Below are 60,948 nucleotides of genomic sequence, written 5' to 3'. Positions count from 1 at the left end.
CCATGTTCCCTTTTCCTTTGTTTGTCTGCCTCCGTGTCATTGTCTCCTCGGTTTTCTGACTCACAGCTCATTTCTGGACTACATCTTTTGGATCTTCCCTGTAACCACGTTTGCTCCTTGGTGACCCTTTGCTTCTTTTTTGGACCACAAAATTTAGCCTTCCCCTTTGAATACACACCTGAGCACCTGCAACTGGGCATGTCGCTGCTCTCCATGGGGAATCCATGACAGTAACAAATCTGTATTTTTGTTTTTTTTGAAATTATAAAAAGGACCACATTATGCGAGTTTGATGTGTCATTTGTTGAAGTATATCACCTTTATATAGGCAGTGATTAAATGAAGATAAAATGTCTGCATATCCAAATTTGTTGAAAAAGGTAAAATTTTCCATCGGGTGTACTTACTTTTTCACATGACTGTATATCTACACCTTTCCTTCCTAGAGTGCAAAAACAGACCTTTGAATAACCTCCTTTTGTTCTTGTAGAAAGGACTGAACCATTCCCACCCAAAAAAAGGGGCATCAATGATACGGACATTGTAACAATTGGAACTCTTGTTGTATATGCTGTTGCAGCAGGTGCCAGTTTTGAGACTACACCGGAAGAAAACTAGCCCAGAGATTGTGAGTATCATGCCAATGCCCTCGTGCCAGACAACCGCGCCTATACCCAATCAAGGGAACGGCCTCTTTAAGAACCACTCCAGCGCACTGGTTCGCAGAACCTTGATAGAGCCACCCCAAAGACACCACCTCCCTGTCTCCCCTGCCCACCCCATATGCCTCTTGTTCTGCTCTTCTGGCTCCTAACCCTCTGCATTGTTTTTGGACCTTGTCTTCTAACTCTTCTCCTGTAATGGCTTATGCATCTTTGCAGCCTCACAGCCTATTAACCGAGGAGGTAGGCAAAATGAGTGAGTTGTCTAGTTTGATTGTGAGATCATGACAAGAAGACAGGCCAGCAGTGGCAGAGGACATGGTAGGGATGAGAAGGTAGCAAAGAGTCTGTGTGGTTTTTTTAGTTGCAGACTGCTGTGGAAGAAGGTTGTTTTAGCTGAGGAGACAGCAGAGTGAAAAGTAACTAAGAGTTGTTTATAGACATCTGGGTCCATGCGAGCCTTGGATTTTTGCCATCGCCGCACTGCAACCCGGAGTTTGGTCATGTTCGTACGTAATGTATCAGTTAGCCATGGAGTGGCACTGGGATATGCTGGTCTGGAAGTTAGTAGACAGAGAGAGTCAAGAGAGAAAGACAGGGCAGAAAGGAAAATGTTAGTAGCATTGTCTGTTGATAGATCTGAGAATTGTGTAGCAGAAAGCAGAGTGGACAATGTGGCAGAGGCAAGGCAGGAAGGAGAGAGAGATTTTAAGTTACAGCAGAAGGTGACAATGGATGTAGAAGAAGGAGAGGGATTAGTGGTGAGGCAGGGTTGGAAGGATATGATGAAATGATCGGAGACATGCAGCGGAGTACCAGAGAGGACAGAACAACCATAGTTACAGGAGAAGACAAGGTAAAGGCGATTGCCAGCTTTGTGAGCTGCAGGAGGCTGGGACAGGGAGAGGTCAAAAGACTGTAGGAGAGAGAAAAGGCCATTTGCATGAATGTCCTTAACATGCAGGTTGAAGTCACCCAGGAGAATCAATGGAGTGTTGTCCCCTGGGAGAGAGCTCAACAAGATTTCAAGGTCATCCAGGAAGCGGTTGAATGGGCCAGGGAGGCGGTACAGAACAAGTCAAGTCAAGTCAAGCTTTATTGTCACATCATCATCAACATAACATGTAGAGAAGAGTGAAAATCTTTAGTGCAGCTCCAGAAAATGCAGTATTAAGAGTATGTCATAAGTTACGTTAACCACAACAAGAGTGATTGGGGCAGTGATAGAGACAGCATGCCATTCAAAGGAAGACAACTCATGCAGGTAGAGGGGGAGAACAGAATATTCCCACTGAGGAGAGATGAGCAGGCCAATGCCTCCACCTCTGCCGGAGGGACTTACCTGCCAACTCCACCACTTAGCAGTCCAGTGAATCGCCCCTGCTAAGTGCTGGAGTTGGAATTTATTTTTTTATTGTTTTAGACTCAGGATATGTTTTTTAGTGTTTTAACAACCCGCCACATATTGGTTGGTTTTATTAAATTTTGTTGGATATATTTTAGTCATGGCATTGCTGTTTTTATAGCTTTATTTAATTGAATAAAGATTTTAATGGCGGAAGTGATGAATGGAGAGATTTGAAATGTTTGAGGTACCAGACACTTTTACTGTTTTGGTAGCCCGTTCTGATCCATTAAGAGAAAAAAAAATCCAACAAACATAACATGTACAACACACATGCCAGGGAGAGCTGAATGTATTTGTTATGTATTATAAAGACACTTTTCTTCAAAGCAATATACAAAAAGGTACATCAACAACTGAGTTACAGACAAAAATGTGGATGTGATCATTATACATTTTTGGTCAGGAAATTGGGAGAGAAGTGGGTCTGAAGGAGGTGGATTTGACACCCTCCTCAATGGTGAAAGGGATTCTTTTGTGCTTTTTATGTTAAATTTATTGGAGCCAAGTAATAGCATGTGCAGAAAAAATATATAAGAAAATAATAGAAAATGCTAAAAATTCAGTGCCTGGGCTGTTTGGGCATCAGTTCAAATGTGGCTCTGTCTGTGTGGCATTTGCATAATCTCTATGTTTGCATAGGTACCCTGTGGGGCTCTGGTTTCCCGTCACAGTGCAAAGATACATAGCTCAGGTGAATTGGTGATGCTAAATTGCCTGCTCACCCATATGCCCACCCTGTGATAGACTAGCATCCTGTCCAGGGTGTAGACCTCCTGCTCTTGCATATAGTGATTCCAGCACAGGCTCCAGACACCCACCCTGATCAGCACAAGTGTTTGGGGAAAATAAATGAAAAATATGAAGTTTTAACCATCATATGGCTGAAGTGGTTACAGTACTGTGAAGTTCAAAGGTTAAAATGAGTGACTGATGTTCCGACACACACACACACACACACACACACACACACACACACACACACACACACACACACACACACATTTTCGGAACCGCTTGTCCCATACGGGGTCGCGGGGAACCGGAGCCTACCCGGTAACACAGGGCGTAAGGCCGGAGGGGGAGGGGACACACCCAGGACGGCACTCCAAGCGGAACTCGAACCCCAGACCCACCGGAGAGCAGGACCAGGTCCAACCCACTGCGCCACCGTGCCCCCCTGATGTTCCGACATTAGATGCTTATCATGTCTTCCAGGTACTGAGTATGTACACCGATCAGCCACAACATTAAAACCACTAACAGGTGAATCGAATAACATTGATTATCTTGTTACAATGGCACCTGCCAAGGGGTGGGATATATTCGGCAGCTAGTGAACAGTTCTTGGATTTCATGTGCTAGAAGCAGGAAAAAGGGGAAGCGTAAGGATCTAAGCAACTTTGACAAGAGCCAAATTGTGATGGCTAGATAATTGGGTCAGAGCATCTCCAAAATGGCAGGTATTGCAGGGTGTTCCTGGTATGCAGTGGTTAGTACCTATCAAAAGTGGTCCAAGGAAGAACAACTGGTGAACCACTGACAGGGTAATGGGTGCCCAAGACTCATCGAGGAGTGAAGTGGAGTGGGGAGTGAAGGCCAGCCCATCTGTTCTGATCTCACAGAAGAGCTACTGTTGCACAAATTGCTGAAAACTTTGTTAGCCATGAAAAAAAGGTGTGAAAGCACAGCTGCAGACTGGTCAGAGTGACCATGCTGACCCCTGTCCACTGCCAAAAGCGCCTACAATGGGCACGTGAGCATCAGAAGTGGACCATGGAGCAATGGAAGAAGGTGCCCTGGTCTGATAAATCATGCAATCATGCCAATGTTCTTCTAGGACATCTTGGGTCCTGGCTGTAATATCCACATAACTGTGGATATTACTTTGGCATGTACCACCTACCTAAAGACTGTTGCCGGCCACGTACACTCCTTCAAGGCAACGGTATTCCCTGATGGCAGTGGCCCTGCCACACTGCAAAAATTGTTCAGGAATGGTTTGAGGAACATGACAAAGAGTCCAAGGTGTTGACTTGGCCTCCAAATTCCTCAGATCTCAATCCGATTGAGCATCTGTGGGATGTGCTGGAAAAACAAGCCCGATCCATGGAGGCCCCACCTCACAATTTACAGGACTTAAAGCAGACCTGGGCATTTTACGGCCCCCGGGCCACATCTGACCCTTTGGCTGTCCCTGTCAGGCCCGCGAGAGATCAATCGGAAATTAGAAATCAAATGTAAATAAGTGGGGGGGGGCGCAGTGGCGCAGTGGGTTGGACCAGGTCCTGCTCTCTGGTGGGTCTTGGGTTCGAGTCCCGCTTGGGGTGCCTTGCGACGGACTGGCGTCCCGTCCTGGGTGTGTCCCCTCCCCCTCTGGCCTTGCGCCCTGTGTTGCCGAGTAGGCTCCGTGCGACCCCGTATGGGACAAGCGTTTCAGAAAATGTGTGTGTGTGTGTGTGTGTGTGTGTGTGTGTGTGTGTGTGTGTGTAAATAAGTGTACGCCATGCACAGAATACAACCGCATTGCTTTTATTTTGAAAGCGAAGGCTATTTTTTTTTCAATTTATGTATATGCATGCATGCTGTAATGAGAAGGATTGGAGGACATCGGTCGCGGGAAATCTGAAGCTTCAGCTGCAAAACAAAATGGACAATTTTGACTATTTCTCCTTGGCTTTGATGAGAGCTGCAATGTCCGCAACACAGCCCAGTTACTCGTCTTTGTACGTGGGCTAACGAAGGAAAGTTTAAGATTACGGAGGAGCTGGCAGTAATATGGTCAATGAAAGGGACGATGACAGGCAGGGAGTGATTTGTTCATGGAGGTAAAATGCATAGTTGGACAAGCTGGGACAGAAATGGGACAAACTGGCAGGTGTTAACAATGGATGGTTGTCCAAATCTGATGGGGAAAATGTCGGACATCTGAAGCGGATGCAGGATAAAGTGACTGAAATTAACCCAGAAATTGGTATTTTTACATTGTATTATATCACGAGGTGTTGTGTAAGTCAGTGCTAAAAATTACCAGTGTTGCTGATGCTGTAACTAAAATAGTTAAATTCATCAGGGCATGAGCATTGAATCAGAGATAATTTGTTGCACTTTTCTTTATCCTCCTGCAGTGTATATAATACACCCAGCGACGTTCAGCTCAAACCCATTGACCTGCAGTCTGATACACCACTGGCAGAGCACTTTTAGTTAGTATCACTGCTGGATTTTTACTCTTCTCTCAAAGAGGAGAACTTTCCACACATGAGGAGGCATGCTCAGAAGATGTTTGTTCTCTTTGGATCTACCTACATATGTGAACAAACATTCTCAGTGATGAAGTTAAACAAATCCAGATACAGATCCTCTCTAACTCATGATCACCTCTCAGCTGTCCTTCACATATCCACCTCAGACATTCAACCAGACTTCAGTGCACTTCTTCAAATCCAAGACAGACTGGATTTTTCTCACCGAACACAAAAAAAGAACCAAAAGCACGCACGCACGCACATTTCCTGAACCACTTATCCCATACAGGGTCACAGGGAACTGGAGCCTACCCGGCAACACAGAGTGTAAGGCCAGAGGGGGAGGGAACACACCCAGGACGGGACGCCAGTCCGTCACAAGGCACTGACCAACCCAGTGCGCCACCACACCCCCAATACACCAAAAGCACTTCTTGCTTTTTGTATAAAGTTAATTAATTGCTGGTCTTTAACATACTGCAGAGCATACACATTTTCAGTATTGTTTTTGTGAAGGTTAAAAGTATGTTAAAAATAAAATGAAATAGTGGTATAATGTTTGGCTTTTCTACTATTTTTTACTGCTATATTTGACCTACTCAACATTTTTGTACCCTTATCGTAACATGTATTCTTACGCGTAGCAGCTAATCAAAACCATACAATTTACTGCTTTTTATGAAGCAATAAAATAGTATTGATCAGAATTAAGTTCAGCCTATTGGGTTGGCCCTCCACAACAGTCCCAGTTTCTCATGTGGTCCCTTGGAAATATTAATTGCCTACCCCTGACTTGAAGGATCTGCTAACGTTTTTGTGCCGGATGCCACACCTTCAGAAGTCTTGTGGAGTCCATGCCTCGAGGGGCAGAGCTGTTTTGGCAGCACGAGGTGGACCTACACAATATTAGGCAGGTGGTTTTAGTGTTGTGGCTGCTCGGTATATATCAGAGCCATGGGTCAAGAGCCTCTTAGCTGCACACAATGATCCCCTCTAGTGTGTGTATGTCAAAACACACACACACACACACACACACACACACACACACACACACACACATTGACTGAAACCGCTTGTCCCAAGCAGGGTCGCGGTAAGCCAGAGCCTAACCCAGCACCACAGAGCACAAGGCTGGAGGGGGAGGGGACACACCAAGGATGGGACACCAGTCTGCCACAAGGCACCCCAAGCGGGACTCAAACGGCAGACCTGCTAGACAGCAGGACCTGGCCAAACCCGCTGTGCCACTGTGCCCCTGTACCCCCACACCTCTGCGCCCCCAACCTGATCACATTAGCATCTTTCTTATAGCATCTTAATCAATACAACTTTTCACAACAAAGTCTTCAGTGGCAGGGTAGCCTGTATTGTTAGTGTAGATCTGGAATCTTCCATCTCAGAGACTGTGTGGTAATTTATTTTCTCTATTTCTGTGGAGGAGTTCAGGAGTAAACTGATGGGGAAGGTGTTCAAAAGTGTAGTTTAAATTCTTATGCATCAATGGATCTGATCAATTACGACAGTCAAATCATTAAACTTGACCACTTGCTAGAGATGGATAAGTCTGATAGACTAGAGGTTTACCGAAGACCCTGATCTACTATAAGAGATGTCTCAGTGACCATGAGCAGCGTTTCGGGATCAGGCCAATGCCATTTTTAATTTTTCTGCTTTCAATATAAAATAAAAAAACAAATGAAGGCATCATAATTTGTATTTATTTTTCAATTTCAAATAAAAAAACGGATGTACGCAATGTCCACGGACCGGTTATCACTTTTCAGTCCTGTACACAATTAACACCAACAAGCACTGCAGACGGTACAACCCAAAATAAAGCCATACATGTTGTATCGTATCATAACTCAGAAACAAAGTAATAAGCTCCACTGTCAACGGATGAACGATGCTGTTTTGTGAAAGTCATGAGGAACAATGCTTTCTGCCTTATAGAATAAATTTTCAGGGTGAAACCTCAGTGTCATTTAATATCTGCATTTTAAATGTTTTATTTTCTTAGTGTCACAACTTATGTTTTTTTTCCTCTTCTTTACCATTTTAAGGAGAGAATTTAATAGTTTTAAGGGTTAACAGTGTCACGTCCCCCACAGCCGGCACATCGGCAACACCTGCCGTTTCCTAATGGCAACGGCAATAAAGAGGGAAGCCGAGGAAGCCCACATGTGGAACTTTGTTTCGCCTCCTTTGTTTCCCGTCGAGCCGTGCTACTGTGAACCTACTCCGACATTGACCTTTGCCTGTGTATTCCCGACCACGTTCTTTGCGTAGCCCTCTGTACTACGTTTACTGATCACCTCACCTAGGTACTGGGAGTACTATGGTTTTGTATTTACTATATATTTTATATATTTACTGTGGAATTCACTGGAACTTTCAGGTAGTTTGTAGTTTTCATATACATTGTTTTTAATTTATGGTTATTTGTTTTAGCAGACACCTTCCAATGAACACAATGTAGTGTTATCGGCCCACACCTTATTCATCCAAGGTGACTTGCAATGCTAGATATGCTACTTACAATGGGTCACTCCTCCGTACATCAGTGAAATACTCTTTGTCACTCACACACAAGGGTAAACTTAGAGTCATCGATTGACCTGAACAGCATGTCTTTGGACTGTGGATGGAAACCCACATAGACACAGAGAGAACATGCACACTCCACACATTTTGCGTGGGGATCAAACCTACATCCTCTCACACCCCCCAGGTGTTGTGAGACAGCAGCACTACTGATGGTGCTACCCATCTTATTTGATATTGGATTGTTATTGTAGTGTTCACCTTGTATGGTTTTGTTTTTTCTATTTTGTCTTTGTCAAAAGTTTTTTTTTTTTCTAAAAAATTTAAAATCTAGACTTAACTCCACTTTCTTATTGAGGGAAAGTGTGTACATGGAGAGTATTTTAATTTTCTTTTCTGTGGCACAGTTGCAGTGTTTCAGTATTTGTGCCCATGTGCTGACCAAGTTCTTTTAACTTTTTACTATGTAAAAAAAAGTTGTATGTTGTATTTCCCTGAGAACGGGCTTGACTGTAAAAATGTAACTCTTCCATAACAATGAGAAAACCTTCAACATTTTTTTTATGGTTAATTATTCAACCTTGTTCAGGATGGTAAAATTCTTTCACAAAGGCTGATATGGGGAAAACAGGTTTATTTTGGTTACTGGTGCTGTTCAGCTTCCTGTGGTTCTGAAGTGTTTCTGTCAGAAAAATAAAGCAATCATATTTGGAAATAAGTGAATGGCGTCCTGTATTACTTTACCACCCTCACAGCCCAGAGTACATGGATCAAAATGTAAAGAAATTGATTTTTATTAAACACTGGAGCATCTCCTGCTACTGGTGAATGTATGCATGGAACTAAAGGGAAATACAGGAAAAGCAATAAATACACAAGGTGAGGCAATGTGTGTTCAGAATGTCAAGTAGCCAACTTTATGCAACATGGAAGCAAAAGAAATGTCCAGGTAGAAATAAAATTATTCATACTTTTATTCTGTGAGAATGAAAATATTCTCATTGCTTTCCCTTGAATCATACTGTGATTTATTCAGTAATGGTGAAAAATAAAAACCAGCCCTATCATTCCCTAGCGACACCTTCAAAGGTTATATACTGATATTTCCCTTTGCATTGACTCTATTACCTGTAAATCCATTGACTTCATTCTCTTTAAGTTCATTTTGAAAAACAAATTAAAATATATTAGCAGGAAGCCTTTAATTGGACCAGTTTCAGAGGGTGGTCTAAATGTTTTTGACTGTCAGACCTTGAATCACATTTTCAAAGTAAGTTGGATTGAAAAGTGTCTGCCTAAGAACTCAGGATTGTTTCTGTCACAACCACTTGGCTACAAAAACCACCACTGGACCACTTCCCAGTTGTGGAATGTCACTTGAAACAACTGTCCCCTCTGCTCTGCTCTGCTCTGCTCTGACGACCGCCCACCTGCCTTGTTCCTCGACCATGACTTCAGATCCTTGTCTCTGCTCAGTTCACTGATCCTGAAATCAGGTATAATCCTTTGGTACTGAATAACCAATGCTCCGCTTGGGTCGAGCCTCCTCAGCGTCCTCTCTCCACCAGGAGTGTGTGGCCTTCCTGGGTTTCATTCTGGGCTTGGATGGAGTGGCAGAGGACCTGGCTAAGGTACAGGCAGTGCTCGACTGGCCCCATCTGACTTCTGTCGAGGCTCTACAGAGGTTCCTAGGGTTTGCAAATTTCTACCACCGATTCATCTACGGCGTAGCGCTGCTCCTCTCCCTTCTCTGCTCAAAGGGGTCCCAGCTCGTGTGCCAGCCAGAGGCCCTGGAGGCATTCCAGGAGCTCAAACAACGGTTTACAACCACCCCGATACTCAGGCACCCCCGATCCCTCATTGCCTTTTGTTGTCGAGGTGGATGCTTTGACCGTGGGCATAGGGGAGGTTCTCTCAAAGAGACAGGGGACCCCAGGGAAGCTTCACCCTTGTGCACACTTCTCCCATAAGCTGTTGCCCACTGAGTGCAATTATGACATCAGCAATAGGGAGTTAATGGCCATTAAGCTGGTGCTCAAGGAACGGAGGCACTGGTTGAAGGGGGTAATTTATCCATTCTTGGTCCTTACTGACTAACGGAACCTTGAATACCTAAGAAGAGCTGGTTGATTAAATTCTCGACAAGCTCGTTGGGCTTTTTCTCACTAGGTTCCGGTTCACCGTCTTGTATTGCCCAGGCTCGAAGAAAACCAAGGCTGACGCCCTATCCAGGCTGTACGACAAAGACCCGACCCCTGTCGAGTCTGAAACCAGCCTACTGAGGCTGTGCTTTGTGGCTCCTGTGCAGTGGCAGTTCACACAGGATCTCCAGAGGGCCCAAGAAGAGGACCCTGAATAAGCAGATAGTCCCAAAGGCAAGCAGTAAGTCCCAGCGAGGATGCAATCACAGCTGCTCCACTGGATACATGATGCCCCAGCAGCCAGCCATCTGTGGTACTGACGGACGCTGTCCCTACTGGAAAAGAGGTACTGGTGGTCGTCCTTTTGTGAGCATGTACAAGAAACTGTGGAGGCATGCGAAACATGTGCCTAGGCCAAAACCACCGTACTGTCACAACCACGCCCGCACCTCAACCAGTAGCACCTGGCTCCAATGAAGCACCTAACATCAATTGGAACATTTGGCTACAAAAATCACCACTGGAATCTCGCTTGAGACAACTGTCCCCTCTGTGCTCTCTAACGTACCTCACCTTGCTTTTCTCAAATCCTGTTCCTCAGTGTTCCCCAGTCCTGCTCCATGTCTCTGTGGTAATGACTACCCGCCTTGTTCCCCAACCACGACTTCAGATCCTTGTCTATGCTCAGTTTGCCGATCTACCAACCATACACCTGTCCTCGACCATGAGATCACATCTAATCCTTTGATATTGAATAAACAATCCTGCACTTGGGTCCAGCCTCCTCTGTGTCCTCTGTTTGCCATGACAGTTTCTGGATTCCTAATACAATTTTTAAAAATCATGGAAACTTAAATTTCCTACTATTTTGTGAGTTTAAATGTTAAATTCTTCCTGTGAAGTTATTTCCATAAATAAGCCCATGGAAATTGATTTTCAAGCACAACGTTTCCCCTCACGTTATTTGGAATGATCAGTTTCTATTAGTGGGTTGCAAATCTTTATTCTTCCCAGACTGTTTCAGTCAGAACATTGTCTTTACTCAGACTTGCTGAATGTTAACAGGAACACTTTATCATGCCCCCATTGGCTGGCTCATCTGCGACACCTGCTGCCAATTAAGGGAACAACTGATTAAAGACAGCCCTGAAAAAACATTCAATGCGCAACCTCTGCAAAGAACAACTGCTGTCCCCTGTCCCTGCTTCCCCTGGACCCTTCGCCTGTTTGTTCTGACAACGATTCTTGTTTCTCCCTCTGGATGCTGATTGCCTGATCCATGCCTGTTTATTGACCACTCTTTTTTTCTCGCCCGATTAATAAACCCCAAGAAGACGAGCACCGCTCTTGAGTCTGCCGCTCTGTCTGCCCGGCCACCATGACACACTTACTCCTACATCAGTTCCTCACCAGGACATTAAATGGAATTTGCATCTAAGACACTAAATGCTCCAATTTACTTATCAGAAAGTCCATTATTGCTAGTAAGTGGGATAGACTGAAGGGTCATTGTAAGTTGTCAACTTCATATCTAGAGTTTGATGCTCAAAATATGGTCTAAGACAAATTTCAAGATAAACTTCAAAACCATTAAAAAATTATTCTTGCAATAAGCACTTAAGTCCTTAATAGACATACCTTGCCTTTTTGTTCTTTCTGCTTGCCTGAGATGGGAACATCCCTCATTATTTTTGTCAGAATTCTAAACTCATTCTGATCTCTGGGACAAAATTCCAGTAGCTTTGTTTTTTTTCCCCATTTTCTCATCTCATTAGTATTGCTATCCATATGGCTCTTTTACATGCTGGGTCGCGGCAAGCGACATACACCCAAGGTGAGACGCCAGTCCACCGCAGGGCACCTCAGGTGGGGCTCAAGCCCCAGACCCACCAGGGAGCAGGCAGAGGTCAACACCCCCCTCCTTTCTGAGCTCATCGATTTGGTAAACTTCATCTTCATAAGGCAAGAGATATTAAAGGCTTAACTATAAATTATTCCTCACTGATTAACAGATTCTACTTTTTTTCTCTCGAAAAAGCCTCTTCTAATAAGAAAACTTTAAGAACACTGCAAGTTATGAAGTTGTTTTGGATAAATTATAAACACCCCCTTAATTTTGTATGTGTTGATCTGACGGCTTGTCTTTTTTGATTTTTTTTCTCTAAGTATCCCTCTTGTTGTTGGCTGCAGTTATTATGCCGTTCTTGTATTTTGTAACTGTGCTTAATATGTCTTTGTTTATAAAGTTTGTTTACAAATTAAACATTTAAAAAACCTACAAAGGTACCATGACACTTTCCTATTACGTTCGTTTGTGACCAAGCAACAGCAGAACTAGGAAGCTTGCGCTCTGCGGTTAGGATGGGAGCGTCATAACCGCTTCTATTCTGCGCTCTGCTAAGAAACGCTTTGGGCTTCCGGTATTGGGGAGTTTTGAAGAAAAAGGGCGGTGCAGACGGGAAATGGCGATTAGTTGGTGAGCCAGAGAGCGTGGATTATCGCTTTTCCATTCATAAAAAAATGTATTAAAATCAACCTTCGATGGGAACACCTTGTCCTTGTTTCCTTATTTCAGGAGGACCAACAAATACTGTACGATCATGGATCCATCTGATCGGTTTTGAGTCGGATCATTAACCTGACCATTTCGAGATTATTGAATAAATTGGATAAATTACGGAAGCGGCCGGGGCTCCTATCTGGGCTTGAATTTGCGTTGAATGTAGAATTCCAATGCGATGCTTCATGCGGTTATGTTTGTAGGAGGAGCTCAGGGGACGTGACGGATGAACGCCTGAGGGAACGTGCTGCTGTGTGTCGGAGTGTGTGGTGGACGGGGTGCCAGGGCACCAGGCTGACTGGGTGGCACGCTGGACTCTCCAGTTGGCCGGCATTAGGCAGCCCGACCCGCCGGTGCCAAGTGAGCAGTGTGTCTATTTCGCTCTCTCCTTGCTTTCCAGCCGCGGAGATATGATGAAGAGGTTGAGGCGACGCTGAGCGATGAAAGGCTGCGAGTACCAGCAGATTCACTTGGGAACGCTGTCCGCGCTGCCGCACGCGGTGCCGATTCCAGTAGCGGTTCCCCGCCGAAAGTGGCAAGTGTTCCCAGGCAGGAACCGCTTCTTCTGCGACGGGCGGATTATGGTGGCGAAGCAGAGCGGTGTTCTACCCCTTACCCTGGGGCTCATCTTCATCACTGTCGGCCTCTTCTTCGCCTTCGAGTGAGTGAGTGACTGACTGACTCACTGACTGACTGAAAGAATGAGTGACTGGGCACGCAGTTAATAACGCGGGTTCTGCTGGCACCTTCATTTTCATCCTCACTCAGTTGACAGTGAATGTACCTACCCTAATCCACAATCAATGTGTTCATCTTTACTTTGTAAATTGCCTTGGACAAACTAAAAAGAGTAGTAAGATTGTTACTGTGGCTATCTCAGAGGGTCTGTTTCTTCATTTTGGTTGGAATTTATTGTGCTCTAAAGATGTTTTCAGAACTATCTGCATAATTGCTTTATTTACTTGTCTTACATTTATTTATTTAGCAGATGCTTTTTTCCAAAGCAACTTCCAACAAATTATGTGTAGTGTTATCAGCCCAGACACCATATTCACCAAGGTGATTTAAACTGCTAGTTACATTACATATAATGGGTTACTTATCCATCCATCAGTGGAACACATTCTGTCACTTACAAACTATGGGGGAACCTGAACAGCATGTCTTTGGACTGTTGGAGGAAACCCATGCAGACATGGGGAGAACATGCAAACTCTACACAGATTGAGCAGGGATCAAACCTATGTCCTCTCACACCACCCAGGCACTGTGAGATAGCAGCACTACTTGCTGTGCCACCATGCTGCCCATCTTTATGGATGTCAGTGTTTCAGGATTTTAGGATTGCTGTTGTATTGTTGTTTGATATATAACTTCTTGTGGGTGCCTTTAATGGTTGTTTGGAAGATTGGATTTTTTCCATTTTTATTAAAGTATCCTTTATATTTTTCACTTTTTAGTCCAAGGTAAATTACAATGTTAATCAGCTTTACAACAGTACAGTGCTTTATACAGCTGAGTAGTTTTTATTATATCAGTGCAGGGTACCTTGTTCAAGGCTACTACAGCAGGAGGTGGTATCTGAAGCAGGAACCATCATATTGTAAGGTGATTGCTTTCACCAATATGCCACCTGCTATTCCGTTAATGTTGTAGTACAACCTTCCTGTAGCTCTACAAAATAAAACTATAATCTAAATAATAAAACTTTAACCATATTCATTATTTGTAAGGTCCTTGTTTGATTCTGAACAGAGTGAAATCTGAGGTGACCTCAGAAGTGGTGTGCTTGAAGTTTCTGACCAAACCACAGGTAGGTATTGGAAATGTTGATGGAAAATACATGATCTGGACTGTTCCTGATACCATTGTTCTCTGTTGCAGTTGTCCCTTTCTGATGGAGCACCTGAGCCGGTTCGTTCCGGCTATTGCAGCCGTGCTCTTCCTGTTTGTGATCATCTCCCTCCTGCGAACAAGCTTCACTGACCCTGGTATTCTGCCCAGGGCCACTCCTGAAGAGGCCGCTGACGTCGAAAGGCACATTGGTAATGAGGGTTTGGGGAAAAGAAAGGCACCTTTGAGCCAATATGCATACTCAAACGCTTGGACAGGCTTTCTAGTATCAGTCCTTCAGTTGATTATGTGTTTAATTTGATTTAATTATTTTTTTCCTCCCCTCTAAATAGGGGAGTATATTTTCTATTTATGGCAAAGGCACATGACCTTATCTCATCACCTGAATTGGGGCTTGTGACTTTTGATAACTGACTGCATCAGGACTGTTTTGGATGTACTGTGAGATATGAGAGTAAAACTCAGACTGGGTGAATCTGTGAGGAAGTGAGTGAAACTCATACATGAGGATGTGTGTGTTACTGGAGTGGGGGAGAGGATGTGTGCTTGGGTTTGGGGAAAGAAACGCACAATGGTGTGTTGAAAGCTGAAAGCCTAGGCCTCTTCCAGGTACACAGGGCTGACGGCCATGTGGTTTAGCTAGTACTGTGAGGCTCTTGTGGGTGGAGCTTGAATGATCAGCAGCTCTCATGCGCAGACCTTCTTTGTGCTACTCTGTGTGTAACATGTCAAATATTATGCAAATCTAGTAAGAGCATATGCCAAGATTTCTTTGAAGATGCAGCATGGGGGAAAGGAATATTGTTTTGAACACAATATGCAGGGGTTTTTACATTTTTTTTCTGTTTTTATATACATGAAGACATTTATGAACAGTTGAACTGGGACTGGAACTGGGAAATGCTCTGACTTCACTATAAGCGGTAATAACTGTGAAAAAGGAGGACAATAACTGTAATTGGTTTGTGATGCAAGAGTGTAGAGGAAGACTCTGTTACACCCTATTCTTGGTTTCTTCTTGTGTTGAGGAGAACTGAGGGGGTTATGTGGGCGTGACTGGAGATGCACCTTGTGGCTGTATTCTAATTAGTGCCCACATCCTCTGACTCCATCCACATGCACACCAGCTGTGACCTTTCTTAGCCCAGTTTTGTCCACAAAAATTCCTGCAGTATTTTTACATTTCTTGACACTTTCCTTCCAAGCAACTTGCAGTGTTAAGATTACAATTATTTACCCATTTATACAGATGGGTAATTTTTACTGGAGCAATTTAGTATAAGTACCTTCTGCAAGCAAACTACAGCCATAGATGGGGATTGAACCTGCAACCTTTTTAATTCACAGGCAGTACCACTAACCACTGTGCTACCAGCTGTTAAATAATGGAGCTAAAGCAAATGGATAGTCTTTCATCATTAATACCACCATTAAATAAATTCTGTTTAACTTTCCCAAGGGTACAACAAGAATTCCTTTCTTAATATGAAACTAAAATCTTTTGTCTTTATCCGCTATACCCACATTTTCCCTTCTTAGTAATATACTGAAGGGGTATATTACTAAACAGAATTTTTGTTTTTAATTCAAGTTTACATTTACATTTATTCATTTAGCAGACGCTTTTGTCCAAAGCGACGTACATCTCAGCGAAAGTACAATTTATGCATTACATTGAGAGAAGGAGACATAGCTGCAGACATGAAAGTCTCAAGCAAACCTAGTTTGTTCCCTACCACTTGCTACACCGAGGTTCATCGCTCAAGTAGATACATAAGACACAGACAAATCCCGATACCGACACCAATTTTTTATTTATTTTTTTTTATTAGATATTATAAGATACGCAAGTGAGCAGTACAATACCAGAGTAATGGTTGAATAAAGGTCTAAAGGTTGCATCTGGGGATGCTTCTGGAGTTACGATGCGTGAACAGTTACACCATAGATGATCTGAAGAGATCTTGGACAAAGTGGATCTGGAAAAGGTGGGTTTTCGGACCCTTCTTGAAAACAGAGTTTCCGCAGTTCTGAGTGACAGGGGAAGGTCATTCCACTGCAACGGGCCCAGAACCGAGAACCTCCGAGCTTTGCCTTTTTTGCGCGGGACCACCAAGCGAGCAGAAATAGATGAGCGAAGGGGCCTGGCTGGGGTGTATCGGTGGATCAAGTCCTGTAAATAGCTGGGAGCAGTTCTGTTGATGTATTTGTACACAGTAACCAGGGTTTTGAATTTTATACGGGCAGCTATAGGAAGCCAGTGCAGAGAGATGAGTAGAGGAGATACATGCGAGCGCTTTGGAAAATCAAACACAACTTGTGCAGCAGCATTCTGTAGAAGCTGCAGAGGTTTGATGGCATTAGCAGGAAGGCCACATAGAAGAGAGTTGCAGTAGTCCAGACGGGAAGTCACCGTGGCCTGGACAAGTAGTTGGGCGGAGTCAGTAGTGAGGTAGGGACGGATCCTTCGAATATTATGCAGGACGTATCTGCAGGACCGGGTTGTGTCCTCAATATGTTGAGAGAATGACAGACTTGCATCAATCGTAACTCCCAGACTCTTAGCAAAGGAGCTAGGCGAAATGAGTGAGTTGTCCAGTTTGATTGAGAGGTCGTGATAGGAGGATAGGCCAGCTGGGAGGTGTTGAATCTCTGTTTTGGAGAGGTTGAGTTTGAAGTGGTGATCGTACATCCATGAAGAGATGTCCGACAGGCAGGCAGCAATGCGTGCGGAGATGTCTGACGCACCAGGTGGAAAGGAGAGGAAAAACTGGGTATCATCAGCATAGCAGTGGTATTTGAATCCATGGGAAGCTATGACCGGACTGAGGGAGGAGGTGTAGATGGAGAAAAGAAGAGGACCCAATACCAAGCCCTGCGGAACACCAGTTGAGAGAGGCAGAGGAGAAGAACGAGAGCTCTTCCAGACCACTTGATAGGATCTGTCAGAGAGGTAGGACTCAAACCATCTGAGTGCCGCACCTTTAATCCCAAGATGGTTAAGAGAGGAGAGTAGAATCGGGTGATTTACAGTGTCGAATGCTGCAGACAGATTGAGGAGGATGAGGACTGAGGAGACGGAGGCAGCTCTAGTAGCTTGGAGAGCGTCAGATACTGCCAGAAGGGCGGTCTCGGTGGAGTGACCAACGCTGAAACCAGACTGATAACCATCAAGGAGATGGTTCCGGGTGAGGAAATCAGACATTTGATCACAGGCTGCCCGCTCAAGGGTTTTGGACAGGTAGGTGAGGAAAGAGACCGGTCGGTAATTTTCAACCAGATTGGGGTCCGGGGAGGATTTTTTTTTTTTTTTTGACAGAGGTGAAATTATAGCAGTTTTGAAGGCAGCTGGGAAATGGCCAGTGGAGAGTGAGGAGTTGATGATGGAAGAGATGAAGGAGGAGAGTAGCGGGGAAATCTTCTGAAGAAGTAATGACGGGACCGGATCAAGCGAGCAGGTGGTGGCTCTGCGCGATGTCGGAGGTCAGCGACTTCAGATTCAGAGAGCGGCTTGAAGTTGGAGAGGATAGCTCTGCAGGGAGGTCCAGCGCGAACCGGGCAGGTTGATGGTGAGAATTTATCAGTGGTCGCTTTGACTTTGTCTCTGAAAAACAGAGCAAAGTCTTCAACAGTGAGAGGAGGAGGTGGCAAGGTACACAGAAGGGATGAGAAGGTGGCAAAGAGACTGTGGTTTTCTGGATGCAGGCTGTATTTTGTTGTGGAAGAAGGAGGTTTTAGCTGAGGAGACAGTGGACTGAAAAGCAGCTAATAGTGACTGGTAAGCATCCAGGTCCGATGGAGTTTTGGATTTACGCCATCTTCCCTCTGCTCCCCGCAGTTTGTACCTGTTAGCACGTAACGTATCAGACAGCCGTGGGGTAGCAATGGGGCGTTCTGGTCTAGAAGACAGAGGGCAGAGAGAGTCAAGGGTGGAAGACAGGGCAGAGAGGAAAGTGTTAGTGGCATCATCTGGAGACAGATCTAAGAATTGTGGAGCAGAAGGGACAGTGGCCAGAGTAGCAGAGGCAAAGCAGGAAGGCGAGAGAGATTTTAAGTTGCGGCGAAAGGTGACAAAGGGTGCAGGAAGAGACGAAGAGTTAGTGGTAAGGGAGGGTTGAAAGGAAATGAAGAAGTGGTCAGAGACATGCAGGAGCGTGGCAGAGAGAACGGGACAGCCACAGTTGCGGGAAAATACAAGATCAAGACAGTTGCCTGCTTTGTGAGTAGCAGGGGATTGGGACAGGGATAGATCAAAATACTGTAGGAGCAACAGAAGGCTGCTTGTATGAATGTCATCGACATGCAGGTTGAAGTCACCCAAGAGAATCAGTGGAGAGTTGTCCCCTGGGAGAGAGCTCAACAAGATGTCAAGGTCATCCAGGAAGCGGCCAAGAGGGCCAGGAGAGCGATAAAGGACAACCACAATAAGAGTGATTGGGGCAGTGATAGATACAGCATGCCATTCAAAGGAAGACAGATCATGCAGGTGAAGAGAGAGAACAGAATATTCCCACTGGGGAGAGATGAGCAGGCCTGTGCCTCCACCTCTGCCAGAGGAACAAGAGGTGTGAGAGAAGGAGTAGTTAGTAGAGAGTGCTGCAGGTGTGGCTGAGTTGTCTGGGGTGTTCCAGGTTTCAGTTAGGGCCGGGAGGTCCAGTGAGAGATGGGAGGCATAGGCTGGTATGAAGTCAGCTTTTCTCACAGCAGACTGACAGTTCCAGAGACCCATAGAGAAAGTAAATCAAGATGGAAGGTTTGACATGTAAGGATAAACCAGATTGCTGTAGCAGCAAGAGCGCCCAGGTCTCCGGCAGTAGCGAAATCGCACGGCTCGCTTACCGTAGAAAACTTTGATAGTTTTGGTGTGCCCTTCCTCAAATAATTAAAATGGTTAATTTACAAATTATTGCCTGCTCTGTTGTGTTTGAATACTGTTTAAATACAAAGTGCTGCAAAAAGACCCAACCTGTGGAGTGTGAAAATGCTTCACTGCCTTTAGGATCCTCAGCTCCTCTCTTGTAACTGAAAGTGTGTACATCCCACACAGACACCTCTGGGTCATCAACCTACCGAACAGCACCTCGCACCAAGGAGATCCTCATCAACAAGCAATTGGTCAAGCTAAAGTACTGCTTTACCTGTAAGATGTTCCGTCCCCCCAGGACCTCACACTGCAGCCTCTGTGACAACTGTGTGGGTAAGACAGCCTTCATCCACAGCTTTATGGTGTTAAGGGCAATTCACACATGTCGACTGAAACCACTTGTCCTGAACGGGGTTGCAGCGAACCGGGGTCTAACCCAGCAGCGCAGGGCGCAAGGCTGGAGGGGGAGGGGACACACCCAGGACAGGACGCCCGTCCATTGAAAGGCACCCCAAGCAGGACTTGAACCCCAGACCCACCAGGGAGCAGGCACAGGCCAAATCCGCTGCACCACTGCACCCTTCTTTAGGGCAATTTTTAGATTATATTTACGTTTATTCATTTAGATTGGGTTAGATGAAATGCGATAAGAACTTTATTGATCTTGAAGCTGCACAAGGCTACAGCAGCAATCATAAGACAACATAGTTACTGGAGTCACACAGGAAGTAAATAAACACTTTTATACACCTCAGAGGGCTTGAGATGTTGAGGCAAAGTTCTGAGTCCAGCTCTGCCTGTGTGGAGTTTTTATGTCCTCTAATACCTGCATGTATTTTCTTCAGGTGCTCTGATTTCCTCCCACAGTTCAAAGACATGTGCTTCCTGTGAATTGGTGACACAAAATTGCCTGTAGTGTATGACTGCTTGCGTGTTTTTGTTTGTGTGTATGTGTATGTTTGTGGCTACCCTACAATGGACTGGTGTCCTGTCCAGGTTGTTTCCCTTCGAGCCTAGTGCCCTGTAATTCAGGGATTGACTCTGAACCACTACAACCCTGAAATGGGACAAATAATTAATGAAAGTCAATGAGAAGTATATAATGATAAATGGATGAACAAAAATAAATACAAGAAAAAAGGAAATATCTGCAACGCTTTGAATTTATGAGCAATTTTTATCTACATCTGTGTGGGCAACTTAACAGGTGGAGGGCAGGAAACCCAAGTTTTTTTTTTTTTTTTTGAAACGGCTGAAAGGGTTAATTTAACTGCATTTTACATAGTTTTGGCTGGTTCTGCTTCAGGGAAAGCATACTTTTCTGTCTCAGTGAAAATATGTTTTGTACACTGCAGTGTTTACAATTTAGAAAGCAGATGGTTTATTCAGAAATTTCCTCTATTACCCCATGAGTATTATTGATTCATTTGCATCATGTTGATTTTTTTTTTTCTTTTTTTTTTTTTTTTTTGGCATGTTAAAAATCTTTAGAATTTACATGAATTTGTCTGTGATGTTTGAGATACAGCTGTTTTGGTGTCCCTCTTTCCATCCATACTCCTTCCTCAGAGCGTTTTGATCATCACTGTCCCTGGGTGGGCAACTGTGTCGGCAAACGCAACTACCGCTTTTTCTACAGCTTCCTCGTCTCCCTTTCTTTCCTGACGGCCTTCATCTTTGGCTGTGTAATCACACATCTCACGCTACGTATGTATACCCCTCCCAGTTATCTGGTTATTTATTTATTTACTCCATGCCTTTATATAAGGCAGTTAATTGTGTTTGGTTTGTCCAATACATGTGCTTATATGGTGAAAGACTGTGGACAAGATAATCCTAGGACTTGAAACCATTACCAGAATTAAACGTTTACTAAGATAAATGTAAAATTTACTTTTTATTATGAATTAGTTAAAATATAGGAGGGCTACTTTCTATCACACTGACAGTCTCAGCCAATCGCAGCCACTGATTAATGTAAATCTAAAATTACATTTGCAATAGCAGATTCTGTATTCTTGCTGGGCATTCCTTGGCTCACAGCCCCACATGGTCAGTTAAAAAGACCATTGAACCATCAAGGGTGTGGCTTCTTACAAGCTGCTATATTTAACCCCCCCGGGGCTCCTTCCGGGGAACAGACCCTCTACTAGGTTAAGAGCCATCTTAATTTATCACTATGCTCTAAAGCCTGAAAATGTGAGTGCACGTTCACTTCCTTCATACTTCTGTTATACCATTAAAAATGTAATTAACCTGAATTGTTTAAACAATTTTAAAAAATTAAACTGGAGTTATAACTTTAAACAGAAACTTCTGGAATGGATAGCCTAAAATACTTTCTTGTTGTGTTAAGGGGTTTTATTTATTTGTACACCCATTCCTCACATAACTGGGCTCATGCTTTTTCTGGTTTTGAAGGTGGTCAAATTGCCATTATTTTTAGGGAAAAAATAACTGATTCCTGGACTTAATAAATGTCCAAGTATTATTAATTAGCCACATTGTTTTGTATTTAACTTTGTAGTTGCACAAGTCATTGATTGGGAAGTTCTAGTAGAAATTACCAGCATTATACATTTTAAGTCTGCAGTTTTATGCAGATGTCTACCTCGTTTGATTGCTTGGACTTCAGGAACATTAAAAACTGCTTTTTATTTTGCCACACTAGTGTTTACAGTGTGTCAGAGGTCCTTTCAGCCTGATGGTTGATATCTTTTCCCCATCAGGTTCCCAGGATGGCAGGGGACTCATGTTTGCTGTTCAGCAGAACCCGGCCAGATATCCTTTCCACACCATGTGAGCTCTCCAACTGCATGTACCCTCCACATTGTGGAGTTTAATGGGAAGCATGAGCAGATATATGTGACAGATATGACAGAATATGTTCAGACCTCGTAGGGGGGCACGGTGGAGCAGTGGGTTGGACCGGGTCCTGCTCTCCAGTGGGTTTGGGGTTCGAGTCCCACTTGGGGTGCCTTGCGGCGGACTGGCGTCCCGTCCTGGGTGTGTCCCCTCCCCCTCTGGCTTTACGCCCTGTGTTGCCGGGTAGGCTCTGGTTCCCCGCGACCCCGTATGGGACAAGCGGTTCAGAATTGGTGTGTGTGTGTGTGTGTGTGTGTGTGTGTGTGTGTGTGTGTGTGTGTTCAGACCTCAGTCCTAAATGCCTAGATTCTATTGCAGTGCTGTATAATTGGATCAGTTATCTGGGCCTGTTTTCCACAAGTGGTCAGGTGGCTTAAAGGATTAGGTAGGTGGTGGTTTGCAGATACCTTGTTGTTCAGTTGCTGAGACCTGAAGGTGGTTTAAGTTCAGCATCTAAGCCATTTAGTATTTTCTGTGCAATTCATCTGTTGTTATGGCTGATCTTGTGAAACCAATTCAGATGAATGCTGGTGTGATGTGATCTTCATGGAATATTGCTTTGTGTAATATTGGTGGCCATTGACAGTGCTCAGGGAAGACTTGTGTGTGTACTGATACATGAGTGTGTGTGTGTGTATTGTTGCTGTGGGGGAGGGGATATATTCTTGGGTTTGGGTAAAAAAAAAAAAAAAAAAAAAAAACACAGTAGTGTATTGAAAGCTGAAAGCCCAAGCCTCTTCCAGGTACACAGGGTTGATGGCCACATGGTTTGGCTGCCAGTATGAAGCTCTTGTAGATGGAGCTTGAATGTTCAGAAGTTCTCGTGGTGCTCAGGACTGCCCTTGGCTGCTCTGCGTGTAACGCATCAGATATTATGCCGATCTAATATGGGCATATGCCAAGATTTCTTTGAGGATGCACCGTGTGGGAGGGGCGTATTTTTAACACAAGACACAGGGGATTTTAACATTTGTTCCGTCTTTATATACATGGAGACACTTAAGAATAGTTGCCTGTAGGAACTGGGAGTTAAATACGACCTTATCGAAAACCAATGGCCGGTGACAGTGAATGATTAAGGAGCCCAGGTAAGACTTGTGTGTTTATTAAACAAAATGGCTTCCTTCATCCCAGGAGGTGTGTTGGTCGCAGCAGGCTTGGCTGGGTCCTGCTCTGTGGTGGGTCTGAGGTTTGAGTCTTGCATGGGGTGCTTTGTGATGGATTGGCGTCCCGTCTGGGATGTATCACCTCCCCCTCCAGCCTTGCGCCCTGTGTTGTTAGGTTAGGTTTCAGTTTGCCGCAACCCCGCTTGGGACAAGCAGTTTTGGACGGCGTGTGTGTGCTTCCTTCATTCACTGAACAAATTCAGACAACAAAATTACATTTACTACATTTAAGTTTCAAGTTTATTGTCATAGATACAAGTACCATGTACATGTATCATGAAAATCTTCCTGAATGCTTCTCCACAGACTATGGGCAAGGATAATAGAAATACTGCACAAACAAAACAATGACAAACAACAGTGTCAATGACAGTAAATAACAATAGCAGCAATGACAGCAATAACAATAAATAATGGTAACAGTAGTAACAATTATGCCAGTTGACAGTCAGAGAACTCAGAACGAGAGAATCAGAATCAGAACGAGCTTTATTGCCAAGTATGTTCGCACATACAAGGAATTTGTCTTGGTGACAGGAACTACCACAGCACAGACAGAATGACAGTGACAAGACAGGTGAAAAGATAGAATATGTGAGCAAGGGATAAAAAATATTTAAAAATATAAAGTACCGAATATACAAAAATAGTCACTAGATACAAATGCAAGGGAGTGTGAGTAAGAGAAATGTGATAAATAGTTATAAATATAAATAGCATTATGTATTGCACGGTTTACTCTCTAGGGGAGAGATTTAGGTGTTCATGAGATAGATGGCCTGAGGAAAGAAACTTTTCTTATGCCTGGCTGTCCTGGTGCACAGTGCTCTGTAGCGCCGGCCAGATGGCAAGGGTTCGAAGAGGAAGTGTCCTGGATGTGAGGGGTCTAGAATGATTTTGCTCGCCCTTTTACTGACTCTGGACGAGTGCAGTTCTTGGAGAGCTGGGGGGGATGTGCCGATGATTCTTCCAGCAGTCCGAACTATCCGCTGCAGTCTTCTGATGTCTGACTTCGTAGCTGAGCCGAACCAGACAGTTATAGAGGTGCAGAGGACGGACTCAATGACTGCAGAGTAGAATTGCAGCAGTAGCTCCTGTGGCAGGTTGAACTTCCTCAGCTGACGAAGGAAGTACAACCTCTGCTGGGCCTTCTTCACAATGGAGTCTATGTGGGGCTCCCACTTCAGGTCCTGTGAGATGGTGGTGCCCAGGAACCTGAATGACTCCACTGTTGCCACAGTGCTGTTCATGATGGTGAGTGGGGATAATGCTGAGGTGTTTCTCCTGAAGTCTACGATCATCTCCACTGTTTTGAGCGTGTTCAGCTCCAGGTTGTTATGACTGCACCAGACAGCCAGCTCTTGGACCTCCTGTCTGTAAGCAGACTCGTCGCCATCCCGGATGAGGCCGATGAGTGTGGTGTCGTCTGCAAACTTCAGGAGTTTGACAGAGGGGTCTTTTGCGGTGCAGTCGTTGGTGTACAGGGAGAAGAGCAATGGGGAGAGCACACATCCCTGGGGGGCGCCAGTACTGGTTGTGCGAGTATTGGATGAGAATCTTCCCAGCCTCACTATCTGCTGCCTGTCTGTCAGAAAGTTGGTGATCCACTGACAGATGGAGGTGGGCACAGAGAGTTGGGTTAATTTGGACAGGAGGAGGTGTGGGATGATGGTGTTGAAGGCTGAGCTGAAGTCCACGAACAGGATTCTCGCATAAGTCCCTGGTTTGTCCAGATGTTGCAGAATGTAGTGCAGTCCCATGTTGACTGCATCATCCACAGACCTGTTTGCTCGGTAAGCAAACTGCAGGGGGTCCAGCAAGGGTCCAGTGATGTCTTTCAGGTAGTCCAACACGAGTTTTTCAAGTGACTTCATGACCACAGACGTTAGGGCGACAGGTCTGTAGTCATTAAGTCCTGTTTCTTCAGCTTTTCAGAGTAGTTTCTCTTAGCCACTCTGATCTCCTTTGCCAGTGTGTTTTTGGCCTGTTTATACAAGACTCCATCCCCGTTCTTGTAGGCGTCTTCTTTGGCCTGACGAAGCTGTCTGAGTTTTGCAGTGAACCACGGTTTGTCATTGTTGTATGTTAAACGAGTCCTGGTAGGGATGCACATATCCTCGCAGAAACTGACATATGATGTTACAGAGTCTGTGAGCTCATCCAGATCGCTAGCAGCAGCCTCAAAGACACTCCAATCGGTGTACTCGAAGCAGGCTTGTAAGTCCTGCTCTGCTTCCCCAGTCCATCTTTTAACAGTCCTTATTACAGGTTTAGCTGATTTCAGTTTCTGCCTGTAGGTCGGTATAAGATGAACCAGGCAGTGATCAGAGAGCCCCAAAGCTGCCCGTGGAACAGAGTGATATGCATCCTTTACTGTGGTGTAGCAGTGGTCCAAAATATTACTGTCTCTGGTGGGACATGTAATATGCTGTCTGTATTTTGGCAGTTCACGGGAGAGATTTGCTTTATTAAAGTCCCCGAGAATGATTATAACAGAGTTCGGGTGTTGTTGCTCTGTGTCTGTGATCTGGTCGCCCAGCTGTTGCAGTGCTGCATTCACGCACGCTTGCGGTGGAATGTAAACACTTACGAGGATGAAGGAGGAAAACTCCCGCGGCGAGTAGAAGGGCTTGCAGTTGATGAAGAGCGCTTCTAGGTCGGGACAGCACATCTTCTTCAACGCTGTCGCATCTGTACACCACCTTTCGTTGATGTAGAAGCATGTCCCACCGCCACGTGATTTCCCCGCTGATTCCGCGTCGCGATCCGCTCTGAACAGCTGGAAGCCCGGCAGATGTAGCGCGCTGTCCGGGATGGCTTCATTCAGCCAGGTTTCCGTGAAGCACAGAGCAGCAGAGTTTAAAAAGTCCTTGTTTCTTTGGGACAGGAGGAAAAGTTCGTCCATTTTGTTGGGTAAGGAGCGGAGGTTCGCCAGATGGATACTAGGCAGCGCTGTTCTAAAGCCGCGCTTTCGGAGCTTGACAAGCGCGCCGGCTCGCTTTCCGCGCTTGTGCGTCTTGAAGCGCTTGAGTAGCGCCGCTGCACCTCCGACTACAATGTCCAGCAAAACGTCAGAATAGTCGAAAACCGGTAAAATGTCGGGTGGTGTGTACTGCCGAATGTTCAGCAGTTCTTCCCTGGTAAAACTGATTGTCGGAGTATAACTAAAGATATGGCAAACTAACAAAAACAGTAAAACAACTGTGGAGCTCCACACCGAGGCGGCCATCCGCGGCGCCATCATTTTTCACTCATTTTTCACATTTTTCATGAGAATGCTTAAAGTGACAGTGTAATTTACCAGTGTGCTTGGGTGGAGCAGTCCAACTCTAGTTACTAAAGGTGGCACATTGGTTAGTGTTGTATAGTCTTACAGCAGTGGGGTAAAAACTGTTCCTGTACCTAGCTGTGCGGGTTCAAATAGACCTAAGCTGTTTTGCAGATGGCAGGGAAGAGAAAAGTGTCTGTGCAGGGTGACTATGATCTCTCATGATGTGCATCGTCTTTCTGAGGCAGGGTGTGGTATAGGTGTCCTCGACTGCTGGTAGCTGTGTGCCAGTGATTTCCTGAGCTGTTTTGACCACCCTCTGTAGGGCTTTTTTGTCCTGTACGGAACAGCTGCCACCCCAGGATGTAATACACTCTGTGAGGACGGACTCCACAGCACACCTGTAGAAAGTGGTGAGGACTGTAGTGGACATCCAGGCTTTCTTCAGACGCCTGAGGAAGTGAAGGCGTTGATGGGACTTTTTGATGGTCGATGCTGTGTGCTCAGTCCATGTGAGTTTGGCAGTGAGGGTGACCCCGTGGAATTTGAAGCTGTTGACCCTCTCTATCGTGTCCCCTCCTACGTAGATGGGTGCCTGAACCGTATCCTGTTTCCTGAAGTCAATCACCAGCTCCTTAGTTTTACTGACATTGAGAAACAGGTTGTTGTCCTGGCACCACTCTGCCAGAAGCCTCACCTCCTCTCTGTAGGCCGTCTCATCGTTGTTGGTGATCAGACCCACAATGGTGGTATCGTCAGCAAACTTTATGATGGTGTTGGAGCTGTGACTGGCTACACAGTCATGTGTGAACAGGGAGTACAGCACTGGGCTCAGGACACTTCCCTGTGGAGTGCCAGTGTTGAGGATCACTGGGGAGGAGGTATTACTGCCAATCCGCACATGCTGGGATCTGTTGGTGAGGAAATCCAGGATCTAATTGCACCATGCGGCACTCAGTCCCAGCCCTCGTAGTTTCTGGATCAGCTTGGTTGGGATGACAGTGTTAAATGCTGAGCTATAGTCTACAAACTATAACCTTGCATAGCAGTTTTTATTATCCGGGTGAGACAGAATGGTGTGAAGTGTGTGTAATATTGTCTTCAGTGGATCTGTTGTGGCGGTAGGCAAACTGCAGTGGGTCCAGAGTGTCCGGGATGGTGTCCTCAATGTATCCCAGCACCAGCCTCTCAAAGCATTTCATTGCAATGGGGGTCAGTGCCACTGGGCAATAGTCATTAAGGCAGCTCACTTTGTTCTTCTTTGGAATGGGGATGATGGTGGTGTTTTTGGAAACAAGTGGTTACAGTTGAGCTTTTTAAGGAGGTGTTAAATAGGTCTGTGAAGACAGTAGCCAGTTGCTCACTGCATGTTTTTAAAGCTCGCCCTGAAATTCCGTCCGGTCCAGCAGCTTTGCGGATGTTGACTCGGCTAAAAGTTCTTCTCACCTATGCCACAGAGACGGTGAGACTGGCGTTATCATGTACTGTGGGGATGCGCAGTGGGGGGGGTCTTTGTTTTCAAACTCAAAGCGGCCATAAAACGCATTCAGTTCGTCTGGGAGAGACGCAGCAGCACCTATCAATGACCGCCTTTGTGGTTTATAATCCGTTAATGTTTGGATTCCCTGCCACAGCCTACGTGGATCTTGAGTGCAGTTAAACTGTGATTCCACCTTCCTGCTATATTCCCGGTTTGTGCTGGCGATGGCTTTGCGGAGCTTGTACTTGCTCTTCTTGTATGCGTCCGTGTCTCCGGACTGAAACGCACAAGTTCGCGCGTGGATCTTATTTTGGATTTCGGCGGTAATCCATGGTTTTCGGTTGGGGAATAAGCGGACTGTTTTATGTGATATGCAGACATTTACACAGTACCCGATGAAGTCTGTGACCACTGTAGCATACTCGTCCAGATTGGAGGATTAGTTTCTGAACATGTCCCAGTCAAAGCAGTCCTGGAGCCTTTCCTCCGGTTCTGGTGTCTAGCGCTGTACAGTGCGCATCACAGGTTCCTCTTGCTTCAGTTTCTGCTTGTAGACCAGGAGCAGCAGAATCGAGATGTGATCTGACTGTCCGAGGTGTAGATGCAGCAGGGAGCGGTACGCACCTTTGTGTGAAGTGTAACAGTGGTTGAGGGTGTTTGAGCCTCTGGTGGGGCAGGAGGATGTGCTGATGCTACTTGGGGTACACGTTCCTGAAATCGGCTTGGTTAAAGTCCCCAGAGATAATGAACAGTCCATCTGGGTGCTTGTTCTCGTACTTAGTGATGATATGGTACAGTTCTTTCAGAGTGCTGTGTGTGTTCCCTTGGGGTGGGATGTAAACTGTGGCCATGAGCAGAGCCGAGAACTCCCTGGGCAGGTAGAACGGTTGGCATTTGATCAGGAGGTATTCAAGGTCCAGAGTGCAGTTCTGTGCAATCACTTCCACATTCGTGCACCATGCGTTGTTAAAGCATACGCCCCCTCCTCTCTTTCTCCCCGATGAATCAGTCCGATCTGGGCAGTAGATTGAGGAGCCCTCGGGCTGGACCATGTGGTCCGGTGTGCTGGCTGTGAGCCACGTCTCCGTAAAGCAGAAAACACAGCAGTTCCATAAATCTGTTCAGAATTTAAGTTGCCCTCTGAGATCGTCCAGTTTGTTGTCCAGTGACTGAATGCTGGACAGGAAAATGCTGGGAGGTCATAGTCCGTGGCGTTTCGCTCTCACCTGAACACTGGCCCTGCAGCCCTTTTTCCGAGGTGGGTCGCGGTCATGATGTTCGTGGCAGAGCGAAGGCAGCGAGTTCGGCTCTCTAACGCTAAGAATTGCGTCTAATCACACCGTTTCACGTATTTGCAGAAGTGTTTGGCGGTCATAAGTAATAAGAGAATAAACTGGCTGGAAGAACAGTGACACAAACAAAATACACACACACTTTCTGAACCGCTTGTCCCATACAGGGTCGCGGGGAACTGGAGCCTAACCCGGCAACACAGGGCATAAGGCTGGAGGGGGAGGGGACACACCCAGGACAGGGCGCCAGTCTGTTGCAAGGCACCCCAAGTGGGACTCGAACCCCAGACCCACTGGAGAGCAGGACCCGGTCCAACCCACTGCGCCACCGCACCCCCTTACAAACAAAATAATATACACTAAACTAACAAGTTTATTCATTTAACATATGTTTTTCTCCAAAGCTGTGCATGTCTCAGAGTAAACAAGTACATTAAAAACAGGTGACAAGCTTTAGATACAGACTCGCCTGCTGAAACAAAGTTAGATGCCACTGTTTTAGTGGTGCACGTTACACGAGTAACTGTTTGCAGAACTGACTGTAATATGAAATACAGAGATTATTCTGACGGATGGTGTAATGCAGTTCTGAGCTTGAGAGGGAACTCATTTCACCACATCAGAGCCAAAACCGAGAACCTGTGGCCTTTAATTTTTCTACCCTTTGTGAGTGGAACCACCAAGTTGTTTTGAAGGAAGAACACAGTACTCTTGCTGGGGTGTAGGGAGTGTTCAGGTCTTGTAGGTATCAAGGAGTTGAACCTTTGACTGTCTTGTAGGCTTTAACCAGTGTTTTGAAGAGGTATCCACAGGAAGTCAACAGAGAGAGACAGTGATGGGAGATACTTAGGAACCCTTTGGTAAGTCAAACAACTTGTGCTGCAGAAATTCAACTGGAGAGGCTTTATAGCAGAAGAACCAGGAGGGAGTTGTAGTAGTGTAGGCAGGATATCACCATAGCATAAAAAGAAGCATGATCACCGTGAAGTTTTTCTCACCCTTACATGTGTTTGGCCTTAACATGGCCTTTTGTACTGCCTTGGAGCTGGTCGTGTGCTTCTTCTCCATCTGGTCAATCCTTGGCCTCTCAGGCTTCCATACCTATCTGGTGGCATCCAACCTCACCACCAATGAGGATGTAAGTACTACTCCAGTTTGTCAGTTTCAGTTTAATTTTGTATAATGTTCATCTCAAAAAGTTTCCTCAGGGTGCCTAATAATAGAAATGACAGGAATCCAGAGAGTACAAAGACACATGCTACAATCATCATAACATTTGTAGACTTGTGTTTAATGAGAAGGCAATCAAAGCAAGCTAGTTCCAGCTCTTAATGCTGATGCAATAGGAAAAATCCTTCTTTGTGGGGCTGCACACTCAAACATTAGTGTTTAAGCTGTTTTGGGAGTTGTGATCTTCAGTGTGTCGGTGTCTGGAAGTGCATATAGTGAGGGCTTGGAGATCTCAACCTGATGAAGTGTACCCTGAGTAAAACTAGTAAAGTAGACCCAGGAAACATGAAAATATTTTGTTCTTGTGTCTTCAAGCATCTGTACAGGAAAATATAAATGTGACAAAATGTTTGTGAACTCTTTGGAGTCATCTGAATTTCTTCATGAATGGCTTCTAAAATATGATCTTCATCTAATCCATAAAAATAAATCAGGAGTCCTAACATTTTACGTTTCTACTTCTCTATTCAACGAAAGGTTTAAACACCTATGGTTCTTGATGAAAAATTATTTATATTATATTTGTTGAGGAAATAACCTCAACCAAATGCTTTCTATAGCTGCTGAACAGACCTGCGCAGTAGTTAGGTGTTTTGACTCATTCCTCTGTACAAAACTATTCACAAACTTTTTCTCACAACTGTACAAATAACTAAATTCTGAGTATAGGTGTATGACATTATTGTAACAAAGTGTGCATGGCAATAATAAGTAGTAAATTTACTGGTGATGTTTGTAGTCCAGCTGATGAAGTTGAATCTCTGAAGAGAAATGAACCACCGCTGCCCAGCTATGTGTTTCTGATGTCTTGCATTGTATGTGCATGTGGGTGCAGATCAAGGGCCTGTGGTCTGGTAAGCAGGGAGAAGACATGGGGAACCCCTACAGCTACAGTAGCATTTTCACCAACTGCTGTGTGGTGCTGTGTGGTCCAATGCCTCCAAGGTAGGTTTGCCAGGCTAAGGAACCTTGTGTGAAGGGACCAGCTTCTCTGTACCCACACATCACTTTGTCTCAGTAAGCACTTTGCCATGGATAGTTGCGTGTGATGTTTTTGCCACAGTCATCCCATTTGTTAATAGCTGTAAGTGACAACTGCCAGCATGATTCTTAAAGATGGAGACTTGTTGACAAGAAATTCTGTCGCAAACTATGCCCTACCCTAATGTTGCCAATCGATAACATGCTTATAGAAGGCTGAATCCCTGGAATGGAATGCAACCTCAATATGTCCAATTTTAAAGAAAGACTGAATGTTCATTCTTTTAACCTATTAGTTTGCTTTAAAAATGGTAACCTATATTTTTGCAAGTATACTCAAGGCTGTCCTCTCAAATGTTAAACCTCATCAAACTGGATTTGTTAATACCAAGTTCGGCTGTGGTAATGTATGCTGTCTTTTAAATATTATAATCTTTATTACTGGGAAGCAGTGACCTTGGCTTTGGTTATCTCTTGTAATGCACAAAATGCATCTAACAGGGTACAGTGAGGTTTCATATTCACCATTTTGGAAAGATGAGCATAACTTCATTAGCCTAATTAAGCTTTTATATTTAAACCTGTTGGTACAAGTTGGGACAATTAAGAGTCTTGATTCTACTCAAGACCCACCAGAATTTCTTTATATTGTGATTCAGATCAAACATTAATATTTTGAGCTTTTTTCCTTTAAGCAAAAGTTAAAAACTTTGGTCACAGATGTTTCCTAAGTGATAGGGGGGTGCGGTGGCGCAGTGGGTTGGACCGCAGTCCTGCTCTCCAGTGGGTCTGGGGTTCGAGTCCCGCTTGGGGTGCCTTGCGACGGACTGGTGTCCCGTCCTGGGTGTGTCCCCTCCCCCTCTGGCCTTATGCCCTGTGTTACTGGGTTGGCTCCGGTTCCCCGTGACCCCGTATGGGACAAGCGGTTCTGAAAATGTGTGTGTGTGTGTGTGTGTGTGTGTGTGTGTGTGTGTGTGTGTGTGTGTGTTTCCTAAGTAACATCAGGTGTAGACAAAACAACTGTCAGACATTCTTTGTTGAAAGAGACTGCCAGTAAAATTGTCCCATCTCCCCTTTACCATTCACTATTTACTTACAATTAAACTATTAGGAGCAACAAGGACATATCCATTAAGAATGGATGTAGGTATGACAAGAGGACCATTGCATTTTTCTGTTTGCTGATGACATACTCATGTACTTGGGTAATGCTGAAACATCAGTCCCAGTAGTTCTAAAGGTGAAATATTGATATTTAAAATGGGTTAATTAAAAATATTTACGTATGGGGACTAGTAACACAAAGGTGGCAGATTTGACCATGTTTTATAAGCCTTCAGGTACTTGACTTTGGCTCAGCACAACACCCAGTTGTGTAAATGGTATGGTTAAAAAACTGGGCTGACCAAGGACCAACTAGGATTAAAACAAAAAGGCACAAAGATAACATTCACATGTTAGTCTATACCATACTCAAATGGACACCAAGAGCCTACTGTTGGCATCCTAAACTAACACCATACAGAAAACTTTTGTATATATCCTACAGAACTGTAATACATCTATTTATGGTTAGTTCTACTTCTAGTTCCACTAATATTTTCATACAATTTAGATACGCTCCTGAAGATAATTGTACTGTATGTATTGTATTTTCTTCAAACTTTGTAACTTGATGCTTACTGTTACTTTGGTAATGTGTAATGCCTGTAATAACTTTGTGTTATGTTATTTTGTGTTAAATGTGTCTGAATGAGCACCCACTAAGTCAAATTTCATACTTGGCTGGTAAACTGTTGCCTAATTTTAATCTGAGTGGATAATGCTAGGTTATTATTAAAAGTCATAATATTGCAGAAGTACATTACTGAAGGTTTGTGAGGATATGTTTTAACTAGAGGGGTGTGGTGGCGCAGTGGGTTGGACCACAGTCCTGCTTTCCCATGGGTCTGGGGTTTGAGTCCCGCTGGGGGTGCCTTGTGACGGACTGGCGTCTTGTCCTGGGTGTGTCCCCTCCCCCTCCAGCCTTATGCCCTGTGTTGCCGGGTTAGGCTCTGGTTCCCCGCGACCCTGTATGGGACAAGTGGCTCTGAAAGTGTGTGTGTGTGTGTGTGTGTGTGTGTGTGTGTGTGTGTGTGTGTGTGTGTGTGTTTTAACTAGTGTGGTTTCCCCCTCTATTCTTCAGTCTTATTGACAGGAGGGGGTTTTTGCTAGACCACAGCAGGCTGTTGGATGGAACCAGGGAGACAGAGCCTGCCCCCTTCCTGGATGAAAGTGACAAAAACATGGTAGGAGGTTCCACCTAGTGGCAGCATGAAGACTGCAGCAGTGTGCATTGCCTCCCCAGGCCTGACATTCCCTTTCCATCCAGCTGTCATTTTGAACACCCAGACCCCCTGCAAAATACCCTTACAGCTCCCAAATCCCAGATTTCCTGGGCTCCCATCAACCCCTTCTGCAGTCATGCTAGTACCTTGGCTCAGTGATGGCTTTGATCTTTGCATGCCCCACAGCGAAATAATGGAATGCCTTTAACCTGTGCTTTTCATCGCTCTCTGCACTGCATGCTAGTTGCTGGGTGTAATTCTGTCTGTTTATGTCATCTAAAAAATTTTTTTATTTCATCCTGGAACAATTTATCAACATGCTCTGCTTTTGCTGCGTTTGAATAATATGTTAAAACTTTCACTTATGACAGTGAAATGAAATAAAACTTATTGCCTCCATAGCAAAAATTTGTCAGGTATGACAGACTCAGTGTGGATATGGAAACCTACTGCTACTTTCCATTCTCTCTCCGTTTCTCTCGCTCCCTCCCCACTTTGTGAGTGGAGCTGTATATGGTCCTGCCAGCTGCAGGAACAAAAACCCATCTTTTTTGCCAGTAATATCCAGAGTTTCCACTTAAATCAGTTACCTCAGTGTGGTGTATGTGAAGCTACTGTGGGTGTGTAGTTCACTGTATTGTATGGGACCCGATATCCAATTCCACTCAAGAGGGTTGTTGTCGTGTCCATACAACAGGAGCTACCGTAGGTGCTTATTTACGCTTACTGTCCATGGTGTGCTTTCCTCCTTTAACTGCAGCAGTTAGGAGCTAATTTGTTAGCTGATTGTTGGGGCTGCAGAAGGAAAGCAACTTTTCTAGTCTCTAGTCCTCTAGTCTCCAGTTTTAAAATGTGATGAAGTTAGTGTAGCCTTGGTTTTTTTTTTTTTATTTTTATTTTTAAATGACAGTATCAATTTATTGCAGCTGACCATGGTAACATTTAAGAAACAAGGGGAACCATATATATATATATTTTTTTTTAATTCCCTAGTTCCCTAATGGCACTAGCTATGCATCAAAGTCTTGGGGAAACTGAATATAAATGGCTGCAGATGCTGGACTGACACTGTGTGTTTTCAGTAATGCTCTTTCTTGTGCCTCATTTCACCTGTGGCTGTAGGTGTGGTTATAACTGAAGTCTTATGATTTGTTTCTTCTTTTACTCTGAAGTGAATAGCTCTGTTAAGATCTCAGTTCAGGTGCCCTAATGACAGGAGCCAGCACAGTGGTTATACACACAGCTCCTGATGTGTTTTTGGTGTTAGTTTCCTAGGGGAAGTGTGCCAGTGAAGCCAAGAGGTATTGAAATCACACTGTGCATGTGCTTTTTTTTTTTTTAAACATTTTGTAGCACTGCAAAATTTTCTGTGTATTCTGTAGAACAAACTCGTACCGTATGCATGTCTGTTATGATTAATCCACTGTTACTTCTAAAATCATCAGACTGTAAAGCAGAAGTGAAACAGGCCCTGTTCAAACATAATCAGGAGCTAGTGTGAAGGAATTATTTCTTAGCCTTTCTGACAATATGCTCACCCTGAAATACCTCAAATTAGAAAGAACATTAAGAAATATATATTTGAAAAATTTTACTTTTTTAAAACTGTTAGTGTTTGCTGTGCAAGTCATCTTTTGAGATGAGCTGTTTGGAAGGTTGTGAATGTTTTGTATTTTATGGCTTTTATTTTTGTATTTCTGTCAAATAAAAATATATTTTTTCTCCACTCATTCATTTCTTCTTCAGGCTCTGATTTGAATTTCAAAATTTCCTGCCTGATATTGTGACTCCATTTTCACTTGCATCTAGAACAAAGTTGCTTTTGTAATGGAAACTTCTGAAACTGTACTTGTGTATCGCCCTGTCCTTCCTATGTCTTGAGCTGTGGCAGTTATGCCCTTCTCCTTGTTGCTGGAGTGTTTTTGGGAGTAGGCCTACAGATTTATGTGTTCTTATCCTGTGATTTCCCCCACGCCCAGATTCCTTAAAGGAGCTATACTGTCAGGATCTTCTCTGTGGTGCAGTGTCCGAGGACTCTGCTGGAGACGGCAGCAGGGTGTAGCTCTATGTAGATGGTAAGAATCCATGGGGGCTGATTGGAGGGAGGCAAGGTGCTTGCTTAGGTATCCCTACTGGTTGGACCTATTGTATCGCTGCATGGTGTGAGTCCCCATATCATGCACTGTCATTCCTGCCTTTAGAGTGCATCCTTTTCACTCTTCACCATGCCCGCCTTATGTCTGGCTGCATGTCATGCTTCAGTTTCCCATCTGTTGTTATGTCTTCTGGTGTCACTCAGGATCTGCAGCCTCTTGGACATCATGTTACATCTTTGTTGAAGAAGCAGCCTTTTTAATTGGCATTAATTCAGTTTATTTGATTTACTATGGAGACTGACATTTCTTTTCTGACCCAGCAGATGAAGGATGCAGTCTGTCATTCTCTATATGCAAACTAGACTATCTCTAACAGTTACTCTGTGAAAGAGATTTATTTGGGTTTTGGATATGTAGGTAGAGTGAGCTCACTTGCGGCTGCTTTCGCAAGCACGTCCACATCATGTCCCACTCTCCTCCTTTCCAGGCTGTGCCCGGTTTCCTCCATCCCCACCTTGTGGCGTTTGGAGCAGGTCCACCCATTGGCACCTTCTTGCTGATCCACCTGGAATACATTTCCCACATTTACACCAGCAGCCCCTTATCAGTTTTTTAAGGTCCTCATCATTTCCTCAATTGTTCATTTCATCAGTTTTATAACTTTTTCTCTCTACTGGAAAAACTCAAGCATCTGCTATTGAAGCTTATCTCAGCTGTTTGTTTTTTCGATAAACTAATAACTAATAACGGCTGCACCTTGTTCCAAAACCCATGACTCCCATTACTGCTGAATAGCTTTGAACATTTCAGATATCAGTTCAACAACAATTTAGCATCAGTTTGCCTGAATATACCAGATCAGCTCTTATTTTACATGTGTCTGATCAGGCTATATGTCTCCTCACATTATCATTTGTGTATAAATGTTCATTCTTGCTTTCTACAGTTTCCTATATACCTCCAAATTCACTTGGCACAATTCACAACATGATCCTTCTATCCACCACTCCATCTTAGTCTTTTTGACTGTAGACAAGGGTTATAATTTTCCACTTCAAATACAGCAAAATGGATCTCCTGGCATAACACTACATATACTACCTTAAACTCTACTTCTGTCTGTCCCAATGAAATCTTTCATAGATTTATCTCCTTTAGACATTCTCTCTCAGTCTCTACTTCCAAACCTCTGTTCATCAATATGGCACTGTAGGGACTCATCAGTGGTTCAATAAACATATCAAAACCATTCTCCAACTATTCAACTTCCCCTATAATTTCTCCTCTATCCACTCCTTCCATATAGGGACCACCACCACTGCTGTCATTAAAAAGCCACTTGGAAAATGTTACTCAAACACCTTAAATTATTTAGATTTGTTCCAGCATCCTAGCCATTTTCAAAGCATCCCATAATCTTTGAGATTTTGTCAGTGTTTAGCCATAAATCCCATTTAGCAGTCCACCATATAAGGGGGCTCAACAACCTAGCTCGACTGCAGGTGCAAACCCACCAGTGGATTCAAAGCCCGGGTGGCAAATGCACTAAGAACCTACACAAACATTTGCCTGTGGTGTAATATTTCTTACTCCTGAAATACTTGTTATGGAAGTAAAATGTATAACAGAAAAAATGCCATGATACTGAATAATCATCCCATTGTATTTAAAAACAGGAAATATGTTTCGTACTATTGTAGCTATTTTTTGTTGTATAGGGCCCAGTTATATAATGGCTACATGTACAATGTTACACCTTAAAAGGTATGTGCAGTATTTTCGTGAAAAATATGCTTTGACAGCTATAAAATTCAATTATAAAAATATATTTAAAAAATATATATTTTCTTTCCATTTTGGATTAAACTGCATCACTTTACAGTTAGATTGAAGTATCTGCAAATATCTTTGTAGCAGGTAGGAGAACATTCGTAGCCGCTCCATGCTGGAATAAACAGCCCCACCTGGGATCTACAGTAGCTCTGATTGTCCTTCTATGTTAACTTTATTTCCTATTCTCTGTTATATTCTGCTAATACCCCACCCTTTGCCTTAACACCACTCTTCTGACTCCACCCCCAGTGCACAGAGAGCACCAAGGACTTTCTGGATATGACCGCACACCCCCCCATCCTGTCCGTGCCTTGCGTCCCAGGGACTCTCAAGACTACACCAACCAGCTTCACTGTTGCCAGCAGGAACACTCCAAGGCCACGTCCTCTGGCATATGAGCTCCCTTCACCTTACTCCCCATCCCTCTGACAAGTTCTGTGCCCATCCTGGCAGCAGGTGGGCAGTTTATTCCCCAGGCCCTACCTATGTGTTCAGTGCTTCAGGTTTGCTTAGCCATCAGCGATGTCCCTGATGTGGGATTTATATCTCTTCACTAACCATACACGCAGCACACTTTGGAGCTGTGTTCCTTTTTGGACATTTTTCAACCACAAATCCATGAAAAGGATGTGGAAGTACTTTATAGGCACTACCTATACCAAAAGATCTTTGAATCCAGGGCTCTTCCAGGATAAAATGGATTTTTGGAATTTTTTTCCATGCACTTTGTCATGACCCACGGGGATAATAATCCTACTGGCCAGAGGAGGCGCCACTCAGTGTCGCTAGCCCAGACCCATGCACCTGTTCACAATCTAGTAGTTGCAGAGGTATAAAAGGAGCAAGCGGCGGAGGACAGATTGCGGATTCTTAATAAGCGTTTTCTAGTGTGCTCTCCTTGTGATTAGTAGTTCCCTGTTTTTCTCAGCCTTCCTATCTACTCCTGCCTCTTGTCCTCCAGTCCAGGTCCAGTGTTCCAGTCCGGTATTTTGCCACGCCTCTGTGTTCAAGTCATACTCACAGATTCACGTTTCACTTTTCATCTTTGCGCGAATACACTGTGTGTCTCTTTGTCTCGCATTCATTGTTTCCCCTCCACCCAGTACTTTACAGTCTGCATTGTGCACTTCTAATGCCGCTGTGCACGTGGGGTCATTTTACTTTCCGTCTGTGTTCGGATGTAACAACAATGCACATCTGAGTCGGATTCCTGTCCGGACGCTACACACTTTGTACTATGTTGCTGTGGGCATATTTTTCTGTTCTTAAAAGTGTTGTCAAATAGGGCAGCACTTATACTGTGGTAGCAGGCCTTTGTGATGTGCACAAAAAGTTTGTCACTGGCATCAGTGTACCTTCACTCTGGTATTAGAAGAATTGGATCAAGACTGGTTGAGGTGGGGTTGGTGTACCTTCTCCCAAATGCTCATTTGCTGGGATATTATTTTTGTTAGAACTGATAGGTGAGACGCAAAGGTGCATGCTTCCAATTTCTTCTGCCTATTTACAGGGTCTAAAAAGCTATAAAGAAACTAGAAATAATAAAAGGCACAAAGATTAAGCTTAATGTTGAGAGAACTACCTTTCCTGCCATTTCTCAGGCTGAAATCAACTGATGGTCTCTTTGATTAAACCATACTTCCTTTGGTGAGCTACTGAAGGAGGTGGAGACTTGGGCCACATTCACGCAGATGCTGGGTTACCTTGACCACCTTTGTGCAGGGGGTTTGAAGTAATTTACATTTATTTATTCCTCACTGTTAAACAAATCCTGCAGTCTGACTAATTTTTAATGACCCTCCACTGTGATGGGGTAGGTTTCTCCAGAATCCAAACATCAAAAGAGAAACCCATGTTATTCCATTCAAAAACTAAAGATTCTAAATATTATTTTCTGTCCACAGTGTGAATTGATGTAGGAGATCTAGGCAGCTGGAAGGTGTCTGCATGTTTGATGTGCACTTGATTAAAGTCATTATCAAAGCTCTTTGGCTCAGACAAATGGAACTGGAAATGGAATGGAAATTTCATTTGGGTTTTGACCATAATGTCTGATGGTGGAAAAACTGACTAGCAATTATTTAGTTTCACTGGTAGTTCTGTGGGGGTCTGGTGGAGCGGTGGGCTTGGCCAGGTGTCACTCTGTGGCGGGTCTGAGGTTGAAGTCCTGCTTGGGGTGCCTTATGATAAACTGGTGTCCCGTCCTGGGTGTGTCCCCTCCACCTCCATCCTTGCACCCTGTGTTGCTGGGTTAGGCTCTGGTTCACCATGACCCCGTTTGGGACAAGTGGTTGTAAACGTGTGTGTGTGTGTGTGTGTGGTGTTTTTGTTTCACATCCTGTAATGGAAAGGGTAGAATGAGGTCATAGAAATCCAATTTTTAGCTCTTTTGTCCTGCTTACTAATACACTAGCACAAATTTTTTTTGAAGATGTAAACAGTTCCCATTTTATTTGTTGTTGTTGTTGTTGTTTTATTTGTTGTTGTTCTCTCGCGCACACACACACACACACCACAACCCAACCCCCCTCTGCATTCTCAAACCTACCTCACTTTGCTCTTTCAAGTCCTGTCCCTCATCATTCCCCAGTCCTGTTCCACATCTCTTTGATAACGACCACCCGCCTTGTCTCTCAACCATGACTTCTGATCCTCGCCTCTGTCCAGTTCGCCAGTCGACCAACCGTTCACTCATCCCCAACAACGAGAACACACGTAGCCCTTTGATTCAGAATAAACCATCCTTACAATTGGGTCCAGCCTCTTCTGTGTCCTCTGTTCACCACGACAGTAGTAACATTTATCATCTCTTTCTATGTCTCCCTCTTTTATAAATACTGTAGTTACATTTATTATTATTATTACTGCTGTATTGTTATATTAAAGATGTTTAGTGTCTCCGGAAGTGTTTCTTTAATGTTTTTTATGCATAGAAAGGTACATGATATATGATATACTGACATTAGACACCCAACATACCTAACTGTTCTGACTTACATAAGAACCCGACTTAAAGCTCTAAAGGGCTCCAAACTGTGAAATGATGGGCGACCGGGTGCCTGACAATCACCCCGACCACCCTGTGACTAATCCCGGAGACGGAGTATAAAAGCAGCTGTTCAGACACACTTGGCCGCAGAATCACAACCTGAGAAGACACACTCCTCAAAACACTCGGAGACCTCTACAACCCTCCACTCTGTGATTGTGGATACAATTCTTATATTTACATTTATTCATTTAGCAGATGCTTTCTCCAAAGCGACATACATCTCATAGAAAATGCAATTTGTGCAGAGACATAGCTGCAGATGTATGATTCTTAAGTACTCAGGGCTTGATATTAACACCTGCCCACCCGCCAAATGTGGGTAGAAAATGGCGATGGAGGGTTATCTATTAGCTACTTTGGCGGGTGACATTTTGGTGGCATGAAAAAAAATGTAGTTTTCTAAACTCTCCTTACACGATTGAATCATGTCAATGTCAGCCTAAATAATACTACAACTTCCGTGGGCACTTGCTGCATAGTGTGCGCGCGCATGCTACTGGGCGCTTCGGCACCAGACTCCAGCAAGAGGAGGAGGGAAGAAAAGTTGAAAATGCGGGGCATATTAAAGGCATGAAAAGACCAGGTGAACAAATGGATAGGACAGCCAAAAAACAAAAAAGACAGTAGATCAAGATGAGGCGAAAAAACTAGGATTTTAAGTGAAAAGTGGAGATTGTATCTCGATGTGAGTGGCTACAGTATGATCCCGACAAAAACATTATGTACTGGGTTGCATGGAATGTCTGTCACAGTCATGGTAACAAGTACAGAAAAGGTCTTTTGTTGTGGGATCTACCAGTTTCAAACTCGAGACACTGAAGGATCACGAAAAAAGTCCAATGGTCACATGCATAGCCAAACTCGCAAGAAGGTGAAGACTGGTTTGTTGTCAGAACTTAGACAGCATTACTGTGAAGCACTTCTCATGGTGAAGTAAAGTCATCACAGTTTCAAAAGATGACGCTGCTTTTCCAAAACATCCACGTGATCAAGAAGCATGGCAGACCCTTCACTCATGACTTGTGCATGTGCAAGTAAGTATTAATCAAAACTAATATGTATTTGTAACTGTATTTGATTACTAGTAACTACATTAATTTTACACATTTTATCATAAGCACGGTCACTTAGTTTACATGTAATACTATCGTCAGCTAGGCAATCTCAGAATGTGGGGAAATAAAAAGAGAGGTCTGAGCAGCCAAATTAACATTAAGGCTAGACTAGCAAAATGAGAGCTTGAAGGACATTTGACATGTTTCTCTCCCCCTCATTTTTTCCCACTGACCCCCACCACACACACACACACACACACACACACACACACACACACACACACACACAAAAGACATTGGAACATTGTGTCCAGCTAAACTAATTTTTGTTTAAATAAATGATCAAAAAAATGCAGTTACAGTCTCCGGTTACCTTTAATTTGTTTGTGTGTGTTTGTGTGTTGGGGGGGAGACATTTTGACTAGTGAAAATGCTGAGTAGCTAATGACTTTGGAAAATCATGAGCTACAGTGGCTGGTGAGCCAAAAAGTTAATGTCAAGCCTTGAGTACAGTTAATTTGTTTCCTTCACCATATGCACTGATGTTCATCCCACAAGTAGCTCATGAAACTACCAGAATATCGACGATTCCTAATTACCTTCATAGTAGTTTTTTTTCTGAGATAGATATAAGCATTTACGTTACAATCTTATGTTATAGAAATAAACGCAGCTGTGTTTGAGTCTGTCAGCCTGGTTTCCTGCGTTTGCCATGACAGAAGGTTCCGCCTCTTATACGGAGTCAGCTGGCTTGACCAGCTACACCACTCCATCTCCACTCAAGGTACCCTGCTGGGTTCACATCAGCAGTCCCTGCACTAGATTGAGGAGACCCTCCAGGGGCTGGAACAGGTGCTCAAGGTCAGTGGGATTGTGCAATTGAGAGAACCTCCGTGGCCACTGCAGCCCCGAGGCAAGTTCTGCACCAGCTCCTGTGACAATTTGCCCTCCAACCGGAGACCCCGCTTGGCTACCCCAGAGAGGTACGACGGATCACTGGACAATTGCCAGGGCTTTCAGTTGCAGTGTGAGCTTGTGTTCTCTAGCTCCCCATGGACTACCAACCAAAAACCCCAAACCAGTCCTGCCTAAGAACTGTGCTGTAGCCATGGTACACTGGCACTTTTTCCACGATCTCCAGGCCACACAGGTGGCTGAGCCTGGCCTGCCTGATGCACTTGATGGTAAGGAATATATGCCGGTGAGACTATGTAACAGACGACGCTGGAGGCTGCATGTGCGATGCAGGGACGAGGGAAGGTCCTGGTGGTGACTGAATGACCTCAGCTAAGAAATGTGAAGGCTCTGCAATGGTTCCTGGGTTTTGCTAACTTCTACAGGAGATTCACCAGGGGATGCAGCTCCATTGCTGCCCCCCTCATGGCCCTCACTGCAGGTAAGGAGACCCGTCTGACTTGGAGTGACCAGGCACAGCGCGCCTTCCAGGAGCTAAAGAATCGGTTTATGACGGTGCCTATATTATGTCACTCGGACCCCACGCTACCTTTCGTAGTGGAGGTAGAAGCCTCCGTGGTCGGGGTAGGGGCCATGTTGTCCAAGAGGCAAGGCGACCCCCAAAAGCTCTATCCTTGCGCGTGCTTCTCACGGAAGCTGTCCCCGGCCGAGCGGGACTATGACATCAAAAACCGAGAGCTGTTGGCCATTAAACTGGCCATGGAGAAATGGAGACGTTGATTGGACACACTGCTTCCTAGTACTGACCTATCACTGCAACCTAGAATACCTCCAGAAAATACACCAGTTATACCCACGCCAGGCCCAATGGGACCTGTTCTTCACCAGGTTTCAATTCACTGTATCGTATCTGCCGGGCACTAGGAACATAAAGGCAGATGCCCTTTCACGCCTACACGCCAGCAACCCTCCAACCGAAAACCGCAAACCGATCTTGCCTAAGAACTGTGTTGTAGCCACAGTACACTGGCACTTTTTCCATGATCTCCAGGCCACACAAGTGGCCGAGTGTGGCCTGCATGGTGCACTCAATGGTAAAGAGTACGTGCCAGTGAGACTGTATAACAGACGACGCCAGAGACTGCATGTGCGGTGCTCTCGTGTCTGTTATTTTATTTGCGTGGATAACCAGGGATCGAGCCCTACCACCTGTCACCGGGAAGGAAGGGGGAACTGGGAACAGGTATGGTAGGGATGCTCCACGCTTGTTCGGAACTGAGGCTGGGAGTCAGTCGCTGCTACGCTGTTCTTGTGCTCGGGTTTATGCTCTTGCTCTCCTTCTCCGTCTATCTCCCTCACTGTCAGGCACAGGGGAGGAAGTAGGGTGCTTCATTAGCCCCAGCTGTGGTGACCCTGTCCCTTTCTCCGCCTCCCTTCCCCAGCTGCTTTGGCATGCCACAGACTGCGATTAGCACTCCTCACCCACAGTGAGACACCCTGGCATCTGCCGCATGCTTTCCCTCCTCCAGCGAAAGTTCTGGTGGCTCTCCATGTGGGAAGACGTCCAAGAGTATGTGGGGGCCTGTGCAACCTGCTCCCAAGCCAGGACCCCAATCCAAAGACATGCTGGGTTGCGTTGCTAGAACCACTACTGGTGCTTTCACGACCCTGATTACACATGGCAATAGACTTCTTGGTGGACTTTAGTTGACCAGTTTTCCAAGGCCTGTCACCTGATTCCCCTGCCATGGCTACTCACAGCCCTGGACATGGCGGAGGTGCTGTTCTAGTGGGTATTTCGCCTATTCGGCTTACCTGAGGACATTGTGTCAGACCGGGGATCCCAGTTCACCTCGTGGGTTTGGAGGACTTTCTGCAACAAAATGGGGATCTCGGTAAGCCTCACCTCCGGTTACCACCCCCAATCCAATGGGTAGGTAGAACGGTTGCAGCAGGACATCAGTCGGTTCCTCTGCAGTTACTGCACCCATAGGCAACATTAGTGGGCTAGGTACCTGCCTCCGGCCGAAAACACCTACGACGCCCTGAACCACTCCTCCACAAGTTTGTCGCCATTCCAATGTGTCTTAGGTTACTAGCCCGCTCTGTTTCTTTGGTGCTCCAACCCAAGCAATGTACCCACAGTCGGCACCTCAGGAGACACCTCTAGCAGAGCACCCACCAAAACAAACAGCAAGCAGACCGGCATTGATGCACTCTCTCTTTCCAGCTGGGACAGAGAGTGTGGCTATCTATCTGGGACCTAAAGTTACGCCTCCCATCCAAGAAACTTGGCCCCTGCTTCATCGGACCCTTTAAGGGCCTCTGCCGGGTCACACCTGTCTCCTACAGGCTCCAGTTGCCCCGCGCTTACGTGTCCATCCTGCCTTCCACGTGTCCCTGACACAGAGTGTGTTTCACTGATGTATGGATGAGTGACCCATTGTAAGTAGTATCTCTAGCAGTGTAAGTCACCTTGGTGAATAAGGTTTGTGGGCTAGTAACACTACGTAGTATCCATTGTAAGTCACTTTGGAGAAAAGCATTCGCTAAGTGAATAAATGTAAATGTAAATGTCCCTGTTCAAGCCCTGTGGGACTTCCGTTCTCAGGGCCCCAAGTGATGTCGCGCCAATCCTGCCAGTTCAAGAAGATGGGGGCCCTGTCTATACTGTCTGGGCACTTCTGGACTCCTGCTGGTGGTGAGGGGGCCTACAATACTTGGTGGACTGGGAGGGCTATGGGCCGGAGGAGTAATGTTGGGTGGCTGCATGTGATATTTTGGACACTTTTCTTATCGCTGATTTCCACAGGGACAATCTGAACCGGCTAGCGCCTCGTCCCAGGGTGCACCCTCCCTCCCGGCGTAGGGCGGCAGGAGCCGCCCTTGGGGGAGGGGTGGTACTGTCACTGTCACCTCCAGACTACAGGCCTTGACGACCGTGCGCTTGACGACCACTGCGACCACGCTGCGACTAATCCCGGAGACGGTGTATAAAAGCAACTTGTCAGATGTGCTTGGCCACCTGAGAAGGCACACTCCTCACCAACACTCTGAAACCTCTACAACCCTCAGCTCTGTGATTAAACGCACCTGGGTTTGAGTCCGTCAGCCTGGTTTCCTGTGTTTGCCATAACAAATGCATTTAGTTCTTTAGAAGTTTTTATCAGATATATTTTCATTTTCAGTAAGTACCCCACAAGTGCCACTTCGATTCCTGCTTTGCTTAGTATACAAAACACAAGAGGTGGAACAGTACTGAACGAAATATTTAGATTTATATTTGTTACAGATAAATTATAGATTTTAATATTTCTATTTAAAAAAGTTGCCATTGTGGGTTAACATTTGGGTTTTCTGGGTTAACTGAGTAACAATTACACTTAGATGTTTAATAACAGGGGTGGTGCAGTGGCTCAGTGGGTTGAACCACAGTCCTGCTCTCCGGTGGGTCTGGGGTTTGAGTCCTGCTTGGGGTGCCTTGCGATGGACTGGCGTCCCATCCTGGGTGTGTCCCCTCCCCCTCCGGCCGTACACCCTGTGTTACCGGGTAGGCTCCGGTTCCCTGTGACCCCGTATGGGACAAGTGGTTCTAAAAATGTGTGTGTGTGTTTAGTAACAATTGCATGTGCATTCTGGAGCTTGCAGAAAAATGATTTATTAGTAAGGTAGCAGGCTCAAAGGGGTTGTGCATTTGTGTTAAAGTGCTACGTTAGCATTATTTGCCATTTTTTCCCTTTGACCTTGTCTCTTTAAGTCTTCATTCAGCATTTCCACTTTTATAAAAATTTGGTTATGGTTCGGTAATCTCAGGTTATTCTGAGAAAGTATTTTAAACAAAACTGAATATGGACAAAATGTGTAAGAAGTTCTGGTGGCCTCAGTGTGTCGTCATGATAAACAGAAGGTACCACAACTGGAAACATCAGAGAACTTTATGAACGAATACAGTTCCTTGAGTCACATATGAGCTATTAAATCAAGATATGATGAACACGTTATATAAATGTGACAAATAAATATTAGGAATGTGGCACATGGGGAAACAGTATACTTATACACCAATCTGCCAAAACATTAAAACCACCTATCTAATATTGTGTAGGTCCCCCTTGTGCCACTAAAACAGCTCTGACCCATCGAAGCATGGAGTCCACAAGACCTCTTTAGGTGTCCTGTGGTATCTGGCATCAAGACGTTAGCAGCAGATCCTTTAAGTCCTGTAAGTTGCGAGATGTGCCTTCATGGATCGGACCTGTTTTTTCCTGCACATCCCACAGATGCTCGATCGGATTGAGATCTGGGGAATTTGGAGGCCAAGTCAACATTCTCAACTCTTTGTCATGTTCCTCAAACCATTCCTGAACAATTTTTGCAGTGTGGCAGGGCCACTACAATCAGGGAATACTATTGCCATGAAGAAGTATATGGAGTCTGGAAACAATCTTTGGGTAGGTGGTACATGTCAAAGTAAGATCCACATGAATGCCAGGACCCAAGGTTTTCCAGGAGAACATTGCCCAGAGCATCATACTGCCTCCGCCGGTTTGCTTTCTTCCCATAGTGCATCCTGCTGCCATCTCTTTCCCAGGCAAATGACACACATGCATCCGGTCATCCACATGATCTATAGTAAAAGAAAATGTGATTCATGAGACCAGGCCACCTTCTTCCATTGCTCCATGGTCCAGTTCTGATGCTCATGTGTCCATTGTAGGTGCTTTTGGCGGTGGACAGGGGTCAACATGGGTAGTCTGACTGCTCTGCAGCTACACAACCCCATACATTTACATTTATTCATTTAGAAGACACTTTACTCCAAAGCGACGTACATCTCAAAGAAAATACAATTTGTGCATTACATTAGGAGAAAGAGAGACATAGTTGCAGATGTGTGATTCTTAAGTATAGTTTCTTTCCACTATATGCACCAATGAGTAGCTGCATAAAACTCAGAATATCAACAATTCCTGATCACCATCCTACTGTTTTTTGTTGAGATACACAAACATTTACGTACATTACAGGAGTAGCTGCGTAAAGCCTTATCCAGGCATGATCTTAAAGTTATGATGCATGAACATTTACACTTTACATGAACTTAAGAGATCATGAGCAAAGTGAGTCTGGAAGAGGTGAGTTTTCAGATCCTTTCTAAATGTGGACAGAGTTTCAACAGTTCTGAGTGAGAGGGGGAGGTTGTTCCACCACAATGGAGCCAGAACTGAGAACCTCCATGCTTTACCTTTTGTACATGGGACCACCAAGCGAGCACATGTGGAAGAGCGTAGTAATCTGGTTGGGGTGTAGCAGTTGATCGAGTCTTGTAGATAACGGGAGCAGTTCTATTGATACATTTGTAGGCTATAACCAGGGTCTTAAATTTTATCCAGACAGCTATAGGAAGCCAGTGCAGAGAAAGGAGTTGGGGAGATACATGGGAATGTTTTGGCAAGTCAAACACATCGGGCAGCAGCATTCTCTATCAGCTGTAGAGGTTTGATGACAGTAGTGGGAAGGCCACACAGAAAAGTTGCAGTAGTCCAGATGGGATGTCACCATGGCCTGGACAAGCAGTTTGGCAGAGTCTGTTAAGGATGAATCCTGTGGATGTATCTGCAGATCCAGGATGTAGCTTCGATGTGCTGAGAGAAAGATAGACTTGAGTCAGTCATCACTCCCAGACTCTTAGCTGAGGAGGTAGGCAAAATGAGTGAGTTGTCCAGTTTGATAGAGAGATCATAAAACAAGACAGGCCAGCTGGGAAGTGTAAGATCTCTGTTTTGGACAGGCTGAGTTGTAGGTGGTGATCAGACATCTATGGAGAGATGTCTGACAGGCAGGCAGCAATGTGTGCAGAAATGTCCGATGCTCCAGGTGGAAAAGAGAGGAAGAGCTGGGTATCATCAGCTTAACAGTAGTATTTGAATGCATGGAAGGCGGCGACAGGGCTGAGGGAGGAGGTGCAGGTCGAGAAGAGCAGAGGGCCCTGTACTGAGCCCTGAGGGACACTAGTTGAGAGAGGCAGAGGAGAAGGACAGGAGCCCCGCCAGACCACTTGATAGGATCTGTCAGATAGGTAGGACTCGAACTATGTTAGTGCTGTTCCTTTGATGCCAGACTGACTAAGAGAGGAGAGTAGAATTTGGTTCTGGGTGAGGAATTCAGATAGTTGATCATAGGCTACCTGTTCTAGAGTTTTAGACAGGAAGGAGAAAGGAAGACTGACCTGTAGTTTTGGACTGAGTTGAAATCCAGAGAAGGTTTCTTTACCAGAACAGTTTTGAAGGCAGATGGGAAGCAGCCAGAGGACAGTGAGGAGTTGATGATCTTAGAGATGAAGGTGGAGAGTTGCAGGGAGATGGTCTGTAGGAATGACGATGGGATTGGATCAAGCGAGCAGGCGGTGGCTCTGTGTGATATCACCAGGTTGGAGATTTTCAGATTCTGAGAGTGGCTTGAATTCAATGAGTGTGACTTTGCAGTGGAATTCAGTGTGAACAGGGTAGGGTGATGCTGAGAACTTCTCAGTGATTGTGTTGACTTTCTCTCTGAAAAACAAAGCAAAGTCATCAGTACTGAAAAAAGAAGATGGAGGGTGTGGTGAAGGACACAGTAGGGATGAGAAGGTGGCAAAGAGTCTGTGTGGTTTTTTGCAGTCCGGAGTCTGGTCCAATTAGCACGTAATTATCAGTCAGCCATGGGGTGTCACTGAGGCATGCTGGTCTGGAAGATAATGGACAGAGAGAATCAAGGGTGGAAGATAGGACAGAGAGGAAAGTGCTAATGGCATCGTTTGTTGATAGATCCAAAAACCGTGCAGTAGAAGGGAGAGCGGACAGCATGGCAGATGCAAGGCAGGAAGACGAGAGAGATCTTAAGTTATGGTAGAAGATAACCATGGGTGCAGAAAACGGAGAGGGATTAGTGGTGAGGCAGCATTGGAAGGAGATGAATAAGTGATTAGAGACATGCAGCAGAGTAACAGAGAGGACAGGACAGCCACAGTTACGGGAAAAGACAAGGTCAAGGTGATTGCCTCTTTTATGAGTAGCAGGGTACTGGGACAGGGAAAGATCAAAGGACTGTAGGAGCAACAGAAGGCTGCTTGCATGAATGTCCTCAGCATGTAGGTTGAAGTCACCCAGGACAATTAATGAAGTGTTGTCCCCTGGGAGAGAGCTCAACAGGATGTTGAAGTCATCCAGGAAGCAGCCAGGCAGGCCAGGAGGGTGATAAAGAACAACCACAACAAGAGTGATTGGGGCAGTGATAGAGACAACATGCAATTCAAAGGAGGACAGGGCATGCAGGCATAGATATTCACCATGTAAATATTATTCTTTTAAATGAGACACTTTCCGATCATTACTTATTAACCTTTGATCTATATCTTCTGGTGCTGTCTGACAACAGTAAGACCAAAATTTTGCGACATATTGATGCTACTGCTAAAATAATTGGTTATATTAGAAGCTCTGATTCTGGAACAAGTGTAGATATTACTCAAATGGTTTTTGAGTATAATTCATTGGTAAAATTCACCTTAGATTCTGCGGCTCCACCAAAAACTAAACTTATTCAAACTGTAAGAGACTTGCTGTGGTTCAACGAATCAACTCATGCAATAAAATTAGAATGTTGTAAATTAGAGCATAAATGGCGTTCAACTGAACTAAACGTTTATTATGGAGCCTGGTCCGATTGTCTAAAAAATCGCCACGCTCACACCTCCAGGCCAACACGGAACACCTGGGACGCAACGCAGACTACAGCATAAAAGGCTGCGTCAGACCACCAGCTGATGCGGAACCTTGATCTGCCTACTCGTTAGCGACCTTCTCTAGCCATTTCCTGTTCCCGAACGCCTTCCCCGAACCCGTCCCTGTTCCCTCGATCTACTGCCTCTTTCTGATCATCGACCTCTTGCCTGTGTACTGACCTCGCCTTTTGGATCCTCCCTGTTACGACGTTCGCACCTCGAAGACCCTTTGCCCGTTCTCTGACATCCTCTCTTGGATTTCCCCGAAGACACCACGATTACCGCTCTGCACTTGGGTCCGCCGCTTCCTTCAAGATCCGACCATGACAGAAGGTTCCGCCACGTATACGGATCCAGCGGAGCTGAACCATCTCCAGGCGGAGTTGGACTCGCGTGAAGCGCGCTTGGCCGGTATGAAACAGACGCTCCACAACCTCATCGCCTCTTACAACCAGGTGGTAAGCGTGCCGAATATGTCGCGTGCGCCCACACAGCCCATTGAGAAACGCGCAGCCGGTCCTGCAGCGCCTGACTCGTCGAACGCAACTCCTTCTCTATCACGCGGTTTCCACTTGTCTCCCCCGACCCGCTTTGATGGGACCCCAGCGCAATGTGAAGGTTTCTTGTTTCAATGTGAGCTCGTTTTTTCCAGTATGCCCCTTGTTTACAGCACAGAACAGAGCCGGATCACCTACACCCTCTCTCTGCTCACGGGCAGAGCACTTGAGTGGGCGACAGCAATCTGGACAAATGACTTCCCCAGCACTTATGCGCAGTTCAAGAGCCGGTTCCTCGCCATTTTCGGACTGGCTCACCCAGAAGAACAGCTGAGTGAAAGACTCATGAATCTACAGCAAGGTGATCGACCCGTTTCAGATTACGCCATAGAATTTCGTGTTCTCGCAGAACGCAGCGATTGGGGAGAGAGAGCTTTGTTGGCTAGTTTTCGCCGTGGTCTAAACCCACACATCCGCAGTGAAATGGTGTTCCGAGGAGAAAGATGGACCCTTGATCGGTTCATAGAAACCGCTGTTACCTTAGATCACCAGATCAGAACCCAGGGACCAGCCTCAGAACCGGCTTCAGAAAGATGCTGTCCCCCACAGGAGGAAGCAAAGCCAATGCAGCTGGGGCTGGGGCGCCTGCCCCTCACCGAACGGCAGCAAAGACTAGGAAAACGCCTCTGTCTTTACTGTGGTGACCCTAGTCACTTCCGTCTCCAGTGCCCTGTCCGCCCTGAGGCCAAGGTGAGTGGCACCCTCTGTTGTAACCGCCTCGCTGTACCTGTTATGTTATCCTGGGGCGCAGGACAGGTACAGACGCAAGCAATGGTGGATTCGGGAGCAGCAGGGTGCTTCATGGACATTGGGTTTGCTCGGTCTCATAGTATCCCTTCCAAACCCATTGGGGGGCATCTCAAAGTGACCGCTCTAGATGGCCAGCCCCTCGGGAAGGGTTTTGTGGACCACCAGACAGCCCCTGTAACTGTGAGAGTAGGTGTATGTCACCAAGAGATGTTGAGTTTCTATTTGATTACTTCTCCGGAGTTGCCCCTGATTCTAGGGTTCCCTTAGCTCTCCAAGCATGACCCGGTTTTTCAGTGGAGTACTGGGGAGTTGGTGGCTTGGGAACCCCAATGTGAGAGAACCTGCTTAAAGCTACCCTGTCGAGCCACGTCTATAGAAGGCTCAGAATCTGCACTGCAGGTGCCAGTTCCTCCCGAGTATCAGGATCTTGCGGAGGTTTTTAGCAAAAGACACGCATCCGAGCTCCCACCGCATCGCCCGTGAGACTGTGCAATTGATCTCTTGCCGGGTACCACGCCTCCCCGTAGTCGCATTTACCCGTTGTCCAGACCCGAGCAATCAGCCCTCCAGACTTATATCACCGAAGCCTTAGAAACAGGAATCATACGACCATCCACGTCCCCCGCGTCTGCCGGGTTTTTTTCATCGAAAAAAAAGATGGGGGGTTACGCCCCTGTATTGACTGTCGGGGGCTGAATAGTATTTGTGTGAAGTACCCACATCCTCTGCCTTTGATCACAACCGCCCTGGAGAACATTCAGCAGGCGCAATGGTTCACGAAGCTAGACCTGAGAAGTGCGTACGATCTAGTCCGTATCCAGCAGGGTGACGAATGGAAGACTGCTTTCAGTACCACCCTGGGTCATTACGAATGCCTGGTTATGCCTTTTGGTCTTGCGAACGCACCCAGCGTATTCCAGGCGTTTGTGAATCATGTGCTTGGGGACATGATCCACAAAGGCGTCCTGGTATATCTTGACGATATCCTGATTTATTCTGATACGTTGGCCAGGCATGTACGGACTGTCCGACAGGTGCTCCAGAGACTGTTGCAAAACAGATTATATGTGAAGTTGGAGAAGTGTGAATTCCACAAGCAGCAAGTCTCCTTCTTGGGGTTCATACTTACCCGAGATGGCATTGCTATGGATCCTGGTAAGGTCCACACCATCCAGCAATGGCCTCGCCCGACCACCACTAAGGCTCTCCAGCGATTTTTGGGGTTCTCCAATTTTTACCGCCGGTTCATCAGGAACTTCAGCATGATCGTCGCACCACTGACAGCGCTTACAGCGAGTAAAACCCCTCGTCTCCCGTGGAACCAAGAAGCCCAACGAGCCTTCGAGACCCTCAAACACAAGTTTCTACAGCCCCCATCCTGCATCAACCCGACCCAGAGTTGCCATTTGTGGTGGAGGTGGACGCCTCAGAGTCAGGGGTAGGCGCTGTTCTTTCACAGAGGCAAGGTAAGCCCGTGAAATTTATATCCTTGTGCATTTTTTTCCAGGAAACTGTCTGAGGCCGAATGAAACTACAACATAGGGAATAGAGAGCTGCTAGCAATCAAGTTAGCCCTAGAAGAGTGGAGACATTGGCTGGAAGGGGCACAACACCCTTTTTTGGTACTTACTGATCATAAGAATTTACAATATCTGCAGACAGCACGGCGTCTCAACACACGTCAGGCCAGGTGGGCGCTGTTCTTTTCTCGATTCAACTTTACTGTCACTTACAGACCAGGTCCAAAAAACATCAAAGCGGACGTCCTTTCCCGGCTTCATGACGCAACGCAGGAGAAACCGGAACCAGACTACATTCTGCCCAGATCCTGTTTTGTGGCACCTGTTCAGTGGGACTTCACCCAGGACCTGGCCCAAGCACAACAAGCAGACCTTGAACCACCAGGTAAACCTTCCGGAAAACAATACGTTCCCCCAGGTCTGAGAACCACACTCCTACAATGGGCCCATGACCATCCAGCCGTGGGGCACCCAGGGTTTGGGAAGACCCAGGCAAGAATACAGCAGCTCTACTGGTGGCCGTCCCTCCGGGAGGACGTACAGGACTACATCAGGGCGTGTCCAGTCTGTGCTCAGTCCAAGGCTTCAAATCAGAGTCCGGCGGGGCTCCTGGAGCCCCTGCCAGTACCCAACCGTCCCTGGACGCACCTGGCATTAGACTTCTTGGTGGACCTCCCTCTGTTCGAGGGGGAGACCTCCATATTGACGGTACTCGATCGATTTTCCAAGGGCTGTCGTTTGATTCCTCTGCCCAAGCTCCCCGCCGCCTTGGAGACCGCAGAGTTGCTGTTTCATCATGTATTCCGGCTCTACGGTATACCCGAAGACATAGTGTCCGACCGGGGTCCTCAGTTCACATCGCGTGTCTAGAGGGCTTTTTGGAAAAAACTCGGAGTCACGGTGAGTATGACATCGGGATACCACCCTCAAGCCAATGGGCAGGTTGAACGGCTACAGCAAGATATCGGTCGGTACCTCAGAAGCTATTGTCTTGAACACCCAACTCAATGGGTTCGATATCTTCCGTGGGCAGAATATGCCCACAATACGCTCACCCATACTTCTACAGGTGTCTCCCTGTTCCAGTGCATCCTAGGGTACCAGCCGCTGCTGTTCCCATGGCAACCGGGATCCAGCGATGTGCCAGCTGTGGATTCTTGGTACTGGACCAGCAGCGAGGTATGGGCAGCTGTCAGACGACACCTCTTTGAATCGCAAAACCGTATCAAGCATCAAGCAGATCGACATCGGCGGCACCTCTCCCTCACACCAGGACAGAGGGTATGGCTATCAACCCGGGGTCTCCAAGGACCCTACATGTTGGAAAAAAACAGCCCAAGGTACATAGGACCCTTTAAGATTACCCGCAGAGTAACCCCGGTCTCGTATCGCCTGCAACTGCCCCAACATCTACGAACACATCCAACGTTCCACGTGTCCTTCTTCAAGCCCTTGGCCACCTCACTACACCAGCCAGCAACCACGCCTCCAGCTCCAATACTCCTGCCCGACGGTGGCGCACCCGCTTATGCTGTACGGGCACTCCTGGATTCCTGGTGCCGTGGAGGGGTCCTTCAGTATCTGATAGATACGGGCCTAAGGAATGTTGCTGAGTGGCGGCACGAGACATCCTAGATCCGAGCCTCATCGCCGACTTCCACAGGAGTCATCCGGATCGGCCTGCACCCCAGCCTCGAGGCCGTCCCCCTGGTCGCCCTCGGGTGTTCGGGGCCGCTCCTTGGGGGGGGGGTACTGCCACGCCCACACCGAGCCGACACGGAACACCTGGGACTCAACGCAGACTACAGCATAAAAGGCTGCGTCAGACCACCAGCTGATGCGGAACCTTGTTCAGCCTCCTCATTAGCGACCTTCTAGCCATTTCCTGTTCCCGAACGCCTTCCCCGAACCCGTCCCTTGTTCCCCCGATCCACTGCCTCTTTCTGATCATCGACCTCTTGCCTGTGTACCAACCTCGCCTTTTGGATTCTCCCTGTTACGACGTTCGCACCTCGAAGACCATTTGCCCGTTCTCTGACCTCCTCTCTTGGATTTCCCCAAAGACACCACGTATACCGCTCTGCACTTGGGTCCGCCGCTTCCTTCCAGACCCAACCATGACATTATGGAGTGCCCTTCCCACTGACACTGCAGAATTTAATGTTCTTTTTCATGTGACTGGTTTTATTTTCCCTTTAATTTGTTTCCATTTTCTCTGTGACTGGTGGGCTATCAGTGGTAAACGGTTTATGAATGCAGACTGTAGTCAGAAAAAACAAAGGGAAAATCCTTCTAATCCCCAAGGCATTTAGTTTTGAATACTAAGAGCTAGAGAGTTGGATGAAAAAATAACCACTTAATGAAATAATAATCATAAAAGAATACCATAGCAAAAAATAGAAAGTCTAACTCAACCTTCTCATGTTGTTTTTAACCTTCAGTTAAAAATAGCTAATTACTTTTTTCAAAATTAGACTTAAATGCAACTGACTCACTAGAATCCCTTTTTGGTGACATAATGCTCGTGAGCTTTTAGAATGGATCTTTCCAGTGAGTGAAATGAGAGACCTATAAGAGGAGGCCTATTCCAGGATTTCTTCTTCAAGAGCCTTGCTTTAACTGTGCCTTCATTAATTTGAAACCAGTTTTCACTCATTTAACTCATCAGCCACGATGAAGATTGGGCTGAGGATGTCAAGGATGCTGACCTCTTCTTTGAAGATCCTCAATCCAATGTAGCTTAGGAGTGTCTTGGAACATAGTATCACACACGTTTATGTTCCAAGCTGTTGATGATAAGAAGCCTTTCATTTGTAGAGGAGTGCTGTCTACAGTTAACAGCCTATACGATCCATTTGGTTTCATTGGTCTCGTCACCATTCAAGGCAGGCTGCTTCTTAGGAAACTTTCCATGCAGGCTAAAGACTGGGATTCCACCTTGCCAGATGACATGACGCAAGAATGACTATGATGGAGGGACTGCTTACAGTACCTGCAGGAGGTAAAGGTACCATGTACTTACATGTTTCCCTACATCAGAGGTTCAGACCAGGGAGCTGTGTATATTTTCAGATGCATCCGTGAAAGCTGTAGCAGCTGTGGCTTACTTGCAATCCACATTCTGCAATGGACAGATGGAAATTGGCTTTGTGTTTGGAAAGACTAAGATAGCACCACAGCCAGATCTCACTGTTCCGAGGTTGGAACTGTGCGCAGCAGTCCTCGCAGCTGAGATTGCAGACATGATCGTAGAAAAAATGGACTTGCAGTTAGACAGGATCCAGTTCTTCAGTAACAGTAAAGTTGTTCTCGGATACATTCACAACTGAACTAGATGCTTTTATGTGTATGTGAGCAATAGAATCCAACTCATTTTTCAGTTGTCTACTCCTTGCCAGTGGAGGTATGTCTCTTCAGATGCCAACCCTTCAGACCATAGGTCTAGATATGTAGTGGCTGATCGCCTCAGCAGTACAACTTGGCTTACAGGGCCAGACTTCCTTCTCGACCCTCAACCTGTCAACCTCTTGCCTCAAGAGGACTAGGATCTTGTTGACCTGGAATCGGATCTAGAAGTTTGACCTCAGGTAATTTCACGTCTGACTGCAATATCTCTTCAGCTCCTGACTCCCAAAAGATTTGAGCGCTTTTCCAGCATGAATAAACTGATCAGAGTGATCACTCATTTGAGCCACATCTCCCAGTCATTCTCTCATTCTATACGGGAGTCTGGATGTAATGGATAGCATCTCTGCAGTAAGAGCCCTACTAAAGAGAAGTTGGATAAGGCCAGGACCCTCATCTTAAGGAGTATTCAGCATGCAGCTTATCCTCATGAGCTGAGCAACATAATAGTAGGGTGCAACCTTCCACCTAAAAGCAGTTAACAAAAACTTCACCCAGTTCTTCATAATAAATGTCTGTTCCAAGTTGGAGGCTGGATTGCACAGGCAGGTCTCCAGGAGGAAGAAAGCAATCCAGTGATCATTCCTGGAAGGCATTATGTGGCAACATTGCTTGTTAGACACTACCTTGAAGCAGTCAAGCACCAAGGAAGTTATTTTAGAGAGTGTGCAATACAAGCAGCAGGGTACTGGCTAACGGGAGCTAAAAAATGCATTGGAAACCTACGTTACAAATTTGTGACCTGCAGAAAGGTCAAATGTCTTACACTGCTCTAACAGATGGCAGATTTGCCCACAGAAAGGCTGCAAGTGGCTTCACCTTTCACATATGTATGAGTTGATTTCCTCAGACCATGGCAGATTGTTTCCCGCCATACCAGAGTAGGTTGCTCCACTTCCCAAAGGTGGGCTGTCATCTTCTCATGTATGTGTACAAGAGCAGTACATATTGAAGTTGTTGAGACAATGAGTGCCAACCTATTGCTTGCCTTTTTCGCCTTCAGCACACCACAGGACTCGACCATGGGCCCCTGCTGCTCCTCTAGCCAGTCGCAGTGTCTACACAAATCTTCGTTGCAGGGGCGCTGGGAGAGTGTGTCAGCATTCGCATGCAGGTGTCCCGGCCGGTGTCGGACCTTGAAGTCATACCCCGGCAGCAGTTCCAACCACCACGTTATCTGTTCTTCTGACTCCTTGAAGTTCTGGAGCCACGTGAGTGAAGCACGGTCGGTCCACATAAGAAACCTGGTCCCATAGAGGTAGGGGTGAAAATGCTTAATACCCGCAACCACGGCTAAGAGCTCACGCTGGATGATGCAATAATTTTTCTCCAGGCAGCTTAGCCGGCGACTGTAAAATGTGACCATTTTCTTGCCTTTACATCCTGCCTGTGACAGCATGGCTCCAATGCCCCAGTTGCCGGCATTCGTGTCCACGATGAAGGACTTCCTCGGGATCGGCAAGGCCAGGATGGAGAAAGATGCCAGTGCTTCGCTCAGGCAGTGAAAGGCGACAGCACACTTGGAGGTCCACTCGAACAGGGTTCCCTTACAGTGAGGCAGTGCAGCAATGTTGGTGAAACCGCATACGAAACGATGGTAGTAGGACACCAGACCCAGGAAACTCTGTAACGTCGACATGTCCCGTGGGGTGGGCCAGCCTCGCAGCTGCTGCACTTTGTCGGCATATGTGGACACTCTATCCGCATCTATGACGTGGCCCAGCAACTTCACCTGTCGCTGGAGGTGGCTGCACAGGGCGCAGTCTCAGCCTGGCTGTGCGGATAGAGATGAACACCTCCTTTAAGGGTGGACTTGAAGAAGGAGGAGGCATGGACCAGCAGGTCATTCATGTAAACAATACACCTGGTCCTGGGCACGTTTGAGAGGACCCATTCCATCAGCCACTTGAAGGTGGTGGGGCCACATTGCAGAGACCAAAAAGCATGACCGTAAAGCGCCAGAGGTCCCACCCCAGGGTGAATGCCATCTTCTTGAGGGCCTCCACTGCCAAAGCAACCTGCCAGTGATCCCTCCGCAGGTCCAGGAAGTTGAACCACTGCAATCCTGCAATGCTGTCTAGCGCATTGTCAATGCTCGGCAGTGGTCAGGGCATTTAGGCAGCGATAGTCCACTGGCGCTGACCGGAGGGCTGCCGGAGGGTTCGATGATGCCTGCTGTGGCCATCTCCTTAAGTTTCTCCTCTACAATCTAACTTTTCACTAGAGCCAGGCAATGCGTTTGTAAGCAGATGGTGGCGCGTCTCCTGTCTCAATGGAGTGCAGCACTGTGCTGGCGCAGTCCTCATCCTTAGCTGCAAAGATGTCTGCGAAAGCCTCCAGGAACTCCCTCAACTGCTCTCGCTGGCTCTCCTCCAATCTTGCCCCCTGCACTGTCATAGTGTCCGCACCATTTCGCGTGTGTCTGCCGAGGGCTGCGGGTTTTGTGCCATGCCTATCAGGCATCCCCACTGTTCTGACTGGGTCCTGCCTCACTGTGTACCCGGATCTGTCTGCCACACCGTGCACAGCCCCGGTCTCATCTACCCACAAACTGAGGACTCATCGGTCTGCTGCCGCCGCCACAGAGCAGGAGTGAGACTGATAGTCTCCCCTGCGAGCTGGAGCAATTGCCTGCCAAGATCCAGTACCGCTCTCATCCTGGCTAAGATGTCCTTCCTCACAATGTACGGATCCTGGATCTCTATGAGCCAGAACTTGCACTCCAGCTGCAGGCTGCCCAAGACCATGTGCAAGAGTCATCTTCCCTACATCGCCACAGTCTCTTCCATGAATGTGCACAAGTTCGATGACACCTTGGTCCATCCCTCGGGGAGATGGCATGTAGTTCTGGGCAGCACCCTGGTGCGGACAATGGAGAGTGTAGACCCTGTCTCCAGGAGGGATTTGCAGGATACGCGCTCTATGAGGCAGGGCAGGTAGAGGCAGCGGAGTGATCCTAGACAACCCACTGGGAAAATGGCATGGCATGAGAAGGGACACAGTCACAGGGTGAAGCCCCCCTCACGGCGTCACCCTTCCATCATTTCCCTCAGATGAGATCGGGCGGGCTCCCTGCAATGATGTGCCTGGTGACCTCGCTTCCAGCAATGCCAGCAGATGAATGGCTGACATTGTGGGGGTGATGCTTCAACTTGGTGGGAAACTTCTCTCTCCATCTCGTCATCAGTCACACCCTCCAGGACACAGCAAGGGTGTGTGGGCTCCTCAGCATCCCTCAGGATAGCTTCTGCATTCTCCGCTTCGTGCTCTGCTGCATCCAAGTTAGTTGGGGCAGCGAGCTTGATGTGCTGCTGCAGGCACTCAGGGGCGAGTGTCTGGAACGCCTGCAGCACTAAGTCTTCCTGGGTGGCTGAGGGGTGTTCAAGGTATGCACAGAGCACCAGAAGTTGAATGTCAGCGGTCAGCATCCCTAAAGCTTCTCTTTTGCTATGACATCTGGCTGTCAGCTGTCTGCGGTAATGGTCCGTCGTTTCTTGCCGGACAAAGCGATGTCTCAGTGCAACCATGAGTGCTAACAGCTCATGATGTTGGCCTGCCCTTACGTCAAGCAGGACAGTCAGTGTCTTTCCTTCCAGGGCTAGTCCCAGCTGTGCTGCTGTAGTCGTTGTGCTCCAGCCATTGTGCCGCTCTGCTAGCCAAAGGTGCGCCTTGTAGGTTTCTCACGGCTCTGCCCCTGAATATCAGAGCAGATGGAGCGCAGGTAGCTGCAGCGATTCCTCCGCCGTTGACATCCTGGGGGCTGGCTGGGGCATCTCGGTTTCTTCTAATGGCGTTACTGGTTTCCCAGTGGTGGTCCCCACAGCTGTCCCAGGGCAGCAAGTAGCTCTGTGGTCCCCCACTCCACATCCTGCATCTCTGGTGTGCGTTCCATCCTCCAAAACGTGTACCTAGTCTGAATGCATGAACCATGCTTCGTTCCGCTTCTGACACCACTATAGCGCCCCTCCATGCAGCTACTAGAGGCAGGTTCAGGAGACAGGGTTCCAGAAAAATGTTCTTTATTGACCACATACATGTTTTTTCAATAGTAGTCTTGACAAAAATGCCACAGACAGTACTGAGCAGTCCATGAACAGTGAAAAGTTCCCCCAGGTC

At 46.0% G+C, this 60,948-nt stretch overlaps 1 protein-coding gene across 1 annotated transcript; it reads left to right on the top strand.

Moving 5' to 3' along the window:
• Window positions 1-12,452: 12,452 nt before the first annotated feature.
• On the top strand, window positions 12,453-35,503 carry zdhhc18a (zDHHC palmitoyltransferase 18a). The gene is made up of 9 exons (XM_018754504.1): window positions 12,453-12,476; window positions 12,764-13,221; window positions 14,445-14,605; window positions 19,462-19,611; window positions 20,848-20,985; window positions 22,008-22,059; window positions 30,385-30,487; window positions 31,415-31,524; window positions 33,746-35,503. The coding sequence occupies exons 2-9, from the start codon at window positions 13,001-13,003 to the stop codon at window positions 33,864-33,866; spliced, it is 1,056 nt and encodes a 351-aa protein (XP_018610020.1). The 5' UTR covers window positions 12,453-12,476; window positions 12,764-13,000; the 3' UTR covers window positions 33,867-35,503.
• The last annotated feature ends 25,445 nt before the right edge of the window (window positions 35,504-60,948 follow it).

The sequence above is a fragment of the Scleropages formosus genome, chromosome 8 (assembly GCF_900964775.1).
Source record: "Scleropages formosus chromosome 8, fSclFor1.1, whole genome shotgun sequence".
NCBI lineage: Eukaryota > Metazoa > Chordata > Actinopteri > Osteoglossiformes > Osteoglossidae > Scleropages > Scleropages formosus.
The sequence above is the reverse complement of the archived record's forward strand: the minus strand, read 5'-3'. Positions and strand labels throughout refer to the sequence as shown.

What these genes read in the sequence shown, in the direction of transcription:
- zdhhc18a (XM_018754504.1), top strand. Translation starts at nt 13,001, where the DNA reads ATGAAAGGCTGCGAGTACCAGCAGATTCACTTGGGAACGCTGTCCGCG. An exon ending in TGACGTCGAAAGGCACATTG is followed by an intron (nt 14,606 to 19,461) that starts GTAATGAGGGTT and finishes CATCCCACACAG; the next exon opens with ACACCTCTGGGTCATCAACC. An exon ending in ACCTCACCACCAATGAGGAT is followed by an intron (nt 30,488 to 31,414) that starts GTAAGTACTACT and finishes ATGTGGGTGCAG; the next exon opens with ATCAAGGGCCTGTGGTCTGG.